General features: G+C 32.0%; 5 protein-coding genes across 7 annotated transcripts in view; 3 read left to right on the top strand and 2 right to left on the bottom strand.

The window, feature by feature from the left end:
• The first annotated feature begins 2,507 nt into the window (after positions 1-2,507).
• On the top strand, positions 2,508-10,087 carry LOC134705179 (uncharacterized). The gene is made up of 5 exons (XM_063563938.1): positions 2,508-2,704; positions 3,544-3,721; positions 6,654-6,802; positions 7,352-7,472; positions 9,824-10,087. Exons 1-5 carry the CDS (start codon positions 2,668-2,670, stop codon positions 9,996-9,998), a joined length of 660 nt encoding a protein of 219 aa, XP_063420008.1. The 5' UTR covers positions 2,508-2,667; the 3' UTR covers positions 9,999-10,087.
• Positions 10,088-13,528: 3,441 nt separating this feature from the next.
• LOC134707363 (sodium-coupled monocarboxylate transporter 1-like) lies at positions 13,529-28,386 on the top strand. 2 transcript variants are annotated; one of them, XM_063567065.1, is made up of 15 exons: positions 13,532-14,095; positions 14,798-14,863; positions 15,992-16,043; positions 16,662-16,729; positions 17,388-17,542; positions 17,916-18,056; positions 18,573-18,702; positions 19,303-19,391; positions 19,989-20,113; positions 20,648-20,718; positions 21,844-21,930; positions 22,746-22,975; positions 24,019-24,119; positions 24,840-24,955; positions 27,599-28,386. In XM_063567065.1, the coding sequence occupies exons 1-15, from the start codon at positions 13,751-13,753 to the stop codon at positions 27,767-27,769; spliced, it is 1,947 nt and encodes a 648-aa protein (XP_063423135.1). In that variant the 5' UTR covers positions 13,532-13,750; the 3' UTR covers positions 27,770-28,386. The 2 variants fall into 2 exon arrangements, with proteins under 2 accessions (XP_063423136.1, XP_063423135.1); XM_063567066.1 differs by lacking the exon at positions 24,019-24,119 and having other exon boundaries at positions 13,529-14,095.
• A 3,215-nt stretch (positions 28,387-31,601) lies between these two features.
• Positions 31,602-37,517, bottom strand: LOC134705178 (short-chain collagen C4-like). The gene is made up of 4 exons (XM_063563937.1): positions 37,059-37,517; positions 33,986-34,048; positions 32,697-32,933; positions 31,602-31,955 (listed from the first exon to the last, which is right to left on the bottom strand). The coding sequence occupies exons 1-4, from the start codon at positions 37,351-37,353 to the stop codon at positions 31,714-31,716; spliced, it is 837 nt and encodes a 278-aa protein (XP_063420007.1). The 5' UTR covers positions 37,354-37,517; the 3' UTR covers positions 31,602-31,713.
• Positions 37,518-40,117: 2,600 nt separating this feature from the next.
• On the bottom strand, positions 40,118-44,627 carry LOC134705799 (uncharacterized). The gene is made up of 6 exons (XM_063564516.1): positions 44,609-44,627; positions 43,503-43,980; positions 42,806-42,961; positions 42,115-42,247; positions 41,418-41,563; positions 40,118-40,288 (listed from the first exon to the last, which is right to left on the bottom strand). Exons 1-6 carry the CDS (start codon positions 44,625-44,627, stop codon positions 40,168-40,170), a joined length of 1,053 nt encoding a protein of 350 aa, XP_063420586.1. The 3' UTR covers positions 40,118-40,167.
• Positions 44,628-54,337: 9,710 nt separating this feature from the next.
• The window catches only part of LOC134707361 (sodium-coupled monocarboxylate transporter 1-like), a 19,752-nt gene continuing 13,141 nt past the window's right edge, over positions 54,338-60,948 (top strand). The window contains exons 1-2 of one of the 2 annotated variants that reach the window (XM_063567063.1): positions 54,338-54,981; positions 60,521-60,586. In XM_063567063.1, the coding sequence (XP_063423133.1) occupies positions 54,574-54,981; positions 60,521-60,586 (474 nt within the window). In that variant the 5' untranslated portion in view covers positions 54,338-54,573. Of the gene's footprint in view, positions 54,982-59,400; positions 59,885-60,520; positions 60,587-60,948 lie in introns of those variants that run through there. The other variant, XM_063567064.1, reaches the window with a different exon arrangement.

The following is a 60,948-nucleotide window of genomic DNA, read 5'->3' as shown; positions in this document are numbered from 1 at the left end:
GAATAACTTGTGAATATGTTAACATTTTTAAAAACTAATCCGTTAAGGGAACACAGCTAGCTGTGTGTGCTCCAACGCTGGAGGGATCTACATAAAGAAGAAGAAGAAGATTCCGAGTATTGTCTGATAGGTAAAGTTAGAGAAACTCGGAAAAAGTAAATAAACAAGATGGATGAAAATAAATCTTATATATATTTCTTTCGCCAAATTCTTTCGCCAATGACAAATTTTAATCGCCACAATTATTATTTTTTCGCAAATTGCGAAAATGGCGACCGCCAGCGGAAACCCTGATGACGTGGCTCTATACTTATACATGCCGTTTTTTTTGTTATTGTGCTATAGTAAATTTTTGTATTCTTGTCTATGTTCTTTGTCTTACTGCCTTTTTGGAGGCTTTTTTTGTTTGGTTTATTTTGATTAAGACTATGACACAATGTTGACTGATGTACCCTTATTTTTGACATTTTTACCTAGAAATATCTCTGATTGTTTTGTTCAGACATCGTTGTCAATATAATGAAATTTAAAGCGACTGTCATCATGGTCAATACTATGTAATTTAATACGACTGTCATACAAGTGAGAGGTTTTGAGAGCTATTAAACCAGGCTCAATCAACCATTTTCAAGAAAAGAAAATGTCTGTATCAAGTCAGGAATATGACAGTTGTTTGATGTATTTGAGCTTTAAATAAGGGAATTTCCGTTTTGAATTTTCCTCGGAGTTCAATATTTTTGTGATTTAACTTTTTTTTTTATACATACTGTGTTCTATAATTGTCATTATTTGTTCGTTTTACCTGTATTACTGCCTCTTTGGAGGCTTTTTTGTTTGGTTTATTTTGATTAAGACTATGACACAATGTTGACTGATGTACCCTTATTTTTGACATTTTTACCTAGAAATATCTCTGTTTGTTTTGTTCACACATCGTTGTCAATATAATGAAATTTGATGCGACTGTCATCATGGTCAATACTATGTAATTTAATACGACTGTCATACAAGTGAGAGGTTTTGAGAGCTATTAAACCAGGCTCAATCAACCTTTTTTCAAGAAAAGAAAATGTCTGTATCAAGTCAGGAATATGACAGTTGTTTGATGTATTTGAGCTTTAGATAAGGGAATTTCCATTTTGAATTTTCCTCGGAGTTCAATATTTTTGTGATTTTACTTTTTTTTTTATACATACTGTGTTCTTTAATTGTCATTATTTGTTCGTTTTACCTGGACACAATAATTTGTCCATACATATTGTGTGTTTCAAATACCATTATTTTTCTACTTTTACATGGACCCAGTACTACCTTCATACCTATTGTGTGTTTTGTGGCCATTGTGTGTCTGCTTTTACTAGGATCCAGGACTACCTTCATACATGTTGTCATTTTTCTAGCAGATCGGTTCGGATTATATTCATTGACGTCTTCGCTTGCACATTAACATTTGTTTATTTTTGTTGAACCTACCTACATTTTTTATAAAAAAAGTACCACTAAATAAATAGAATAAAATACAAAGTGGCACAAAACATCAAGCATTTCAGCAATGTTAACGCTCATTTGTTAATCAACAAAAAAGAATCTGCGTTTAGAAGACTTTGGTATCTTTTGTATAAATAAATAATGATAGAATTACAGTATTGTCTCGCTATTGATAATTTAAATTATAACTTTGGTAATGTAAATACATTAAGTTATGATATGTCCCGTGAATTCACGGAAAAACAAAACAATAATGTGCTAACGTAAGAAAATATACTCTCTAGTTGTCGACTTCATTAAACTTAACGACACAAGAGATGATTTAAGCTTCCCAATTGTGACCTTTTCATTTTAAACCTAGAGATCCAAATAGTGAAGTTGTAATCATCAATTTGTAAATATTACGAACGCCATCACGAGTTGGTCGACCGTTATGGAATATTCGTTATACAGATGATATCGGATATGTACCTTATGTCGTAACTATAATCCCCTTCCCTTTACACGAATATGACCTACCGAAGTAGACTATTTAACGGCTTTGTAACACCATGAGCAACACGACGGGTGCCACTTGTGGAGCAGGATCTGATTCTTCTTGCAGAGCACCTGAAATGGACCCTAATGTTTTGGTGGGTTCTGTGCTGTTTTTGTACCCCTATTTGTGCCATTTTGTTCATGCGTCATTGTCAATATAATGGAAATTGCTGCGACTGTCGTACAAGTGAGAGGTTAAGCGCTTTAAAACAGGTTGGATCCACCGTTTTCTACATTTGAGAATGCCTGAACTAAGTCAGGAATATGACAGTTTCTGTCCATTCGTTTGATGTGTTTTATCTTTTGATTTTGCCATTTGATGAGGGACTCTCCATGTTGAATTTTCCTCGGAGATCAGTATTTTTGTGATTTTACTTTTTAATGCTGTTTCATATGACACGCATATTTATCACAACGTACAAAAACATATTTAAAACAACAACAAAAAATTCTTATATAATATATTTAAATGCGATAGCCATCTTACAATTATGATGTCTGTTTTAAGTGCTATCACATTTTAAACCTATTATATCAGATTATGCCGTTTTAAATTGAGTTAATTCACACGCTTAACAGAATATATAAATACCCTAATAAGAGGATCCTCAACAGAGATAGATGTTACATTGTTAAAAGAAGATGTATATTTTTAACTTGTTGGTTTTAATGTTAGCATGTAAGTAACTATTTTTTAATATTATTTGTATTCCTTTATTTGAAGTAAAAGACATGATATATATGCGTCACACACATTATTGTTAATTTAATTGAGTTCTTGAAATCCTCAGAATAACTAATTCTAATTTATTATGCAGTGGCTGAATTTACATCCCTTTTGTATTAAATGACATACCAACTCTGATTTTTTGTCATAATATACAAAAGTTGTATATTAAGGATGTTCGCTACTCATTATTTTGACACAGTTTGCGCACCGTAGTTGAGAACGAATGCCGTAATATATTTTTTATTTTTCATAAATTTAAAACAATGTATTTGACTCAAAGTTATCAGATGTTATATCTTACCTTATTTTTAGTGAAAGTTTAATTTTAAAACAATTTTAAATGTGATCGCCTTTTAGAATTTTTGACCACTAAATTTTCATTCTCAGTTAACTGAGGTACTTTCATTTTTATATGCAAAGAAATAACTTAAATATGTATAAAGACAGTTTACTGTTTTGCTATTACGAAATTTAAGGTCACTAGTGCTTTGAGGTCTTTTATCATGCAATGCATACAAAATTCTCAAAAACTCATTTTCACCTGTATGTAAAACTATTTCACATTTTTTTCTACACCTGACTCACACCTCAGCTTGGGAAGGTATTTTCAGTAGATGCTGTATTTTTTGTCCAATCACACTATTTAGATACATTGACCAAGAGCAACTGAGATTACAGAATGTTAATAATACCGTGACACCTTTATCAAAACTTAAAAGTAATAATAATTGATGAAGTGATAAAAGCGATAAAATGTCGACAACACCTTGATGTCATTCTCATTGTAGGTTTTGCTCAAGCTGTACCTCCACCCATTCCTTCACAAAGATGTACAGAGAGAATTGGCGAATTATTAGAAGAATTTGCTTCACAAGAGACAATAGTAGATATTGAAAGTTATATACAGACAAATACTCAAACAGACGAATATATTTTTGATGAAACTTTGGTAGATGCTTACTGTAGGTGAGAAATAACTTTAATCTCCTACATGTAGTTTATGTTTACAAACACACTCCGAAACAGTGGTGGTGGTGCTTCGCTAAACTATCATCATCGCATCTCTCGGGTTTCTTTCATAAATTCAATGTATTGTACCAAAGAGGACGTCACCACTGTTTTGGAGTTTGGTTAACTAAGTGTTAAGTGGATATTCACCATTTAATTTATGAGTATCAAAAAGGATATTTTAGCTATTTTCATATTTATTCTTTCTTTTTCTGTATATGAGGTCATATGGCCTTGATATGCCTCAACGTTATGTATACTTTAAAAAACTTCATGTCTTAACTGTAAAGATGTTCTTTATGATAGATTTTATATTCCAGCAAAAAATATTCCATAAGAATTGTTTCTTAGGCTTTTGTTTTCTATGTTGTGTCTTGTGTACTATTATTTGTCTATTTGTCTTTTACTCTTTTTGCAATGGCGTTAACTTGTTATTTCATTTTCGATTTATGGGTTTGACTGACTCTCTGGTATCTTTTGACCCTCATGTTTAGACATAACGGGATTCAATCCGAATTCATGAAATGTATTTCGAACTGAATCAGACACAGAAAAAGGTCATACAAACTTAAAATCTATCGTTATGACAAAAAAAAGCAAAACAAATGCAATTGTTATTGGCAAAGAAGGTTTACAGTCACTATCGCGATTTTTTTGACAAATACAGTCTGTTGGTGTGTCAACTCACTAACGGCATGTACACGTCACGAATCTTAGATCTTCATATCTCATTTAACTCGGCTGCTCGGTTATTTGTTTTTTATTCTCCATTCTGACATTTTGATTGAGGTGTTAATTCGCTTGGTAGTTGATACATGCATAGAGAGATACTATTAATTACTCTGTCTTATCATCCAGGCTCGTTTCTTTTTTGAGCTCATGCAATTTCTTTAGTTTTTTGTTGGCTACTTTGATTTGTCTCTTCGATAAACCAAGCCCACAAAACATAACAAAATATTTCCACCAAAACCTACGGTTGAACTAAACTTTTAGGAATTTTGGGTCTCAATACTCTTGAACTTTGTACTTTATTTGACTTTCTTTTAATTTTTTTTTGATTCGAGCGTCAATGATGAGTCTTTTGTAAACAAAACACGTGTCTGGCGTAAATACAAAATTTAATCCTGGGAGCTATGATGAGTTTATATAAAGGTAGATCTTGCACAAGAATTCGTGAAGTAAGTCGTTATATACATGCTTACAAGTAACAATTCGGATAATAAGTCAAATTTAATGATGTCACAATTGAGAAAAGGGATGTGAATGTGGTGATATAGCGGTAGCAAATAGATTTGAAGATTCTGCGGGTTAAACAACGACGATTCAACACAAAAAAACTTGCATTGAATAGTGGTCCAGGGTATCTTCTGATTGGCTGAATTCACCGGTTTTTCCTTGCACTAACTTTAAGAAATCTGTGGAAAGTAACTTAATCCTGGTATCTATGACGAGTTTATTTGGTGTCGACGACCACTGCTGTTGGAATTAGGGACACAACAATCTTGATCACGATCTTTCCTCATCTTGATAATTCAAGGAACTCTTTCTCGTCTTCACTCATACCTGTTACCTGTTACCTGTCCGGTAGGTTCACCCTTTCTAAGTGTCACTCCCAATGGGATTTATTTAGGTTAGTATTAAATATGTACATTATTTACAGTTGTACATTTAAACTTTTAAAGTAATAATACCTGTACAGTAACACCATAAACCAACTACTTTCATTTGATACACTGATATAGTTCATTTAGGCAAATTTAACTCTTGTTCAACAGGGTTGTTCGTTTTGTATTTAGACCATAGCAGCTAGTTCGTGTGATATTCTCAATGTCTCTGATATTTTGATATTTGATGTTAACTATTTCCTTGATCTTTTCAGATGATGAGTCCAGAAGAAACTGCACCATTAGTCCTTCATTCACAATTTTATCGAATATCTTGTTGCCTATATTGTTTTTCACATATGATTTTAGTGTTGTTAAATATTTATCCCTTTCGGTTTTCAATGCATTGCATTCTAGCATAAAGTGTTCTGTATCTTCTGTAGCTGAATTACATAATTGGCACATTTCCTGCTCCACATTTCTACTAAACGTAGCTCTATCTACTTGGAGTGTATACGTCCTTGTTATAAGCTGTGCTTTTATTTCTTCTATTTTACTTCTAGATCTAAGGTGTTATTTGAAGTGAATTTCCATATTTGGTGAGGATTTCCAATTGGTCTTGCTTTAATGTTAATGTATTTCATTGTAGATTTTTTCCAATTTTTCCATCTCCCATTTCTCTGCCCAATAAATCTTGAATTGCACACTTGGCAGTTGTTTTCCATTTTTCTCTAGTTGGCAATGTTTGTTAAAATGTTAACCAAATACAGCATTGTTATGAATTTAAAAGCGGAATTTATGAATATTCGTTCAGAAAGAAGTATGTCTTATGCAATTGGAACATTCTCAATTAGACTGTTTTTTAGTTTGAATTGTTTAATACAAGTCATGTTGGGGCCCGTTATAGCTTGATGTTCGGTTAGAGCCAAGACTCAGTGTTTGGTCCATAATTGTATACGTTTTATACACTTTGACCTGAAGGAAAAGTTGTCTCATTGGCACTCATACAACATCTCCGTGAACGTTCAGTTGATTAATGTATAGGGAACTTCTCTGTTTTCGAAAATACAGGCTGAATTCTACAGAAAAAAAAATATTGTATGTTAAAGTGGTGCCACTGAAAAAACATTGCACCTATATTTTTATTACTCATTTCAGCTGAATTTACTAATTAGTCATAACTAGTTGATTAACTAAAGTAATATTGCACTTCCAAGGAATTGATTTAACATTTGTATGACTACTGTTCAGTGTATGGTACTGCAATTTTAAGTGTCTCTTTTTAGCTTGTTTCGCAAGGTGGTTCCATTTTTCGAAAACAACATTGCAGCTTTGAGAATATTGTGCATCAATGATCATGAAAGAAAATATTTAGAGTTAATGACGCACGTAAAGAACGTTGGTACGTCAATGTGTGATGTCGAGAAAATGAAAGGTATTTTAACCACGATTAAAAAAAATCTTTACTTTCGTTCCAACTCAATTCCTGATGTATTGAAAAGAGATCAGGTTTAACGATAAATACAGTTCTCTTTTAATGTTAACTGCAAACATATTGTTTACATATCTTCAAGCTACCCTTTTGACAGATGTTAGAGCCCTTATTACATGTGTTAGTAACAACAGATTTTGTATTACCTACCAACATGTGAAAGTAATATCAATTTTTGTATTAGAGATCTACAATCCCTTCTGACATGTGTAAGTAATAACCGATTGTATATTACAGATCTGAAAGCCCTTCTGTCATGTGCTAGTTATAACAGATTTTGTATTACAGATCTAAAACCCCTTCTGACATGTGTAACTAACAACCGATGTTGTATTACATCTCTTAAAGCCCTTCCGACATTTGAAGGTAATAACAAATTTTGTATTACAGATATCAAAGCCCTTCTGACATGTGTAAGTAATAACCGGTTTTGTATTAGAGATCTAAAGTCCCTTCTGACATGTTAAGGTAATATTTGATTTTGTATTACAGATGTTAAAGCCATTCTGACATGTGTTAGTAATAACCGTATGGCACAGCAAGGATTCGTTGGTTGTCTTCAGGGTACTCTACGTGGTTTGAGTTTGAGTACACCCGATTCTCTCACTTGCTCGTAAGTATATTTGACATTTCAAAATTAAGTATAGAATCAGCTTTCATCTTAGTGAAATTGTAAGAAAATAGAAATTATTTAATTGAACAACATGAATTGCTGCTTGAAAAATCAAAATATGCCATTTCCATGAGTCCGGAGAATAATGAAGTTATATGTATGTATAGTATGGAAATCTACTAATTTCAAGCTAGGTGTATACGAATTAATATTTCTTGAAATAAAAATTAAAGTTTCATGCGTTATATATTTATCTATTATTTTTTTAAAGTGTATGTTAGAAAACTGATACTTGTTAATCCTTTCGAAAGTGTTACGTACGCCTTCATGGTTTAATTGACGTTATTAAATGTCTATGTCAAATCGACAACAATCGGACAACAATCTAGTACAGACTTTCTCGATTATAACAATAAAAACATGACTAATTAGTTATCAAAAGTACCAGGATTATAATTTTATACGCCAGACGCGCGTTTCGTCTACATAAGACTCATCAGTGACGCTCAAATCAAAAAAGTTAAAAAGCCAAACAAATACAAAGTTGAAGAGCATTGAGGACCCAAAATTCCAAAAAGTTGTGCCAAATACGGCTAAGGTAACAACGAGATATTGACTTGATGCTAATCTCGACGGGTAACATTCAGACCTGAAACTGTCTCCCGTTGGGAGCACCTCGGTTTTGGTGTTGTTCGCGTTGCAAAGTTGTTAGATTTCTATGTGATGTTTTGATATTTCTATTTATTCTTTCAGTGTTTTTATTTTATGTCAATGTTTTTGTCTGCATGTTCGTCTTGCCCGCTTCAGATTAAAGTTTTTGGTCGATGCAGTGTTTGATGAATTTTTAGTCCAATCAACTTGAAACTTACTAAACGGTGACCTATAGTTGTTAATGTCTGTGTCATTTTGGTCTCTCGTGGACAGTTGTCTCATTTACAATCATACTACATATGTTCCCTATGATATGATCTTTATAATCGTAATGCCAAATTAGAGATTTTACCCATTTTCACGGTCCACTGAACATAGAAAATGATAGTGCGGATGGCCATACGTGTACTTTGGACACATTCTTGTTTTATGAATGAAATTTGAATTCATTTTGCAATCCCCTCTCTGTTTTTGGAAGAAATTTTTCTGGCCAAAGCTTTTAAAATATGACAAAATATCAAACCAAATTCAAACGATGATATGGTTTTGTTTCATACATTTGTCTTATTTCAACGAATCAAAAACATTTGTCTATACTGCAGTATAGTATCGGTATAAAGTATTGTATATTTTCAATGAAACAACTAGTATCTAATTATGTAAGATACTAACTACTAATATAAGAATAAACAGTAAATGGTATTCCAATATCGTAAACTAAAGCATTTGTGTATACTGTCTATTTCTTTTCTTGATGCTGGGCTTTGAAGCTATAATAGGGCTTGTCTATGGAACTTGAAATTTTTGCCCGATGATAATGCACTAAATACATACTAGTAGTTAACAACGAAAGTAATAGTTCATCAGCTTAACACACATATGTATACATGCGTCTCACTCCAAAGTGTGCAAGCTTACATTAGATTGTTGACATCGCAAATAAATACTGTACATGCAATTTATAAGATGTGAAAAACAAAAATATTTATATATGAACGATGCTTTTATTAATTGTAAGAATTAGTACACTTTTATTAAACAAACTGATGAATGCATTAGTTTCATGCCTTGACAAGTATTTAGTTTGAACATTTTTATTGTTTTTAAACGTAAATACACTGACACAAAACATTTTACGCTATAGGAAATCTGTAAAGACACTCGATAAAATACTGACGCACTCGAAAAAAAACCGGACTGCTCTCGAAAAAATCCAGAAATATAGAAAAGAATTTAGTCTCAAAATGTCGTTTTCAATACAACAAAAAGATTTTTTGTACAGTGTCTGTATATCTAAGGAAATATAGATTCCATGTATGCATTTACTTCGACATTTGCATTGTTATGTGTTAAACAATTGCCTTATTCTGTATTTTGGAATAAAAACGTTGTATGGCTGGAATTAAACTTTGTAATGAAAAATAAAGTCGGATTGATTAGATGTTGTTATCTAGTAAAATACTTACATATCTTATATAACTTCTTATATCAAACTCTTGTCAGAAAGGAGGTCTTTTTGTTCACACTCATCAGATTCACTCGAAAAAATGTGATCATACACGAAAAATCCCGATCAAATCTCTCGAAAAACCACGATCCTAGCCATACACTGTACCTACCGTGTTAAATATATTAAGAAAGTTAGAATTGTCTGACACCCATACGAGAATAATGAATAACATTGCTGTTTTATTTTTCAGAGAAGACGATCAAAATTACCTATCTTGGTTCACAACTGTAGCAACCAGTTTTAAGTCATGTTTTTGTCAGTTTGATTCGTGCGCGCCAGAGAGTACGAAATCAATAACAGAAATGCTCACAAGTCTTCAATTGGACACTTGTGAAATTGTTAGATATGCGGTAGGGGGACTATAATACCACAACATCAGATTTTATTCAAATTGTCTTCAGTTAATGATATGAAATAACACAATTCAGAATAAATAAAGTTCAAAGAGAAATGCTTTCAGTATCTGTTTTTACTTTTGTGAACAATATTTTATTATGAATTATACATTTTAAATTCACACCCACAAATAGGATTCAGAAAAAAGCAACAAAGTTGAAAGACAACGGTTACCTTTGGCGTATCCACTCTCTATTACGAATAAAATCAAAAAGATAGTCATTATTCAGGTTACATTCATCTACTCTCGAATACGGTGTTGTCTTCCCATTTGAAAATTAATAACACTTTTTTGAAATGTCAAATATACTCTTGAGGTTAACTTTTATTGAGGTTTCATATAGCAATATAAGCAGTTGTTATCGGTTATGAATTCTCTTTTTTTGTAGGTTTTCTGCAAAAAACTCTTTATATCTCAAATATATAGTTGACCCCATCTGGTTATCGTCTTTTATTTTCGTATGTTTACTTGTCGAAATACAATTTTGTTAATATTTCTCAATTTTGATCAATTCGAGAAAACTGACAGGGCAAATATGGTCAGAAAAATAAGTTCTGCAATAAAATTTGTTTTAAAATCCGCCAGCCTATTTTGAAGTTTAACATTTCAGACAATATCTATCTACACTTCATGTATTTTTTTAAAGTAACAGTGTCTGACATGTTGATTTTTTTCAGTTTTGGCTATAAAACACTTTACGAGCTAGGTTAATATAATAGTAAAGAAAACGAAGATGTGGAATGAGAGCCAATGATAAAAGTCTTCACAAGAGACCAAATGACTCAGAAATTAGCAACTGTAGGTCACTGCCTTCAACAAAAAGTGAAGCACATACCGCATAGTCAGCTATACAAGGCCCCGAAATAACAAATGTAAAACAACTCAAATTAGAAAACTGACGGCATAAATTCTACACAAACTAATGAACAAAAACAATTATTTGACACAATAACAAACGACAACCACTGAATTATAGTCTCCTGACTTGGAACAGGCACATACATAATGTGGTGGTGTTACAATGTTACATATTATTTCAAAACAATCCACTAGTACACAAATAGTAACTTAAGTATGTGTATATAAGATTTCTTTTTGGCAAACTGACGATTTCTTCACATGGTTAGCGATAGAGGCGCAGGTGTGGCTCTCTTTTTACACAAATTCCTCGTGCCTTTGTACAAAGTTTAAACACATCTATACTTGAGTCTTCGTTAAACTTGAAGAAAATTTCGCAACCAAGAAAATTTACATGATCATAAATAAATTGGAAAAACAGCGTATGTTACCCCAATGACTAATGTATTAAATAGAGGTTGAACTAAAGGTGTTTTTTGTATAGATTAATGTGAATTAATGCTTCAAGTTGCGATCGATTTAATACTTAAAAGAAAACTGAACTTAAGAATAAGCGAACCCCACTAAAAACTTTAGGCTGATCCTTAACGTTTAACCAACTTGCACGTGATTGCGTCCGTTAAATTTTCGAAGGGATGATTTCAACTTCACCATTTGGAACTCTTGGTATAAACTAGCTTCTTTGTGAACAGCAACCCTCTATATAAGGAAATCATGATAGGAAATACAATCCCGGGAATACCGTATCAATTGGGCGATATATATTCCGTTTGATGGCGCTGCTGGAATGTGGCTTCATAGAAATAGAAAGTTCACAATTGTGAAGATGAAATCATCTCTGTTGTCGTAAAGTTTTGTTTTAAACCGACCCTCATTGTCAATTTCTTATTGTAAGTTAAGATATGTGGCAGACTTAACTGTATCTGCAGCAACCTTCTAGTAGAAACTGCATACGGAATTAATAATTCCCCGTTGATACGGTAATTCAAAACTTGAATCTCTCCGATTATAATTTTCTTGATAGTTGCTGCTCACAAAGAAGGTTGGAAGTATTAACTATTTTAAGGACGCCGTATCTGTTTTCGCAGGTGGCAAAAAATATGTTCAAAATGTGTCCACGGCATATGAGTTTGAATATCTCCTTCTTATCTGCTGCTATTCTTTTATAGATGAGATTTAACTCAATTATCTATCCTCGATTTGCCAGATGAGCTTCAACTCATTTACCTATCTTTTTGATTTTGATTTTAAAACAGCGGTTTTAAAAATGATATACTTTAGGATACGTTTATTCAAAGGACGAGTAAGTTAGCATGGATCGTATTGCTTTGATATAATTACCGTAATTAATAGGATGTAAAATGAACCTACAGGTACAGGCAACATTTAAAGCCGAGTCCTGGTATCTATGCAATAATGTAGTTCAACTAACTACAAACATGGACTGAGTGAACGTGTTTGGAAATAAAAACACAGCAAGAAGGGACAAAGCAAAATGAACAAAAAGGAAAATTAATATTAGGGATTAAAAATATTCGTTTACCATTGATTTTGTAATAGGAAACTGAAATATCCAAATATTCGAAAGAACAGGAATAATAATTGATTTTCATATTACATTAATTTATAGAGAGTTCTTTTGGGTGGATTCAGTAGTATTTTCTGATAATTCTTGATTATTTACAGTAAAAACAAAATCATAAAGGTAAATGTCAGGTGCCATTATTCCACAAATTACTCTCAACTTTGAAGGGGTTCTATTGGGTGTATTCATGTTTCACTATTAACAAGTGATCATTACGAGTTTGACTGTCCCTCTAATATCTTGTGCCTCTCTTTCATGCTTTTAAAATAAAATGAACACTTGTATGCAATTTTACAAATAAACATTAAATTGAAAACTTGTACGGAATTTTTCATTTTTACATCAACTTGAACATTTGTACGGAATTTTACACCTCTGATTACACCAGGATAACTAATAGTATCCACCAGAGACTACTTCAATCCAAATTTTCGAATTTCGTATATCTGTTGACTTTTGTTTTCATTAAGGTATGAAATATATATTTTAATGGGTTCGAATGGGGATCTCATACTTTTTGCTATCTTACTATATTTTGGAAAATCTGTGCTCAAATTCTCAAATGAGTGGGTTTATACCATATTTCGAAGTAGCTTTGAATTATGTTTTTTTTATTCTTATCATGTATTTTATTTTATGTATAAACCTTTTCCAAATTATAAGCAGGATACAGTCTGGGTTCTTTTCAATAGAGACAAAACGCTGATATCGAATCAAGTCAAGATTCAATTTCTTTTCGATTTTATCCTTATTTGCTGTTTTCATGTGACATTTATTTGGAGGGGCGCTGTTGTGCATGCACCCGATCATGAAATTATAATACATGAATATAAAAGTCTTTCGCCAATATACTGATCACCTCAGACTGTTTCCTTATACAAAAACATAAATAAAAATGTTACGTTATTGTTTAAGTTAACTTATTTCATTATTAACGTGCATTAAGTGTTATTTATTTTATTTAAAATTTGCAGTATAACATACTGGAAAGTATATAATGTAATAATACATGTAACACGGGCTCAAGATAACGTACATAATCTTCTTAAGTGTAGTCTGCGATCAAGGTCTATCTCAGAATATTCTTAATTCCTTATCTATTTCACAGCTAAATATTGTGAAATAGACTTATTCGTAGAAGGTCATGTCCAATGTTAAAGGCCACGTGTAGTTCGTTTATCAATTGAAAAAGGATTATTATAGATATTTATATTCTTTGTTCGTAACTCGAAAAGGCAGTCATTATAAATTATTACTACATTAAAAACAAATACGATATGGCTGCCACCTTTACAGCTTTGGACTATTGTTTATTTGGTGCAGTGCTAATTGTTTCTGGACTCATAGGAGTTTACTATTTACTTAAAGAAAAATGGGGCGCCAAAGAAGCTTCAGCAGACGACATTCTCATGGGTGGCAGAGAAATGCCCGTATTCCCGGTTGCAATGTCTTTAGTAGCAAGTTATATGTCTGCTATCACTGTGTTAGGTACACCGACAGAAATGTATGTTTTTGGAAGTCAATATTATTTAGTTGCATTTTCTGGGCTACTAACATACCCTGCGACATGTTATGTTTTTCTGCCATTTTTCCACAATCTTGGATTAACAAGTGCGTATCAGGTAAGTTATTTTATAATCCTGGTACCTTTGATAATTATTTACACTACTGGGTCGATGCCACTGCTGTGTTGACATGAATATCAACAATGTGGTCATTTTCATATATGTACTGTTTACAAAACTTTGAATTTTCGAAAAACTAAGGATTTTCTTATTCCAGGCATATATTACCGTAGCCATATTTGGCACAACTTTTTGGAATTTTGGATCCTCAATGCTCTTCAACTTTGTACTTGTTTGGCTTTATATATATATATTTTGATTTGAGCGTCACTGATGAGCCTTATGTAGACGAAACGCGCGACTGGAGTACTAAATTATAATCCTGGTACCTTTGATAACTATTTTATAAGTATTTTCAATAAATTTTGAATCTGATGTTAATGAGTGAATCCCTGTGAAAGTAAATTTCCTTCCAGTGATTCTTCTGCCTTCTTGTCATTTAATGTATGATGTTTCATTCACATTATAAATCCATTCCGTTCAATTAACATGGTGATTATATGAGAATCATCCGAGTTGAATTATTCCTTTTTATTACAATTTTGCTTAAAAGAAAACGTCTACATTGCAAAATAAATTCAAATGACCGTTTTCAAGATAAATTAATCAAACTTAACGTAATTGTTTTGTAAATATTACTGTCATAAATATGTTTGTAATATAATTTGTATTATCATGTATCAATTGTATTTAATACAGTATTTGGAGTTGAGGTTTTGTAGAGCAACACGATACCTGGCAGGTGGAATTTTTGCTTTAGAAATGGTAATTACTGTTAATAATGTACACAGTCATTAAACGGCTTACATAAGTTATAATTATTTAAAACAAAGGCACAATTTTTACAATGTTCATCGGGTAAATTGTTTTTCGACAATTGTAATATTTAACTTTCCATTGTTGGTATATTGTAAAATTCCTGCATCACCTGCATTTATACTTCAGTACCACACATGTATATACCGGTCTTTCTGTCACATGTTTTGTATATTGGCCCTACTCTCATTAGTACATTTCCACGTTTTTTGTTGCTCAAACGAGCAGTTTAACTGTACACATGTTAATAGACCATATAGCAATATCTTAATCGTAAAAGAGTATCTAAAGGGACATTCAAACTCATAGATCAAAAATGAATCGACATGCCATGGATAAAAAAAAAGACAAAATAGACAAATAATAGTGCAAAAAATACAACATAGAACACTAAAAATAAAAGACTAAGCAACAATCGCTAGGTAGGTCATCAAATTTAGAGGCAGAAATCTGACTAGAAGGAAAGGAAAATGAAAGGTAGAAAAGTGTCTTGTGTAAATTAAATTAGATATTTATCATTTAGTTGGTTGCCAAACTTTATGAGAATCAATTGTCCAGAAGAAGCATCTACTGGAGAAGTGGTTGTGATTTGTTAATAAATGTAATCCCCTGTCAAGTGCATGTCTCTGTAAATTAATTTAAAGAAAATGTACTCATTGCCTTACACCAAATTGGTTGGAGCTTGTTGGGAGATTGAAATGCGTTTTTCCTTGATGGGGTTTTTTCTTACTAAAAAAATGGGTTTTAACAATGCAAATGCATAGATGTGTCAAACGTTTAATAATCTAGAAAAGTGGCGAATTATTTCACCACTATATTAGTTTTTATGATGAGGTGAATTAAAGTTTTTCATATCAAAGTGTAACTTTTCATGTTAAATGGACATTTCTAAAGAACAAATTGAAATTGGCAAGCTTAAACCGAGAATTGTCAGCTTTTAACTGAAAATTGTGATCTATTTACTGAGAAATGTCAATTTAAAAATATGACATTTCAAGTTTGATATGATATATTTAAACACAATTATTTCCCGTCCGTTTTTTCGTAGATCGATAAGCCTTCTTTTTTCTTATTCAGCTTCTATACATGGCCGTCGTATTGTATGCACCAGCGTTAGCATTGAATCAAGGTAAGTTGTGTAAACGATATGGTATTTTATTTAGTTTGATATGCTGGAAAATAAATTTAACACGGAAATAGTTTTTTTAATCTACTTGCAATTGAGATACTATTAGATATCTTCTTCAAATTATCATTACCAGTTGATAAAAGCCCCTGTATTTAAACTTATTAATTTTTGTTTATTGAAAGAATAGGGTTTTTTTCCTTCGATAATCAATGAGTCCTTAACTATGTCACAAATTGAACGTAGTTAATTTACAGTATACCTTCATGGAGAAACTATGTGGTTATAAAATAACATTTGTATGACAGATATGTAATAAATAAAGGTATTTATACCCTTCTTTTTAATAAATACAAATGCTTAATAACCAATTGTATGAATGTGATCACAAAATAGTTGAATATATTATATTGCTTAGTTAATCAAAATGAAAGGGAAAAGACAAGAATTCAAACCAATAGTTCAACAATACAGACGTGGTAGACACAATAACAATACAATTTTTGAGATCTCAAACTTTCATTGAACAAAAAATGCCTCAATGCTCAAAATTTGCATTAAAAACATGTGCTCTTCAAAGTTAATTAACATAATCTTATAAACCTATATCATATATTGCAGTAACTGGATTGTCTCTGTGGGGATCTATACTTAGTGTTGGTATCGTAGTCACATTTTATACATCTATGGTACGTATTTGGCCATCTGCAAACTTATTACATGTTGACAAAATGAACACGTAAATGTTAAATTTAGAAATGCTATTCATATTTAAAAAAAATATTCTTAGAAAATGTATGAAGTTAGAACGCAAATTTTGCTCTCAGCAATGTAATTTCACATTAGGTTGTAATGATGGAAATTTTCTCAGACCCTATATAATATTATAAATTTTCCATCTAAAAGTGGAAACTATGGTGGCCGGTTAAGGCTATTTTGTGTATTTCGCGTTTTCGCCCTTCATATTCTATAGGGCAAAACACGAAGTCGAAAACAAAAATATATTTCGCGTTTCGACTTTGCGTTTTCATATTTATATGGCAAAATCGCGGAATGGCCTAAACAGGCCACCATAAAAAAAATCATCTTTAAACTGCATGGTAATTGTTACATTTGATATGTAGAATTGTTCCAAAATCTTACGTGGGCTTACATATGGCCGGCAGCGATGCCAAATTGTTTAATTCACTAAAAATATAGTATCATAATTAATTGTTTTGAATAAATATGCACATTGTATTAATATGGTTACTAATTTCAAGTACAACACCTAATCTTTGTTAGAGTTGCATTGTTTCACAAATTGCTACGTTTGATGAAATACTACACGATATTTATTTTCTGAAGGGAGGATTGCGGGCTGTGTTGTGGACAGATACCTTCCAAACATTCATTGTTGTTGGTGGTCTTATTGGCATTATTTCTATAGGGAGCGCAAAATTAGGAGGATTAGCAGAGGTCTGGAGAATTGCTTCGGAAGGAAACAGAATTGAATTTTTCAAGTAAGCGTTTTTGCCTCAACGTTTCAAACATTAAACTAGAATATTGCACTTTCATAAAAGATGATGAAGTGTAGTTGATTGCATACATGGATTTATAATTTATGTTTCATTCCATTCGATAGTTGCTTTAGATTATTATTTTCAAATAAATCTTCTGATATAAAATTATGATTTTGAACGGGGCCCAAAACATGAATTGACATTAAACAGCCAATCATGTTTTGAATAGCGCCAGATTGTTCCACCAATGTGTTGATGTAATATATAAAGTATCTGCGTTAATTAAAAAAGTTTGTAGGGACTGACTTTGGTCACTATGCTTCATAAAATCTAAATAAACAGATGCTGAAAGTTTTATTTTTTTGATTTTTAGTTTTGATCCTAGTCCATTTGTGCGGTGCACATTTTGGGGGTTAATAGTAGGAAGTTTTATTGGTCAGCTGACTATCTATGGAGCCAATCAAACAATGTTACAGAGATACATGAGTATTAGTAATGTTAGAAGCTCACAACTGTAAGTATTTTAAAAGAATTGTAATCATGTTCGTTTTTATGTGTGATGGCAGTTGTCTTGTTTTTCGATGTTCCTGTTGTTCCTTTGTTTTCCTGTCACAGTGTCCTCGGTTTTAGTTTGTTACCCAGATTTGTTATTTCTCATTCTATTGATGATTTTTAACACCGGAATGCAACTGTTGCCTTATTTGATCATAAGCGTAGAAGTCACTTCGAATTATAACTATTACCATAAGCACCAGAGTCGCTTGTAATGACTTTTTTCTCTGTATGGATGATATTTGGTTACAGAGACGTATACAATGAATAACTGTACAACCCTCAATTATATTTGAAAAAAACCCCAATGATGAAGCTGAAAATCGTTCCAAAATCAATAATATCTTTGAGAGGTTTCATTTTTTTCCATTTCTAAAATGAACAAAAAAATTAGCAATTGCCTAATAAAACAGAAGTAACAACATAAATAATGATAATAATAATACAAGTTATCTAACTAAAAAAATATCTATTACAGCGCATTATTTATTAGCCTTCCAGCCACCATGTTGCTTATTACGCTAGTATGCCTGAGTGGATTAGTTATATATGCTGCTTACGCTACTTGTGACCCATTGCTAGATGGAAAGATTTTAGCCAGAGACCAGGTAAGATCATATTGCTTCTCTGATTCCCTGCAAAAGAAACACCGTGATGAGTAGACGGAACATAGTTGTTATGAACATATTTTAATGATATCCATGGAGATTACTATGATGACTAATTATGGTCAAACAATACAATATCGAGTATTTGAGTACTAAATAGATATGAAAATATTTTAAATGTATTGTTTCTTGATCCATGTTATTTCCGACAAAGCGTATCTCTGTTAGAGAACACATAACTGAATTTAACTCGTTTTTGTCACGAAGTTATATGAGTGTCATTGAAAAACGAACATTTTATATTCGAGGGAAGTACAGCTTACCCTAAGTGAAAAACGCACGCATTACGCTATACTCAAAATCAGCTTTACCCTTATGACCCAAAACCAGTGATTGACGGATGAAGTTAATGATGTGATCGTCATGATCGGAATAAACCAACATAATTGTTCAGGTAATAATAGATCATTCCAAATGAAAGCATCAATAATCTAATAATTAGCACATCGTCATGACTTAACTAAACAGTTACCAGATTTAAAAGTTAAAAGATTCAATTTTGTATCTGTTAATTTTTAATTATCTGTTTCTATTTTTTAGCTGTTGCCATATTTTGTTATGGAAACACTGGGAACAGTTAATGGCATTCCTGGCTTATTTGTTGCTTGCATATTCAGTGCCGCGTTAAGGTAATTATATTACTATAATAAAAAGCTAATGGTATTCGTATGGCAGTCACCGTTGAGCAAAATCATATCAGTTAAAAATAGAACAAAAAAAATATGTCAGAAAGAAATCTACCCTAAACATATATTTCAGACTACTGATCTACAGGGACATGAAGAATATGGGTTTGTTCAACGTGTTAAAAAGCACTGAATCGTTCCAATGAAACAGTAAATTATGAAACAATACGACACTAATGTAAAAACAGTTCAAAAGAGGCAAATCTCAGAAAGATACAAAGCAGAATTATTGAGATGAAAATGACCACGTATCATTGTTGTAGATTGTCTTCTTTAACTAAACATTTAAAACAATAGGAAAACATTCTGCACATGCTTTTATAGCCGATGTATAACCTTGTGTTTTTAAAATATCTTCATGATAGTATTTATATACGTTCTGAATTTGTTAATTCATTCACCTTGTTCATCAAAACTAAATCATTCATTTAGTAATCCACATTACACCAATTTATAATCGTAAAGCGATTTTTATTCCTCATTAATAAACCACAACTGAATTGGGACTGATTTGATTGTATATAATTAAATACATTGCAGCTCTATTTCATCATGTTTAAATGCGTTATCTATTACTGTGCTTGAGGATTTGATCAAACCGACACTGGACTACTGTGATGTGACACTGTCGCAGAGAACAGAGGCAAGACTCGCGAAACTGCTAGGTAATTTTAATAACAACAAAAAAAAATTATCGAGGTATTAAAACTTACAAATATTGGATGGAAAATGATTGGCATAGTATGATTACCCAACGAAATAAGATCAGATATGTAAACTGGAAAATTGTATCCTGACACCATACGAAGTAAAAGTCAACTTGATCGTCAAAAGATTTCAAAACTAGGAAATATTTAAATGCACCGTTTATAACGGAAGATAAACCTCGAAGAAAAAAGGGGTATATGTAATAGTTTGAATGTTACATCGAGACACTGTAACGATCAACTTTTGTTATGGTGAAAAAGCTTTTTACCATTATACTTCATTACAGTTTAGGTTGACCAACTATTTTATAATGAGAAATGGTCCTGATCTTTCTAATGCAAATAGGAAAATCCTCTAAATTATATTTGTTCGTATTCTTCAGTATTCGAACGGTAAAAATTGAAATTTACCCAAAAGCAACATTTACTACACACATTTATTATTTCAGGTGAACTCGGTGGAACATTTATTACACACATTTATAATTTCAGGTGTACTCGGTGGACTTCTTGTTATTGGACTAGCGTTTTTGTGTTACTTTCTTGGAACTACTGTTTTGCAGGTACTTTCGCCGGTTTAGATTACATGTTTACTTACAATATTCCTAGTTTGTTGGAAATATTGAGCAATAACTTTATAAAATGATAAGATACAGAATATGTCTATGATAAGCCTGTAGTCGTGATTTTCTATGTTTAGTGTATTCTTTGTGGTAGGTTTTTGATGTTTTAAGTCAAAAGTAGATATAGGAAGATGTGGTGTGATTTCTCTCCATCCAAATAACAATTTAAAAAGTAAACCATTATAAGTTAAAGTACGGCCTTCAACACGAAGCCTTGGCTCACACCGAACAACAAGCTATAAAGGGCCCCAAAAATTACTAGTGTAAAACCATTCAAACGGGAAAACCAACGGTCTAATCTATATAAAAGGCTTATATATGAATATGCAACGAAATATATTCATGTTAGTCTACTATTTTAGTATTTTAATACGTCTATAAAATTGAGAATGGAAATGAGGAATGTGTGAAACAGACAACAACCCGACCATAGAGCAAACAGCAGCAGAAGGTCACCAACAAGTCTTCATTGCAGCGAGAAATTCCCGAGCCCGGAGCCGTCCTTCAGCTGGCCCCTAAACAAATATATACTAGTTCAGTGATAATGAACGCATTACTAAACTCCAAATTGTACACAAGAAACCAAAATTAAAAGCAATACAATACTAACAAAGGCCAGAGGCTCCTGACTTGGGACAGGCGCAAAAATGCAACCTTCCCCCTATACCTCTAGCCAATGTAAAAAGTAAATGTTTACTTCTTTCTTGGCTGATAGTTTTTAGACGTTAAACTTGACGCACAGTGAATTAGAGACACGGTTGCATATGCATGATTTAAAAAACAAGTATCAATCCAATTACAATTTCAAATATATTATGATAAAATGTAATGCACGCTAGGAGAACCGATTACAATAACGTAACACTGTCGCAGATGTCGTCTGCAATTAAACATTTAAAAAAAGATAAGCCTTCTGATTTTCTATATGTATATATGGTCAATGTCGTTTCTAGTATTTTTATATCCCAGTGAGAGCATTTTCATTTGTGGTAAATGAGTAAAGCCATTTCTTGTTGCAAATTCTCTATATACTTGGCTTTCATTTTATATTTTTTTTATTGCTAGATTATGATAACAGTGTTAGGTATGGCTGGTGGACCACTTTTGGCATTGTTTATAATGGGAATGTTTATGCCATGTGTGAATGCAGTGGTAAGTTTATTAGTTTTTAATTTTAATTTAAATATTAATTTTTGTTAATCAATGACACAATACGAGATTAAAGTACATTATTGTATTTGTGATATGAATTCTTTGAATCTTATGTGCATGCTCACATTCGTACATGTGATAGAGAATATGAATTGTTTATATAAACTGTATCAACAAAATATAAATAAATAAAATAATTGACAACTCATCGTGAAATCTTAGGGAGGAGAGATTTTAGATGTGCATTGATTTTAAGATGGAACTGAACACAACTTATAAAAAAGGTCAATGTAAAATTTGTGTTATTGTTTGCAAGAGTTGATTTATACTAGCTTTCATTGTTCAAAATTACAATTTTACAATTTCAAACTGCTACAAAATTTGATGCAAAAGAAACGATTGTCTCCATTTTTTTCAGTCTAAAATAGTGAAAAAAAAAGTAAACAAACAAACAAATAAATTATGCTACACATTGGGGCTCTGAACTCGAAAACAAGATAAAAGATTAAAAGGCAACAATGCAATGTTTCCTTAACTTAAACAATAGGGATAAAATGTATGTTCTTGTTGAATAGTTTTAACATGCACACACTATATTCTTCCCTCAAACCTATTATATACAGCAGTTATTCTTAATACGTACATTGTACTATGTTTTAATTTAATTAGCAATTTCTATCGAAGCAAACATTGAAATAGATAAAGATTATTCTGAGTACGATCCTAACAAGGCTGCATAGTTCGTCTAGATGATGCTTACTTCTTAGATAATTCAAATTCAAAATTTAGATTCTTATATCTTTTTTAACTTTCAGGGAGCGACTGTTGGAACTATAATTGGATCAATTGTAATAGTCTGGATCGTCACTGGGGCATTTGTTTATCAAGCTCCATTACCAGAATTACCTTTTCGAATAGATGGATGTGATGTTAAAGACCAAATAAATGATTTGTTTAACCAATTTACATCACACGTGGTAGACTTTAGTGCGACAAGTAAACCTGATGTTGTAACAGAGATAATGCTAGATCATTCTGTAGACTGGTAAGCATTTTATATTTCTTTGAGTAAAACCTTAAGAGGTCTTATGAAGACCGCCTCCTGATGCGTAGTTTTCTCGCTGTATTAAAGGCCCATTGGTAACTTAATTTCTACTATTTGGTCGGATTGTCGTCTCCTTGACACACTCCCAATTTCCATTCTCAGCTTTAATCAACTCGATTAAATGATAGAAAGTTTATAAAAAAAAAGTTTGTTTAAAGAATGATCTATGTTCATTTGATTTCTGATTTCAAATATCACCTGATTTCACTCCTGGTTTTTAGTGGGGTTCGTGTTGTTTCTTATTATTATTTATAACTGTTGATGTAAATGTCCTTTGGTTTTGTGAGTCTTTGTTTACTCCTTGGTTTTTATTGTCATTGTATAATTCGAGATCACTTAGTCTATGTAAGTCTTTGTTCGTCAACAATTATAAACATACCTGTGAACAAAAGGCATTAGTCCCCTCATCATATGAGCAATTTGTCATTCAAAAGATAAATAGCCATTTTATTAAGTATTGCATATACTTATGTTTGTTTGAGTGCGATATTTTAGTTAAATTTGAACTAGGTTTAATTAAGTAAATAAGATTCACATCATTATTCGCCTAAACATTGCTCATTAGCTAATGGGGCACACTAAAAAACTCAAATGGAGTTAAAGTTGAAAACTATAAGTCACCATACGTCTTCCAACAAAGAGCAAACATTATATCGCAAAGTCATTGGTAAAAGGTCCCCAAATGACAAATGTAAAGCAATTAAAACAAGAAAATAACGTTCTGATTAACGTTCAAACAATACCACAGAATAACATGATACTGCCTCGGGACATGCCCATTAAGAATGTTGCGGGATAAAACATGTTTAAGTATAGTTGCATATGAAAATTGGTTGATACAGCTTCATTAAATGAAAAATTATTTGTTCAATTAGCAATTTCGGATTACTTGTTATAGTTCAAAAGTGTATATTCTTTATGTATCTTATTTAATGAACAAATTTAATATGAATTGACAATAACTTGTATATTTTTTTTTACAGGTCTGGATATAAGATAATATATCAGTTGTCGTTTCTATGGTATCCAACGGTTGCTGTTGGTATCTCTATTGTATTTGGAATACTAATTAGTTGGGCTACAGGTGGGCATGGTTTAACACTGAAAGATGACCATGGGACTGTCTGTTAATATTATAATAATTTTGTGAATTTTAAAAAATGAGATTGAAAATTGAAAGGAAGATGCAAATTGAAAAATGCATGGAAAAATGCATAAAGCAACTGCATACATAACAGAATACTTTTAGATAAATTGCATCCCAAACCACACTGATTGGTAAAATAGGAACCCTCCGAATTGGTAGCAGATTTTGTTCCAGATGTGGCAACTATTAGTTTCGCCGTCATAATATATTGATTCTCATATCTTGATATCAAATGAATGAATCGAGATTTTAAGAAAGATATAACATAAAGTATTGAATCATGGCATTTTATATATGATGAACAATTTATAGTACAAAATACATGAAAACCTCAAAAATTTTCTTCTTAAGATATTGAAATATTATCGTTAAATCAAAATACGTTTTACTTTTGTGGATATGCTTTTTAATTCTAACAAAAAAAAAACTTAAAAAAGAGAAAATAGCAAGAAAATGATAAGAGACGATTAGCCGAATACAGACACCAAACAAATTGTTCCATCTCTCTGTCAAAAAAAGGAGAAAAGTACGGAAAACAAATTGTTAAAATCTACAGTAAAATAAAACAAAAAATGTTAATTTATATGTTTTTGCAAATAATTACTACCTTACCGTGTAAATATAATTTTACCTGTTGACATTTCATTTACTATATAGGATGGAGAAAAGGGAAGATAAATTCACGCTACATCTATCCAGTGTCAGAAAAACTATGTTGCTGTTTACCGGCATTTTTGATAAGATGTTTTAACTGCAACCAGTTATGGAAATATGTAAGTCAGATGGATATATTTATGCATGCATGCTTTTGATAGTTTTATACGATAAGTTGAAATCTTACTATTCAAGAATCTTTCGTTGTTTTCTGTATTACCATATACTACAAAATTCTATATTCTATGTCATCAGCAAACAAATACTGAACAGAAACACATCTATCAACTGTAATACTAAGTATGCGGTTCAGCTAGCTATACCGCAGTTCAAAAACTCATCAATCCATGGACAAAAAACAAAATCGGGGTACAAACTAAAACTGAGGGAAACGCATCAAATATAGGAGGAGAACAACGACACAACATTAAAATGTGAGACACACAGAAACGGACTTAGCATTAGACAAAATTCTATAAGAATAAGAAATATAACATCAAAAACAAATGCATGAATTTGGGATAGATAAGTACCGTGACCAGGGATTAACCATTAATTTTCTTCGAAATGTTCCTGTAGCAAGTAAAGGAATACAACAGTTGTTTCCATTCTTTCCGTTGGTTTGTATAAACGAGCGTTTGATTTTGTCAGTTGTTATTGACTCCTCCTTTTTTAATTGGCTGTGGATTTCGTTTTTTTTGTTTATTTTGTTGTTAACGCATGTAGCACATTGTAAACATCACAATTTGGTCATTGTTCGTAATTTTGTCGCATCAACTCCGTTCTGATTAAGCTTATCACGGAATCGAAAATATTCCATTGACCGAAAAATGGACATTACTGTTCAAAAGTAATCCAAATCATGATTCCATTTAGTTTTACACTCAAATATCTTATTTAAAAATGTATGTGAAGTTAGCAGCCGGTTCATTAATTGATATTCGATATTATATATCCACCCGGCTGCTAGCAGTCGGTTCGATATTCAAAATTAAGTTGAAAATCATAAAAATAAAAAATTCTTGATAACATTAAAATCATGATTTTCATAGTTAAGAGAACTGATAAGATACGTAGGAAATCGTTCATTGACCTCTTCAAGCTGCTGTAAATTCGAATATAACCCTTTTCTAAGTTGCATACTTGTCTTTATGTAATATAGACTTTTATTAATAAAACGACTTCAAAGATGTACTTTATATATGAATTTCTTAAAACAAAAAGGAAAAACCGATAACTTTAGAAACATTTAGAAATATAAATAGAAATATTTATGGAAAGCCCAAAAGAGAAATATAAAGTGAAAACCTGCCCGAGACCGCTTAAATGAGTTAGACCCCCTGGTGTTTCAAATGTCCCTATAAATCAACTAAATCATTGACTGTATATGTAAAGGTTGTATAAGACGGATTCCCCAGAATAATGTAATCTTCAATTTTATGGACATTGAAAGAACAGAGGGCCTCGCCGTCATTTAAGCGGTCTCAGGTAGGTGTTTGCGTTATATTTTTTTTTGTTGGGGCTTTCCATATACATTTCTATTTATATTTCTAAATGTCTAGAGTGATCGGTTGTTCCTTTTGTTTTAGAAATATGAGATATAAAACTACTGTCTTGATGTCGTTTTATTAATAAAAATCTGTATTACATAATGACAAATTTGTAACTTACATAAGCATTGATTATAGTTTATATTCGAGGACAACGAGAGTTTAAGACAACTTGAAGGCTTCATAAAACGATTTCCAATCCTTTCAACTATGAAAATCATGCTTTTAATGTTATTAAATATATTATATTTTTTATTATTTTCTTCTAAATTTGAATGTCAAACCGACTTCTAACAGCTGGTTGGATATGGAATATCGAATAACTTTACATCCATTATTCAAAACCACTCTTTCGAGTGCAGACATATATAATACTAGAACACACCCGTGATATCGCGGGTCCGTGACTGAACTAAAGTACATAACTATGCGCAACCCTTATTTTAGTATTAGTATTGTCATCTGATAAAGTTATGCCGATTATAAGATACACAGTTTTCTCTGCTTTCAAATCTTTCTGTTTGGAACCCGTCGAGCTGGAACTTATCAATTATTGGTAATATTAATTATTTGGAAAACAAAAGGTCCTGTAATGGAGTGTTTTTCAATCAACAGCATTGTCCTATAGTACATGTAGTTATAAATAAAGTTGAATTCTTTGATTCGCTGTTTTACGTCATGCCCGCTAACAAATTGAAAACTGTAATTATACGCCTTATTTTTAGTCCAGATTTTAGTATTCGTATTGTTATCTTAGAAAGTCTTACGGATTAAAATACTACAATAGGTAACAATTTGACAATTTAGTAGTGTCAACCCTGTGATTATGACCCGTGTATATAGCATATTAATCCTTAATACATCGTTTGGTGGTGCGCCTGTCAGATGCGGAACGTACAGATAAGGTAATAGGTAACAGGTGAATATACTATTGGTATCGATATCGGAAACGACCCGGACCTTCTTAATTATTGGCAATATTAATTACGTGGAAAACAAAAGGGCCTAGAGTGATGTAATTTTTAATCTACACCTTTGTACTATATTAGTTATATATAAAGTTGAATTCTTTGATTCGTCGTATTTACGTGATGACGGCTGACAAATTTGACCTCGTAATTTTAGTATTATAGATGGTTGTTCATGGGAACAGATATTATTTATAACTTACAATTACTATAGCGAAACATCAAAATTATATTCTTTAAACAGAATCAACAATCTGGGAGTGACTTACTTTCTGATGAAGAAGATGAAGATGATGATATTCCTATAACGATATACACAAAGACTAAAAGTAAGGAAAATGTTCATCTATTATCTAAAGCTTCTACGATTAATCACGAGGACTTCGAGGCTGATTTAAAGCATAGTGTGATATAAGACTCAAATGGTATAACCCTTTTACAAACTTGAAGAAAGCTCGACTATTTATAAAGAACGGATTCACATTAATAAAAAAGTGGCATTGTACTCTCTGTTTTAAATAACCATACTATCAACGTCAGAACTAATCATGAACATGTATATAGGACAATACTACAAATGGTAATTTATTTTTCTATACAAATGCAGTTACTGTATATGTTCACCCATTCCATCAATCATCACTTGTATTTAACTGCTTACGTCTTTGTGTTGTTTTTTTTTCCTTTTAATTGTCGGTAATCTGGTAAAGATATGGATAGTAATCTATCGAATGTCTTTTGAATATAAACATTTGTTTTTGGTTTTTAGTCTTGACATCCACACCTCACTAACATAAGTTTATTTCATCAATAACATATATAATATATGCCACCCCACCCCTTTCATATATGTCATATGTAAAACAAACTAACATTTTCTCTTTAAATTGCTTTGTTCAATATTCAGTTGTGTGTCATGGTGTGTGTTGATCTAGTCTGTATGTTACAGTTTCTTATTTATTTAATTGTACATTATGTATCTATCTCTTTATGTTATAAAAATTATTATGTCAAATACAAATATCAATCATACCATCAAGTTTCTCATTTTTGAAAAAGGTAATCTATTTTATATTAATTTTGATGGCTGAATAACTAGATTTTGCTATTAAAAAATATCAACAATAAATTAAGTATCTGCACAAAGCATGTTGGTAACTGTACTAGTGACCACATCATCGTTACTACATTTACACAACTTCAACCTTATTATGATATTTAAGGAAGTAGCTATAGACGTTATAAACTACTACAAAGTACATTGCTAATTCATAACTACAAAATCGATAGAAAGATGAAAAAATCAAAAAAACACTACAAAGAACTGTCATGTTCATGACTTTGTACTGGCATGTTCTGACGTAGAAATATAAGCACGAAGATTGTGAGGTCGAAAATTGATTAGTAACAAGCACGGGTACTGGCTCAGTATAAACAACAATACAAAACGGATTATATAACGCACAACACGCGCGTCTGGGGGAGGTAGACGTACGATTATACATATGTAATAATATTTTTTTTAATGCCAGAATCATAAACGTTTGCAATCGTAAAATATCTTTTAATTGCTTTCAAAAGTACCAAGGTTAATCCATCATTTCCAATCAAGAAATTGTCTGTTTGACATTTGTTATCCATTCGTTTGATGTGGGGTTTTTTTATTTTCCCATTTGATAAGTATTTTTACGTTCCCTCGGTATTTTTGTGATTTTGCTTTTTTCATGCATGAAGATTCCGTATGATTATGATTATAATTCGAAACATTAAACAAATTATACATTTTTGTTGATTTTGTCATGTCATCTGGATATTTCTTCCAGATATTTAGCAATTGTCTGTATGTGTATTACAAACAAGTTGTCTGTTTGGATGAATAACAATACCTTCTTTTTGAGTGATTTTTTTTCAAGAAACTGGTTTGTTTGTTTTATTCGATTGGAAGGAAAAGTATTTGGGGGTACTTTAATGCCCAACCTACGATAGTTCAATCAATTTGAAACTTAGGACACATGTTCCCTGTGATATGATCTTTCTAAATTTAATGCCAAATTACAGTTTTGACCCAAATTTCAGGGTTTATTGAACGCAGAAAATGATAGTGCAAGTTTCAGGTTAAAGTTTTGGTAAAAGGTTTTGGTCAAGGTAGTTTTTGATGAAGATGAAGTCCAATCAACTTGAAACTTAGTATACCTGTTCCCTATGATATTATCTTTCTTATTCTAATGCCAAATTAGAGTTCTTATCCCAATTTCAAGGTCCACTTAACATAGAAAATGATAGTGCGAGTGGGGCATCCGTGTACAATGGACACATTCTTGTTTCTTCAATTTTTCAATGGAAAATGGTCATTTATGCTCTTCTGTTTTATTTATTCAAGCAACTGTCCGTTCTTTTTCTGTTTTCTTTGCTTTATAGGTTTCCATATCATTATCGTATCTTATCTTCTGAAACAATACTGTAGAAAACATCACTTTGGTTATTTTTTGCATTCTTATTTGTATGTAACAGTTGATGGCAGTAGCTCACAAGAAGCTGAATTAAAAAAACCTGACATTGCAATACCAAAGATCAACCAGGCAGAAAAAGATCATCGTAGTAGACTCGATGCAGAGCATGCACACTACGAGACCACATCATTTCACGAGAACGATCAATCATCAGGAAGGAGTGCGTCTCCGACTCATTTCTATAAAATTTTCTGGAATAATGATTAGAAATGTAGATTTTACAGCAACGAACGACCTGAACGAAAGTTACAATGAAAAAGATGGACTTGATGAATAACGTATATGCCGAAGATCAAATACAAGCAATTATACATAAAATATTCAATCTTTCAATGTGTTACATTTTGGCTAGTTGTATTCGTATGAGAGGTGATACACAATATACAAAAGGGGACGTCTAGTGTGAACACTGCCATTTTCGCGCCGTTTGAACCTCGTGCGATTATATTAGTTACTTTGTGTTATCTTAATCAGTGATTGGTCAATTAAGGAGATTTAAATATCGGTGCTAACGACTGACTGTATATAAAAGATACCTTTTGTTTATGTGATTGCTGAAAAATTGTTAAAGAAACAACAACATGACTTAAGTGAGCATAGTGAGAAAATTCCCTACCGGAGGTATGCCGGTCCCTAGACAAAAATGTGTACTAGTTCAGTGAAAATGAACGTCATACTAAATGGATATGAATGACTAGACACATGCAAAACCTCAAATATTGTTACTAGTACTTGCAAGCTAGCTATCGATATCAACACACTTAAGCTTTTAAATATTCGAGAGTAATTATCAAAAATACGTGTACTCCCTTCATCACTTTCTAAAACTTCAACTGACAGGACCTAGAAATTTTAGGCGAAAATTGCTGCTAAACATTTATTCAAGAAAAAAACCTAAACAAGTGAAACTGCGAGCTACTGCTCACTGATGATACCCCCGCCGCAAGAGGATTATATAAATAGTGTAAAAATATGCAAGTGTTCGGTAAACAGGAAGTTGTCGAGTGATAAATCTGAAAACGCATCACACGGTATAGCTGACTTATATAAATCTTGAAACCAAATTTCAGAAATCCTTGTATTGTAGTTCCTGAGAAAAATGTGACGAAAATTTTCAACTTGGCTTTCATGTTTAAAATCATACAAATGTTCGGTAAATAGTAAGTTGTCAAGTGATCAATCTGAAAACACATCACACGGTATAGCTGACTTAGATAAACCTTGAAACCAAATTTAAGAAATCATTGTATTGTAGTTCCTGAGAAAAATGCGACGGAAAATATTCATGGGACGGACGGACTGACTGACGGAAGGACAGACAGAGGTAAAATAGTATGCCACCCCCTTTTTTAAAACGGGGGTATAAATGCTGCTTAAGAAGTAAAATTTAAATTAATTATCAAAATTGCGCGTCATAAGAAGGTGCGGAAATACACAATACATATGGCCTAGTTTCAAATAAATACAACCAAAATGTCAAAATGTATCAAACATGCAAGACTGTATTAATCATCTCTCTACGAGGTAATTGCAACCCCCAGGGAACTACCAGTGCCCAAATACACCTTATGACAGTAATACAACAGTTCATTCCGAATTAGCACTGTTGCAACATATTTTCTTTTTTTTAATCAGTTGTATGGAAACAGCAATATTGAACATACATGTATGAATGTATCATATTTAAACAGAACAGAAATCAGATAGACACAAAAAAAAAACCACCAAAAACAGACAATTTGTTTTTCTTAATTTATTGCATAAACATCATTAACTATCCAATCATTTAACTGGTGTCACTGAATTGATATTTTCGCACATATCTAGATGACTTAATTTTCTTAATCCTTTATTTTGTGCATACAGAACAAAGAACCGTTGCACCATTTGTGTACGGTGGGCATTTTAAACTTCCACATTTTGCTCGTACGGTAAGGAACAGAGCTCCATCCTCATTAATATCATTTGAATTGCCCAGCGGTTCAGCATTACTGTCAACACAGGCAAAGTCGACCTTGGCTTGACTGTTCTGGTCACTCATCAAGTAGCCATGGTATTCCGTATTCCAACCGCTGTAGCATGTCTTTCTGCCTGAAACATCAACAAATCGAAGTAATACTTAAGTCGTACAAGGTCGATATGTTGTATATAGTTATTTAGTCATATAAAATTTTAAAAAGGCGGTAGAAAAACCATTGACTTATAGCCACTTTCGACCCCAAATCATTTGATGTTAACAATCATATGTCACTATAAGGTCTCAATTATGAGTAAAACACATTATCATGTAAATATGATCATCTATGACAGACCCATGGGTAGCAAAACCTAAAACAATGAAACAATGGACAAATAAAAGTTTGACATAAAACGAAAACCAATTATGGCAGTAAGCTAAATTTTCTATATCATATTTTTGAAAACTTCAACATGTTTAAGTTTCAATGATGTCTCACTTATCAATTCTATTATAATGGCTGACTTTGTTAATCGTATCTATCCAACTAGTTTTAACCGAAATATTTCACAGATACATTTTGATCTGTTCAAATCTTTACATGCATTGTAAATACAATGAATGTCTTATAAAATCAAAAATTTCTGACGAAAAAAGGACTTAAATTTTACAAATTTGGGAAATTTGCTACAACAACGTTAAAGAAGTACATGTACTTGTTCCTATATTAAACATTAATTTACGAGTAGAGTCGATTTGCCTACCATGATTTATTATGACTTAGTCTTCCTTGTAATTTATCAAACAAAATTTGTATCATATAGGGTGCAGCGCTAAAGATTAATTGAATAATGTATTTTAAATCTTCAAAATACCTGGAATCATTATCATGGTTGATTTATGTTTCCGGAAGCAGACTGAACAAGGTACCTCCGTATTGTGCAGACTTCCGGACCATCCTGTTGGTGTGTGCGCATACGAGATTTCGTATTCACTACCATATATCTGGTCATTTGAAAACGACTGTTGTTCTCCATTTTCTGGATCATTTGGTAGACAAAGGTAATTAACACCGCCTCCTTTGTTCGAGTAATGATTACCACCGGCCTGTCCTAAAATAAATAACGTCACAATTTTATTATTCAAAAAAATACCTTGATTGGGTTCTGGGAGAAAAACCCTAAAAAGCTATATTGTAAAGATAAACTTATATACTATGGGACATATTGATAAAAGATGTAGCTATCTTTCATACTTTTCTGTCATTATCATAAGGCAGCTTCGGTGTTCCATACCTACTTAATTAATTTTCATTATCTCTGCCAAACACATTTAACCAGGAAAAGTTAATGCAGCTTTCTGTTTTGACTGCTTCCTCGCGATCGACCCTGGTAGAAATTGAATATTAAAAACTTGAATGCTGAAATCTAATCCTGAAATTTGAAAAAAATAATTTAGTGATTAAGATTATAACACATGGTTGACTGCTGCCAATCAGACATGTACACGTTCCATCTACCAAGTAAAGTCGACATTTCAAACTTATTATAAAATATGAGAAACACACCAAAACACGAAAATTGAATATTGACCGGTGACCTATGAAATTGCAGCTGCTTTAAATTCACACTTGTTCGTTGTCCTCGGTTAATGTCATATCTTTGGGGATGATAAATTATTGTAACAACCTCATCAAAAGTCAATTATTCTATATTGTCTCAGTTAGATATTTAGATTTTCCGACACCCAGGCACATTAGACCAACATCATTATAACCATTACACGTGACGATAAGATAATATATTTTACATGGTGCGTTGGTGAAACTTTAAGAATTTTTTTTATTTCCAAATAGAAATAGGTGGTTTTAGGTTTTGTTATCGAAAATGCAACATCGCAGGAAAAATATCACGATAAAACATGAAAAATAATTTCAATCATTTAAGGTGAAAAAGGTGGAAATTTATTATGTAATTATATTTGCTTATTTACTAAATTTACACCAGATAATCTTCTTTATTTAAAATGATTTAGGTATTAGTTTGTAAATTTTCATATTGATTCATTCATGTCTTCAAACGTTTAAAAAGCTATGGAATAAACATTTTGTTTTTACTTCAGGTTACATATTTTAGAAGTCGAACTCGAATGTAGAATCATTTACCTGTATAAACTATTTCTGCTCCACTTGGACAATCTTTCCTTCCCCATCGTATGTATGTCACACCTGAAAAATAAAAGGAATACGATGTAAAAATGAAATAAAATGACTCTTTTTAGTATGATCATCAAACTTGCTGTCTTTCAATTTTGATTATCTGAACTCATTTCATTTAAGCAAAAGGAAAATGTTGTAAAAACAGCCTATAATGAAAGTCATCTATATATGTCAAGGTATTCTGGTGTATTAACAATATGCTAATCTCTAATGCCCGTGTCACACTGTCCCGATTTTTACGCCGATGTCATCACGATTAGGGAAATTTCCCAAATCGGGACTGATCGTATCCAGATCGGGCTATTCGTAATGCAATCTTTAACCATCGTAGAACAATCGGCCACTTTTTCTAGACTTCGGGGACAACTTCGGGAAGGGTTCTAAATTTTTTAACATGTTAAAAAATCACCGAAGGTGCGTCCGATGTTGAGGGTTCGTATTGAGTTCGTATCACCATCCTCACCATCGTAATGTCACCGGGAATGCATCTTTGCACATCGTATTGCATTCGTGTTTCCATCGTTTCCATTGGGCAGTTTTGACATTACGATGTCTACACGAATGAAACACGAAGCTACCAGAAGGTCTTACGATGGAAACACGACTTCGTGAAGACCTCGTAATCCCGTCGTGTTGCCATCGAATTAAAGTACGAAGGCGACAAGATGGAACTACGACGGCAATAAATTCAGCTAAATGTAAGTTAATTTTCGCGCTTAAATAATTTAAAGTGCCAGTCGCGATATGCACTGGTCAGTCTAATACGACAGTTAAGAAAGACGTTCACAAAACATGGAGCTCATATCATATGATTCTATCAGAACAAGAAAGGCGACAGCGTTGTTTCTAATAATTCAAATAGAACAAGAAGAGCAGCTATTACAGGCTCAGGATTTACTTAAATATAAGATACAGAAAAAAATGTTTATTTGGTATGAGATTGACTAAAGATTTCTCCTTATTCATTCACACACATTTAACTATACAGTACCTTCTGAAATTCATCAAAAAATATTCTTTTTTGTCAATTTATCATAACAAGTAACATAATGAAGATCATAAACGCGCCTCATACACTAACACTGCATATTCACGTATATAGGGAAACCAACTTTTTCTTCATTATTCTGATTTTTTTTGTATCGTCTGAGTTGTTGTCACACGAACATTTACTCCATAACCATTTTGTTTTCTATATGTCATATTTTGCCGCATTTGTTGCTTTCCCCACTTCTTTCCTTTTGTATATATTGTTATGATATTCTCCTGGAAAGAACTCTTTTTAAATAAAAGGTATCAACGAACCCATTACCTTACATTTAAGATAAATCAGTAAACATGGGCATAATTATGGGTGATTATTCAGACTAGTGCACTCATTTAACAGTTCAAACAAGGCAATGCCGAGCGGTGGCATCCCCTCGTATGTAACATATTGGGGACAAATATGAACACTATATTTGTATATGACACATGCAGAAAATGGTAAATTGAATATGCATCTTTGATACATAAACCATTCTTTTAGAAATCAAACAAAAGATTCAGTAACTGGAAATACCTTTAATATTGTCTTTAGAATAAACAGGTAAAAAATTTAGCAACCAATTTCCTGTGTATTATTTTATTTTAAGGAGAAAAAACAAGTCCATCTGCATGACCTTGACCTTTGACCTTGAACGTAAAAAATGTCAGATTATTACAAGGAGGAACTATATACCAAATGTGGTTAAAATCTTTTGAAGCATATTGGTTTGAGAGAGTCAACAAGGGTGGTATTGCCTTGTATTACGACTGCCACTGTGACCTTGACCTTTCAACTTTAACGAGTAATACCATACCAAGTTTTAAACATTTTGGTTCTAGAGTGTCCATAACAGTTTTATCTACACGCAACTTACATGTAGTAGGCGAGGGTATGTAAAACTAAGTTTTATAAGAATAAGACAAAAAGATCGATTTCCCGCCATGCATGGAAGACTTGTACAGAAACGATATGTTGTCGAAATTCTGTTCGTATCATAAAAAAGTTCAAAACAGGTAGAACGCAGTTTTAGATCGTTTGTATACTTATCGTAAGCTGTACACGACGTCTTTTATACATCGTATGGCCATCGCGCCATCATCGTAATCAATCGTGTAGCCTTCGTAATCCATCGTGTAGCCTTCGTGATCCATCGTGTAGGCTTCGGTTGAGTTATGAAGCTTAAATAACCGTCTTCGGTTAACCTTCGTATGTCCATCTTTTGCTATCGTTTATGATTTCGGCACCATCGTATAGACTTCGTTATTCATCGTACTTGCTTCGGTCACTTTTTGGTATTTCAACGAGATCGGGACCAACTTCGTACGAACTTACAATTTTCGCATTCGGGTGTCCATCGTATATAAAAATCGGGACAGTGTGACACGGGCATTAATATGTTCTAAATAAAATGTAGAGAAACAGCTATATATAAAATCCACCAATGACTGAAAAGTTAGATATATATGTATGTAACAACAGACACCATTCACAACGTTGTTGATTCGATGGACAAGCAGATGAACATGTAGTGAGGTTTAGAATAGTACAGGCAATACAATTCAACTGGAAAGGGTTAAACTGTTTAGATCGGTACGAAGCACAAAAACATATTTTAAAAAGACAAAAAAAGCTGAGTTTAGTAGACTCGCTGTTATTGAAAGCTATTCTGAACGTGTCCTAACCTTGGGATTTTTCAAGAAAAGCTTCAACGACAAATATAGGATGTGATATCACATTGATTATAAAATCTCTTCTTATATATCCGATCTTCTTAATATTCGATGTTCTGATCGATCTTCAAATATTGCTGTCGTAACGGTAAAATGGATAGATAGTCAAAATTGCAGGTAATTGTAAAAGTAATTAAAGATATTCTTTTAGGGTTTTGCCAGTTGAACTATGAATCTTGGTTAGTCTCCAAAAAGTTGCATGCATGAAAAAAAGTCACGGAAAGTCTAAAAAATGAAGAAAAAAATGAATCAGACGAAATACCTGACTGTTTTTCCTGAACTGTTGTATTCAATACCTCAATTTCCTTCTCAACTAGAGTCTTCACATTTTTGGCGGTTTCTTCAAAAACTTTTTTCATTTCTAGTTCTATGTAAGCTTTTAAATGTTTGTTTAGATTCTTGACATCTATATCAGCTTTTAATGTGGCCCCCAGATTATCCACTAATGGCATGGTAACAACATCATCACAGGCTGCATCCTCACTACAGCTGTTTGTCCATACTGATACACAAACTATAGCCAAGAAACACCATATCACATGCAAACATTTACACATTATAAAACTTGTGTTTTGATAACCAGTTATATTATAAGAAATCCTTTTCTATTTGTCAACACCCTACACCATGCAAAAGTTTCTAATCCGTTTAAAATTTGACACCTTGTCTTGATTTTAATGTATTTTATGTTATTTAATTTGCCTATCCACTATTTACCAAAACGTCACACATCACTTAGTAACACATGCAAATATCGCATCATAGGTACATCTTATCAACAAAACAGCTATTATAATATTCGAATATAAAATACGAAGAAAAAATAAGTTAATGAGCGACATGCAGTTCATACATAGATTCGTATGTTACTGTTAACGCATGGTATGTTGTTAATAATAATTCCTAACGGATTGAAATGAGATAGAACTATTATGACATCTTGAAGAAATTATTACGATTTATTCAAAAACAAGACATTTTCGCTCACCTGCACTAGCATGAACAAAATATCTTGCTTATTTATATTGTTTTGCTGATCAATTTTCTGTATAAAGTTTCTCGATATGTACTATGTAGATTTTACCCAAAACTCAAAATAATAATAAAAACTAAAGAGCAATAACTCCTATTGGAGTCATCTGATTATTTGATTATATTTAGATTTTGGTAAAAAAATATATCATGGCTATCATATTTATTTTGCTGTTCGTTTGTCCTTTGTTGCAATATACTTATCTATTATGTTTCAATTGGGAAAATTGTAAAAACAAAATAGTCAAAAATATATTGCTGATTATTGATGTTATGTATGTTTCAACCAATCTATGATCATGATGATGTAGTTTTCAAGATAACCTAAAAAGAAAACATGAAAATAAGCCATGATAAGTCTTCAATTATGTAGAAACTCTTTAATGTACGATTATTCATGCGAGGATTTCGGCTGTTTGATATTCATGTAGATCTTGTCTGGGCTTCTAATTATTTTTCTTTTTACGCTTTCTGCATACATTGCTCTATTATACTTTTTCGAAATAAATGGTAAAGTAACGAAAATTTGTAAAACATAAATTAACAAAATCGTCATATAAGGTCAAAAGAGTAAGTCATCTATTGGTTATAGTTTAACTTAAAAAAGACTCATTTTATGGCAATCACTTCTAAAGGAGTCGTCCAATGCCATTGGCATTTTATTTAGATCTTTTTATAGCTAAACATGTTTGCCTTTATTTAGTTAGTTTAAACATATTTATTTATAGTGGATTGGGAAACAAGTTTTTGCAACTTATATTAATCCCTTTCCACTTTAACTTTATTTAGTTATTGAGATAATAGGCAAAAACCTGGAAGAAAATCGTCTCTCAATGGTTATCACATGCACTAATAGTTATTACCTACGGGTGAGGGAATTCTCGCTACATTGAAGACCCATTGGTTGCCTTCGGCTGTTGTCTGCTCTATGGTCGGGTGGTTGTCGCTTTGACATATTCACCATTTCCTTTCTCAATTTTATCTTATAATTAGAGTGAATAGTGACTTCTTGTTAATTTTTGTTTATGTTTTTGATATCTATAATTATAGTTAACAAGTAAGTCAATAAATGCAACTGCCCTCGTATGCTCTATTTTTATTTATTCTTTGACTGGCCGGAATGAAAAACACAAACGTTTTACTGGATACACTCAGGACTACTCAGGCCAAGTTTTGTCCAAAGTAAGTTTAGTTGTTTCAACGAAAAATAGTATGTTTATAAACAACGTACGAGAGCGACAAAGACGACAACGAGCGCCAATGCCAGCCTTATTGATGACTAGGAATCACGTAGCCTTATTACCAGGTGAGCTGCAAGAAAACAAATTATTGTATACGTGGAGTAATGGCCCTGACCCTCAAAATAATTTTCACCAAAAAACGTAATTACGCATATTAAATGGATGTTGATAAATATGTTCACATGCTTTGTTATTTACTTTCAATTTGATGAATTCACAATGCATTCTCAAATATGCTATAAACTTATCTTCTCCGCATGTAAAGCAAATTGTTAATTAGAGAATTTCTCTCAGCATTATACGTCATAGACAAGCTTTTTGTCCTCTGATTTGAGTGCATTTCCAATGCTATTTAAAACATCCCATCATGGTGTTTTACTTGTTTCGTCAACATCTGTTGTTTGATGTTGGATTAGGGTTTGGTGTATTTTTTCTGGGTTTTTTTTGTCTATATTTTTTTGCGTTTGTTATGTTTTGGGATAACGTGTCTCGATACTAACGCATCAATGAGGAAGTTGATGGGGATAGGAACCCCCTTTCATTTGGACGATCAAATCATTTAAATAGGGTTGTACCCATCCCTTTTTCTACTGGTTTAAAAATTTTCCTTTTAAAAATGGCTCGGTCCGGCCCTGCATTGTGTTGTGATGTCGTCATATTACTGGGCCTATGTTGAACAGCGTGTAGGTATAGTTGAGCAATGGAGAATGAAATGTAAAGGCCATTAATTGGCTCTTGAAATCGCATAAAAAGTATAAACATGTTGAAGCAACTGAAATCACCTCTGTTTCTTTTGTTGATTTCGTGTTACTCAATCTTTTATTAGTATTCTATGTTGTGTTTTGTTTGCTGACGTTAGTCTTTTCGTTTTTGCAACGGCATTGATGACGTTGCGAAAACGAACTTTGTCATTGTCAGTTTGTTTTCGATTTATCACTTGGATTGGTACTGTTCATCATGTCAAGCTGTAAATAACTTTTAGGGTATTTGTTCTAAAAACAACGAAAAAAACTCCGTCTGATTAATTTCTTTTTAATTAAGGTAAGGATATTACACGATGTGTTTTTAACAGTCCATCTCAAAAGGTCACATTTTTTCTCACTTCATATAAGGATCTTTATAATATATATCTGCATCAGCGGAATTAAATGGGAGATATGTTCCTGATTGTCGGTCATAAGAATCAGATCCGAATGCTGATCTATATCCATGATGTGTCCTGTCAATAAAATAGACTGATTGATATAATGTATCAAAATATACATTGGCTGAAGTATTTATTTTACCGTATTGAATTATAATACATAAAATGAATCAGTGGTTTCGTCGCAATGTGTTCGCCTCGAATGCAGGCGGTCGTGGGTTCGATACATAATCATGTCAAACCAAAGGCGAACAAATTGGTATTCGTTTTTGTATTTGTTAAATGTTAACGTTGTGTTTCTTTTGTGTCGTTTGTTTTCTTTTATATTTGAGTGTGAATTCACATTACTATAAGACGTGTCACGGTACTTTTCTATCCGAAATATATGTATTGAGTTTTGATGTTGTATTTGTTATTCTCATCGAAATTTGGTTAATGCTTACTTCTTTTTTGTGTGTTTTACAATTTTAATGGTGTGTCGTTGTTCTCCTCTTATATTTAATGCGTTTCCCTCAGTTTTAGTTTGTAACCCGGATTGAGTTTTTGTCTTTCTATCGACTTATGAGTTTTAAACAGCGGTATATTACTGTTGCTTTTATCTTTAAGCTATTTAAACACGCATCATAAAAGCAAAAGAGCAAACACTGGTCTATTCGGAGCCAAAATAGTGTTTCCGGGTAAGGTGGCATTTCATACTGTCGAACTTGTCACTGTGACGACTAGCACCTTTAAATTTCAGCTCAGAGTGTTGGTCTAGTGCCAAGCAGGATTCAGTTTGAAATATGTATTCAAAAGTGTAATTTTGTTATAAATTTAGGTTGAAATAACATTTGTGTCTTAAATAATCATTCCAAAATGTAGAGAAAACAAACTCGACGCCCTCGTCGTAGACAAAGCAGTACGAGGAAATAGCACACAGGTGATCCTCGATCTACAGTGTATGCATGCAGCAACTGCATACAGTTCGGTGAAAATTAACGGCACGATCATATTTTAGCAAAACAGTTATATTCAGATTATGGCGATTGAGAGTAAGTTTTGAAGTAAATAATGTTTCTGTATGAAACAATTTGTAATAAGACTGTAAAAACCTTTTCTGTAGGTAGAGCTAATCCCCATCGTTATCCCAAAACTCTGTCACGATGTGGTTTTGGTATTCACACTTTTTGAATATAGAAGATTGCAGTTGGTAATATTTACTTACGTTCCACACTTAAACTTTGATAAGTCTGTGGCTTTTTCCACTTCTTCTCCGTTGAAGCCAATGTAATTGCCGTTGTGGTCAACTCTGTCATTGCAGATACAGGTATAACCACCTACTTTGAATCCTAATCCCGGACGGAAATCACACTAGAATGAAAAATACATAATTACGTAACAACAACAAAACATATTAAGCAATCATATCGTTCTTATCCAACACTAAATTTGTATTCAATTATGAAAGCATGGTTATAGTTTCTGTGATTCCTCAATTGATTTTAACAGAGATACCAGAGGGACATTTAAACTTCTAAATCAAAAAATAAACTGACAACGTCATGGCTAAATACGAAAATGACAAACAGACTAATAAAGTACAAAAAAATCACAACATAGAAAAATGCATTAGACAACACGAACCCCATCAAAAACTGGGGATCATCTACGGTGCTCTGGAAGGGTAAGCAAATCATACTTCGCATATGGCACCCGTCGAGTTGCTCATGTTAGTTGAAATGACTTTTAAGAAGATTTATGGTATTTAAATAATTTTACACATGTGACAAAAACATATAGGTAACAGCTCATAAACTTGTATAACTTTAAACAAGGTTCACATAATCCTATGAGACACTCCGGTATTGCAATTAAAGAAAATGTGTATCAAAATATGTACCAGTTATAAAATTGTGTTTTACCGTGGTTTCGATTGGACATTTATGAGTTCCTCTAAATACATTGAAAAATAAATCAACAGAGTCATCGTCATATCGAAGGTCACATTGGTTGATGTCTTTATCTGTGAGCTCTATATCTATCGTAGCTACTCCTCTGTTTAAAAAAATGATAGTAGATTAAAATCTTAGAACGCAATTATTGTGGGTAGAGTATAATCATAGAACGCAAACAATGAGGTTGATTCGAAACATAGAACGCAATCGATGTAGGTAGATTAGAATCATACAACGCATCAATTTGGGTAGATTAAAATCATAGAACGCATTCAACTAAGGTAGATTAGAATATATAGAACGCAATCAATTTGGGTAGACTAGAATTATAAAACGCAATCAATGGGGGTAGATTAGAAGCAGTTCATAGATTTTTAGAAAGCTTGAACTTGTGTTGATGGAACTTTAAACGTATTTTTCGTTTCTCGTCTTTTTTTTATTAAAGATTACACTATTTGTTTTCTGGATTGATTGGTTTTTTTCAAAAATCATTTTGTAGACTTTAGTGGCTAAATGTGTTTGGTGGGAGCCAAGGATCCGTGTATTAACCTATACATTGACCTACATTTGCTTACTTTTCACACTGCGACTGTGTCTCATTGGCACTCATTTTACATCTTCTTATTTCTATGACATGTTACAATTTTTTTTTTCTTACTTAAAAATAGGTGACCCGTCTCTATTTCTGCCAAAGATAGGAGATGAGTACGTAAACATCCAGACGTAACCTCCTCCGCAATCATAGTATGGCTTAGTCACATGACCATCATCTCTCTGAGCAACCAAAATGTCTGCCTCTATAATGGTTCCATTTCTAAATAAAGAGGAAAAACAACAGTAAGGCAAGTTTGAACATTACATTTATTCAATGTATTACTTCGAAGAAGAAAGATTTATTCAAGGATTGTTTTTGTCATATGTTTATGCTGCAAATTGCTTTCTTTATTTATCAGCTTAAGATCAACAATATAAACAAACTTGATATTCAAACTTTATTTCGGATAATCCCTATCGATACAATGGAACACAGTGAGGCAACTCAGTTACGGTATTATACGTACTACAGAGCTATACGACACATGGAACAAAGGAACAAGAAGTAAAACAAGTGAATAAAATTAACATCCAGAAGAGAGGGACAAAATAATTTCTTACATTCAGATTACATTTAATCGATCATTCATATGCATTTTTGTATTTTTCCCTTTTGGATACAAGGACGTTCATGAAAGAAGTAAGTAACTTGGGGTACCATTAAGGACTTTTTTTTAATGAAACACCTTTAAGTCATTCATAAATGTGCTCAACTTGGAATGATATCACTTACAGATATTTGTAAAACAATATTTTTTAACCTGAAAGTTGTTTTAGTGCGGTCTTTTGCCAAATTCTCGTAAGTTCGGTCTCTTAGAACACTGTACCATTCGTTGACCAGGCTATCGTTCGTGTAATTATAGAAATTTCCTAGCTCGACCGACTCCACAGTTCCATTCCTATTTACGGCAAAAGCTGCAAACAATTCATAATTTTTAAAAACTCCTGGCGCAAGTTCCACAACTCCGCTAAGTATTTCAGGTTTAGCTGTTACTACTAAATTTGTAACTAGATCGTGACAGATAGATTCATGGAACGCTTCTAGTGAACCTCCGTGTTTCTGTATCTGTGAAGACAAGTAGTTTGAATTATAGATAGCTAAATCGGCATATTCCTCCCATTTAGAAAAATCTACGGCAATATTTAACTCTTCATCTGGTGATAAACTTGTGCAGGTTTCTCTGCTGACAGTCGTTCCAATTTTCTCCAAAACTTTAAAAATGTTATCGTTATTCTCATCTGTAATTAAAAGTGAATTTATATAAAGATTCATATAGGTATACAACCGTAGCAACGTTTTAAAGAACATTTTACTCCAACATCAACCATAATAACCTTATTTCTCGTATCAAACATTATCTAAGAGATTGATCCACTACTTATCTGTCTTTTCTACTTACTAGTACACTTGGTACAATCAAAAACCTGATAATGGATAAGGCCTTTGAGAAATAGTGGAATAAATTACTTTTGAAGTGTCCAAAATTCGTTTGAATTACTTGATAAATTGCATGCTTATAATGGTGATTTTGAATAAGTTTTGATTTTTTTACCCTATATATCGATTTCCCTCATTATCTTACTAATGAAAAATTTACACACCTAATTAAATTGGCATTTAAAAAGTCAGAATGCGAATATATGTTCAAACTCTTATAGATAATTTTTAGGAACAAAAAAACAAAAGAATAATGTCAATTGGACATGCCTTGATACTATGACTGACCTTGATTTTTTACTAGATAACATATTTGTTCGCTTAAGATATTCCGTATATTGTCAAGTTATCGGAATTTCAATGGTAATAAAATAAACGGTATCAAATTTCTTGCACCAGATAACTTATTATGCACCACTTATTGCAGACCTGTTTCTGATGAAGACATAATCGTCCAATTAGAAAATATTTGAGGTCTGGAGCAAGCATGTCAGTACATACATGTAACTGCTAGTAGTCCTTTGTTAATTGTTATTTTGTTTGTTTTGTTTCGTTTCTTTTTTCTTTTTTTTTTTTACATATTTTTATTTTACATCGGACTCGGACATTTTTTAAATTGAGTTTTACTGTGCGTATTGCTGGGTTTTTGCTTTAAGGGGAATAAAATGAATCGAACAAAAACAATATGTCAAACGAACTCCATCAGGATGACCACTGTTTCTGAGCATGATGCAGTTAAATGCTTCACACATTCCTGTTCCTCATTACAGTTTCACAAATATACACAAAGACTCACCCTCCTTCCCCCAACCCGATTTTTATACAAAGTTCACTCATAAGAATGATTTATTCTCGGCGATTTAAAGATTTATTAAAGTAGCAATTCATTCAAAATAAAAAAAGTTGTATACAGTATTTGAAATGTAAATTAGAAACAAAACACTAAAAACATTTTGTGTATGACGGTGGTTACGTATACAAATTGAGAAGACCGAATCTGAAAAAAGTTACATGTAGACATTTTGGGGGTTAATCGTCGGTTATGAATAATTTTCGAAAATGTCCAATGTGCGATACTTGATATACTGACATCCGCTGTAACAAATTATGATAGTTCATATACGAACAGCTGTACTGGTTCATGTTCATGTATATAAATTTAAGTTCTATAACAAGCTGTGTGTGGTTAAAGAAACAAGAGAATGACATTTAAAATATTTATATGCATATCAACAAGAAAGCTGCTCTTGAATGTGTAAATCTGCGTTTGTCACGCAATTAAGTGTAAATCAAAGTAGAAAGGATAACTTACGATAGTCTGCGGTTACAATGCCACAGCTAACAAGATATAAAAATATATGTATAGCAGGCATTGTTTTCTGCTGAACTACAACGCAAGAAATGTCCTGGTATATAATGTTATTGTGTAAATGATCAACAATAAAAATAAACCAAAAACAAAAATGTTAGGTTTATATTATTTGGTTTTTCTGATGTTATATACATATATATTATTCGATAGATCTTAATACCGATTAATAATCTTGATAGATGTAACAGAAGGTGTACAATAAAGAAACGGCTCATTTAATTTATTTCTTTTGTTTTTTATTCATATTGTTTTTTGTTTGTTTTGCGTTTTTTTTTGGGCCGATATTTATTATTAGCGAACAGCTTGCGCATTTTTTAAATAATTTTAAAAGTTTAATACATAATTTTAAAGATTGTTCGCTAAAGATTTAAAGTTATGCGTAAAATTCCTAAAGTTACATTTTGGTTTTTGCTCTTTTTTTGTTGTTGTTACTGTTTATTGTTTGGTGTCATTTTTATTATTATGAATTATAAATGTTCATTTCATACATGGTTCTACAAGTGTTTACATCGATGCCCTTGAATCTTCTGATTAACTGTTATCTCATTGGAGATCATATCAAATGTTGATATCATCAATTATATTAATGCCTTTGGTAGTGACATGTATGGGCTATGCACCAACGTTAACACAACCAAATAATTTGTATATTCGTGATGGCCTCCGTAAAATTTCTGAAGCAAGAGAGCCAGACTAGGGTGATTGTAACAGTTACTGTATATTACCCTGACAGTGCTTGTGTAGCGAATATAAAACAAACTTGGAACAGAAAACTATGTGTTATATGTATAGGTGAAGGTATTAATAACATACATGTAAGCCGTATCAATTTTACTGCATCGGATGTGCGTTTCGACAATATGTGTCTCTTCGGTGATGCTCGAAGTTAGAATATATCAAATTGAAATCCAAAGTTTATTAAAAAAATATAAGACCTAATGAAATCAAATAGGACAAAAAAGTACTAGCACTTGGCTGTTAATACCCTCCGATGACTGAACTTCACCAGCAGAGCCATAGACTCAGTGGTTCGTGGATCTTCAAATCAAAGTGGAGGCTTTTTGCATGTGTATTACAGGTCCGCTTTGAAGTACAAAATTTCTAAATATTTCAATCAAAATCGAAAAAATTAAATGCCATGTTTATGCTAATTTCAACATGCATACAGGCGTCATTATTCTGCTAACGTTAGGTAAAATATATGTAGTTCACTGATTATCTCTATAATTTGTCAATAATATGTAACCTGATTCTCTATATAAAAAAAACGTACAAAATGAATATTTGATTAAAAAAAACATATTTCAGCAGATTGTGACACACATTCGAGCCTAGCTAATCCGTATAAAATGCATTCATTTTCGTAAATGAATACATGGTACGTTAAGTGTCTAATTTGGCACAAATTATTATATTTTTTTAAGAATTTTATAATATGTAACATGCAGCTGTGCGTTATAGAAAAAATACTTGATTTTCAAATCTATTTATTATAATATGTTCCAAAAAATATTGCAAAATATAAACTAGAAAAATGTCGCGAGAAAATTTTTTTGTAAATAGACCTACATGTATTTTATAATATAAACAATAATCTATACGTTCCGTGGTATGTACTCCGAAAGGCTTTACCATGTTACAGCGGTAGGACTGCTGAATGACTAAAAAAAAGTAAAAATATATATACCATGGAGGCTATTAAAAATCATATGTCGGTAGAAATAAAAACAACATACCAAAAAAATAAATAATGATAGATGTCAAATTCAGTACTAGTTGAAACTTGTGAATGCACATATAATGCGCTACACAAACATTAACAGCTATATCACTATTATATTCCGTATAAAAGAGGGACGAAAGACACCAAAGGGACAGTCAAACTCGTAAATCTAAAACAAACTGACAACGCCATGGCTAAAAATGAAAAAGACAAACAGAAAAACAATAGTACACATGACACAACATAGAAAACTAAAGAATAAACAACACGAACCCCACCAAAAACTAGGGGTGATCTCAGGTGCTCCGGAAGGGTAAGCAGATCCTGCTCCACATGCGGCACCCGTCGTATAACCTGACTCTTTCGATTCAGAAATTTCACTGAAGCCATCGCGAATATATTTGATTGAATGTGTTAACGTTTGTGGTAGATACTTGTTTCCATAAGCTGTAGATGTGCTTTCAGAAGTTTCAACTCGTACTGACTTTGACATCTTTCATTTTTTCATTGAATATGTTGTTTGTATTTCTAGCGACATATTATAAAGGTCTTAAGGTAGATCGTCGGTATATGATTCCCGAGATAAAATTTTCTTATACTTTGCCAAATTGAAGATTTTACTATGCTCTTTTCAAAGCTATGAGTCGTTGAACATTGCCTAAATTTGCTTAGAATTATTATGAAAAACACCTTGTTGTGCATAAAAAGAAATCTATGAGAAAGAATTTTGAAATAAATTGTGGGAAGATTGGTTTTATAATCTAGTTTTAATAAAATAATAAAGACAATATGGTGTCACCGAATTGGTTTCTTGCTACAACTAAAACTAACTTAAATCCCAATCAGTACTGTATAAACTTTTACTTCAAGAGTAATCTCCCCTTAAATGGCTTAGTTGAAATTGTTTTTATTCTAAAACACAAATGATTAGTATTTGTTCAAAAATATTTCAAAAAATTCAATAAAGCATCAAGTTTTCTTTATGTTAATAAACAGCCTAACCAACAAAATTGCACATATGTCTACACATTTGTAGATTTGGGCAAATAACTAGACTGATTGTGTACTACGATAGTACAATCCAAGATGGCGGTTTACCATGAATCTACCTTAAACAATAATTCTGATAAATTGTGCCAATTAGACACTTAACGTACCTTATTCTCAATTACAAACAAGAATGCATTTTATAAGGATTAGCTGGGCTCGAATTTATGTCACAATCTGCTGAAATATGTTTTTTTTAATCACGTTATATATTATTGACTAAATCATATAGATAATCAGTACAGGTGTAAAATTTAAGGACTAATTTCAGGACATCAACTTCATTTTGACCTAACTCCAAAATTTAAGGTGACAACTTTTGCACTGAGCGAAATTTCAAACTTTTCCAGGTACTGTTGTAATACCCTGTAGATAACACATACCGGAACCAATTATTATAAGGAAAACGGTACTATTCATTCTGCCATATGCGACAATACTAACATTTTCTGTGTTATGTACTCTGGAAAGGTATACGATGTTGCACTGTTAACACTGCTTATTCACTAAAACGACAAATAGTTATCAAAGGTACTAGCTATATATATATAGGATTATAATTTAGTACGCCAGACGCGCGTTTCGTCTAAATAAGACTCATCAGTGACGCTCATATCAAAATATTTATTAAGAATATACCAAGCAGGCTATCAAAAACCATTTGTTGAAGAAAGATAAACAACCTATTCAAAGAAAAATTTACAAACCACAAAAAAAGATGTAGAACAAAATTTAAAGCCGGAAAGAAGTCATATTCAGTACAAGTAGAAACTTGTGAAAGTACGTGTAGAGGTTATTGTAACACGTACCTACCGCCAACGTTCACACACTCAGGTATATTTGTGATGGCCTCCAATACAGGTAAGAATGTACAACTAAGAACACTTCTTATTAATTTGAATATAAAAAAAACATGGAAATTTCAAAAACACAATATTCGCAATTGCATGCCAAAAACAGAAGAACTGAGCTGATGATAACCTCAAGAACAAAAACTCCACCATCAGAGCTATCTACATAGTGGTTCGCTGATAGTGAAATCAAGTCCGCTTCAAACTACAAAAGTTCTAAATATTCCAATTAGAATTCAATTGCTTCATCAAGCTATGCAAGTTTATGCTAATTTAACATTCATGTAGGTAGATTTTTTTGTCAATATTCTTCACCTGGCTAAAGCTAGGTAAAATGTTTGTAGTCCACTAATTCTTTAAAGCATGTTGTCGATAATATGTGGTCCAGTTTAGTTCAATTTTCCCAATAGTTTTAGAGAAGATTCTTGTAATAGTAAACGGACGACGGCGACAATGACGAAGGACGCCTAGTAATAAGAAAATAAATGACCATGTGAGCTGAAAGGTTTAAGAAATGATTAAATAAAGGATAATAGGACAAAGAGTATAGCCAAAGCCGAGCAAGGAATCAGAGCATCATAATGAAGATATTTCTTTTAAACTAAGTAAAATAAAAAAAATGTCTATTAATCAGCAAACTGGCGTCAAACGTAACACGAAAAAGGAACCATTCAGTTTTTCAGATGTTAAATTCTCTCAAACATGAGGAATGCGCAATAACATTTGCAATTCGTTTATGAAATACGTGTAATTATCCCTATTTTATGCTTTGAGTTGAAAAAGTATTAACTAACGGTTTTGATGATTAAGCAGTGACGTGAGCTATTAATATGGTAAATAGTAAGTGCAGACTACTAATTTGCATATTCAGAGCTTGTGCAACAAATTCGAGTTTAAAGACGGCGATATCTAGTTGAAATGTGCTTTATCGGAATTATACATTTCTGTCATTGCTGAAAAAACCGCTTTGAAGATATAAAGCAAAATGTCGTTTACGTCAGTTTTAACAAATAATACCAACAGCTTATATCTATATATACATTGATATTCATAAAATACTTTAGAATTTTGATGTTCTTTTTAAATGCGGGTTAGGAGGAGGGACCTCAACAGGTTTTAAAGGACACGGTAAAAGAGAAGCTTGTAATAGCCTTATGACCCTTATTGGGACGAAGATGATAAGTAAGTACGGATAAAACAACATTATGTATATCAAACACCATATTTTTTCCATCAGACCCTGCTAGTTTGTATATTGACTGTCGCTCTTCTTTGATATTTTCAAAATAAATCATAGATTTCATACACTTTGTAAACCGGGATACAATTTACTTCTTTTCTTCCATCTAGTTGGAATTAAGCATAAGGATTGCACTCGATGGGTAAAAATATTGTTTTGCGTAACATTATTTCAGTATAAAGTTGAAATTGTATTACTGTAAGAAAATAAAAGAATTACACAATTATACAAGAATTAAAAGAAGAGAAACATATTACATTTAACTACTGGTATTTATTTCGATGTAATATGTTTAATCCTCGTATTTGTTCTTCTTTAACGCAGGTCCTAGACATAATCCACCAAAAAAAAGCTATGTTTTGTAAATATGAATAATTGTGAACTAAGTCTTGTTTAAAATACTTCTTAAACAAAAAGTTTGAAATTTGTTGTAACATATTTTGTGTTAAATCATTTTAGAATTAAACAAAAATCAGGATCATAAATTTTAAAGAAACTAGTTTTGAACACAGGTAAAACATAAATTAGAAATTTCCTTTTGCAAAATTTCAAAAGAAAATCAAATTTAAATGTAACATACCTTATTAGAATTGGTATTTTTTCTCCCTCTTTTTGAAGTAGTTTTCTAGAGCATAATGATTAGATTTTTCACGCTAAAGAAGAACATTAAAGACGATTATGACAGCTTTGTTTTACTTAGTATCATTGATCTACCGCCCGTTATAATTTAACGTCAATAAAATAATATTTATGAAATCACTGCTGACCCCTCAAAGAATGTTGCAAGCGTTGCACTCTCTGTACACGAAATATTGCATTCAGCGTCCCAATTTTGATAGTACATGGTCATGAACACACAGATCATGCACGGTCGAACGGGGATGATGGCAAATTATTATATGTAGGACGTCTTACTTTAGCAAGGGATATACCGCTAGTCAGAAGATTACCAAGATAAATCTATTTTATACCTAGTCACACTTGGGGATTCAAAAAATAAAAGCAACAGTAGTATATATACTCGTCATAGATACCAGGATTGAAATTTTATATTTGAGCCAGACGCGCTTTTCGTCTCATTTTTAGCTCACCTGGCCTAAAAGGCCAAGTGAGCTTTTCTCATCACTTGGCGTTCGTCGTCCGTCGTCTGTCGTCCGTCGTCCGGCGTTAACTTTTACAAAAATCTTCTCCTCTAAAACTACTGAACCAATTCAAACCAAACTTCATCTGATTGATTCCTAGGGTATCTAGAATAAAGTTTGTGTTTTAATTCCCATTTCATCAAAACACATGGCCGCCATGGCTAAAAATAGAACATAGGGGTAAAATGCACTTTTTGGCGTATAACCCAAAAACCAAAGCATTTAGAGCAAATCTGACATGGGGTAAAATTGTTTTTATCAGGTCAAGATCTATCTGCCCTGAAATTTTCAGATGAATCAGACAACCCATTGTTGGGTTGCTGCCCTTAAATTTGTAATTTTAAGGAAAATTTAGTGTTTTTGGTTATAATCTTGAATATTATTATGGATCGAGATGAACTGTAAACAGCAAAAATGTTAAGCAAATTAAGATTTACAAATAAGTCAACAGGTCAAAAATGGTCAGTTGACCCCTTTAGGAGTTATTGCCCTTTATAGTCAATTTTTAACCATTTTTCGTAAATCTCCATGATCTTTTACAAAAATTTTCTCCTCTGAAACTACCGGGCCAAATTCAACCCAACTTGGCCACAATTATCATTGGTGTATCTTGTTTGAAAATTGTGTTTTGTGACCGGCCAAACCAACCAAGTTGGCCGCTTCGGCTAAAAATAGAACATAAGGGTAAAATGCAGTTTTTGGCTTATTACTCAAAAACCAAAGCATTTAGAGCAAATCTAACCAGGGGTAAAGTTGTTTATCTGGTCAAGATCTTTCTGCCCTGAAATTTTTAGATGAATCGGACAATTCGTTGTTAGGTTGCTGCCCCTAAATTGGTAATTTTAAGGAAATTTTGCTGTTTTGGGTTATTATCTTGAATATTATTATAGATAGAGAAAAACTGTAGACAGCAATAATGTACAGCAATTTAAGACACAAAAATAAGTCAAAATGACCAAAATGGTCAATTGACCCCCTAAGAAGTTATTGTCCTTTATAATCAATTTTTAACAACTTTCATAAAATTTGTAAATTTTTACTAACATTTTCCACTGAAATTACACGGACAAGTTCATTATAGATAGAGATAATTGTAAGCAGCAAGAATGTTCAGTAAAGTAAGATGTACAAACACATCACAATCACCTAAACACAATTTTGTCATGAACTGTCTGCTTTCTTTGTTTAATTCACATATACCAAGGTGAGCGACACAGGCTCTTCAGAGCCTTTAGTTAATTAATTGTACACAATGTATAAGTCAATCTTGAAGAAAGCAACAATAAACTATAAAATATCGAAGTGTGCTTTACATATTTGTTCAACAAATCTCCGTCAAAGAAATAAATAATCATAAACGAAATAAAACTTTGAAAGTTGCGCAAAAAAGGTGATAATAATCCGATAGTAAATTTTTGCCCAACCAACAGCATCCAAGGAAAACAACTAATTAAATGCAATGTATAATCATTTTGCTTTTATCTGTAAGTTGACGATAGGGCAAACATCATTCTTGATAAGGTCAATATCAGATAAACCAACATATTTGATTTTGATAACTTATTTCTGCTTTTACACTACATTATGAATAATAACAATCATATTAACGATAATTAACTAATACCATGAAAGGTAAAATCTGACGATTTGACCATGTAAAAAAATGTAATAACACTCAATTTATATAATGAGTTTATTTAATAGCCTGGCACCCATTATACTAGACTGTCTAGTAAAATAAGTGCCAGTCTTTTAAATTACGTATATAATGGAATTTGTTTTTGCAGTTCAACAATGCCATTGTATTCTTATTGTAAAGAATATATTTTGATAAAAACACTGCATTAGCATGGCCATGTTTAAATGTGCAATGCTTACAAATACATGTATATTTGTCTGAAAATCAACATTTCATTATTATGTCGATCTGTGTGATGCAGAATTTGTTTTTCGGAGCTAACAGTCTGTTTCATTCACAATATTTGTAGACCGGCATTGAAATACTTTCACCTTTTTTTTTTATTGCATTTGAATAAACATTAAAATGCCTAAATTGTGAAAAGTGTGTTTGCCAAATGTCATCCTTTGTTTTCTAGGGTATCTGCTTTAATTTGTTTAAGAAATACTTCACTATCTATACAGAAATCGATGTCATATGTTTTCTACCTTAATTTCAGTATATTCGCTAGTGCTTTATCACCCCGCTGTGTATCTTTTAGCCCAATCAAAGTACATACGTTTGATGAATGAAAAAAGACTCTGGAACAGAAATAAGTTGATATTTAGAGTCCATTATGGTTGCTATGTTTGTGCTTGAGACGGAGTCCTGGTGATAAAGCGATTGGCTGCTACGTTTCATGTTTACTCCAAGGCTTTCTTGAAACTGGTTTGTTATCTTTGTCCTTCTCAAAAACGCCTTGCTTAGTCTCCGCAATGTGGACTTTAAGGTTTACAAAGCGGCATGGTTTTTTCTTCTTATTTATGTTTATTTATACGTACATGTATGCTTACACACATTTTATATATCTTGCTTGTTCAATTGTAATTTGGACTATAATATGTTAATTCAAGAAGGCCAACAAAAATTACTATTGGAAAAGTATTTTAAACTGATTACTGGCTAACTAAAATGTTGATATTATTTAACTGCGAAGATATTGATCGGTTAAACAATTGACATGAAAATAACATGTAGACGATTATACAATGTCATTCCCCAAATATTAAAACAAATACTGTAACATTAGATCATCTTAAAATGGATAAATATAAATTTGAAATTTGGACAGACGAAAATTTTATTTTATCTGTGGAGATAAAATTGTCAATACATAACATATTATCTAAACTGATAACAGTATAACATTGAAAACAACCGAGATATTTCGAATTGACAGCTGTCCGAGCTGATACGAAGGAAATACAGAATTATGTTACAAGGGAAATACAAAATAATATATAAACTGTGAAAATTTAATTTATACTTTTCGGAATTTTAGATTGTTATCTTTAAGATAAAATGACTGTGTTAAATTCAAGTTACGCGTCTTGCAGAAAAGTGTGTGAATTGTGTCCTGGAGAACAAATTGGATCATTTGTAGCAGTGGATTATGTCTTATTTGCTGCTGTTTTGGTTATTTCTGCCCTTATTGGAGTTTATTATATGGTGAAGGAGTACTTAGCAGCAAAAGCCGCAACATCAGAAGATGTCCTCATGGGAGGTCGGGACATTGGGATCTTTCCAATCGCTATGTCATTGATGGCTAGCTTTATGTCCGCTATAACAGTTCTAGGAACACCAACAGAAATGTATAATAACAATACAAGTTATTGGATTGCAGGGCTTTCTATGATAATTACAGTGATAGTCACGAATCATGTATTTCTTCCATTTTTCCATGATCTGAGTCTGACTAGCGCTTATGAAGTAAGTCGTACAAACATTTAGTATCAGCATAACGTTTAACCTTTTGACACAAAGTCATTAGGTTGTATGAATATGAAAGATAACAAAAGTACAAAAATGTACTTAATAATTATACTAGACTAAGTGAGTAAATGCATGTTTAATGATTCGTCTGGACCTTATTTTGTATTCTGAATTGAATATTTTGCAGTAAAAAACGTTATCTTTATGCTCAATTATTATTTCCGAATAATAGTAATATCCTTTCATTTACAAATGAAAAATGTATATGCAAATTAGACGATTTCCACCAAAAAAATCGCGATTTATTTTATTTGTTCAATTTAAAGGAGGAATATCGTTAGGCTTTCAAATTTTACCTAATTGTTTTTCATAAATGACACTCGAATACTCGAAAAAAAATCCTACAGTAACTGAAGAAATAAAATAGGCTAAGTGATTCTAAAAAAGAGTTGAAACAGTTTTAGTCTTTTATTTTAATTTCAGTTTCTTGTGTACAATTTGGAAATTAGTATGGCGTTCATTATCACTGAACTAGTATCATATGTGTTTAGGGGCCAGCTGTAGGACGCCTCCGGGTGCGGGAATTTCTCGCTACATTGAAGACCTGTTGGTGACTTTCTGCTGTTGTTTTTTCTATGGTCGGGTTGTTCCTCTGTCTCTTTGAGACATTCCCCATTTCCATTCTCAAATTTATTAGAAAAAAAAGGCAAAATTGTTTCGTTCTAAAAGAAATTAACGAATTAAGGTGTGTTTTTATTGCTTTTGTATTTAATTACTTATCCATTTATTCACCCCTTTACTCGTTAAATATGTTATAAAAATTAAATCTTCATGAAAATGCATCATCTTCATAATTTATCATCAATAAGATAATGACATTATAACATTTTCTTTATGATAAAAAAAAATGGCATAGAAAATATGATGGTTTATTCACTTTTCTAACTTTATAGACTTTTTTGTTTTAAATCAACAGTGTCTTAAATAAGGAATCTTTGATTGGTATGGGAAGTTTCTCAGCTGATTCAGATTAATTTGGAAAATCTACAAGAACTTTCCTGATACTGATGTTCACCTGTCCTCCAGTGTGCTTTGTTCACACAATTACTATTGGCCACTTGTCATCGAGATTGTTTTGTTCACACAGGTTCTTAAATCTAACTGATAACTGACTAGCTTTATTTAAGCATTCATTATTTCAAAGATGTAGACCACTTAAAGTTATCAATTTATAAAGACTGGGTCATTTCCTCTGAAACAAGTTAACCAGTCATTGACTTTTTTTTTTGTCTTATTCATGTTAGTTTAATAAGCAAGTTGTTTTGAAATTGCTATGATATGGAATGATATTCTTAAACCACTCATATGTAGCGTTTCAACAACCTATACTATACAGTAACCTTAAATAAATGAAAATAAGATCGGATGTTGAGCTCTTGTGATTTTTGGTGTGCCCTTTCATGGTGGAATGTATCTAATTGACGTACACCCCATTCTATGTTTATCCATATAGAATATCATTGAAAAAAATGTCTATATTTGAACATACTTCGCCCTTTATTTCATCAATTTGGTCAGAATATGCCAAAAGCTGCTACTTTGTCGAATACTTGACGCAATGAAGGTGGTAGTTGTTTAAAACATAAACTTTTTTTTTTTAATTTATATGAAAAAAATACAGTATATATATTATAACATTGATAAAAATAAATATGTTCATTTGATTGTCTAGACGGGTTTAACAGGGAAACAAAGTCAATTGAAATATGGTCGTTTTGATATTGTTTGATGTACACACACCCTTCTATTAAAAGAAATAGATATGAAATGATTAACTATCCTATAAAACATTTTAATCAAACATCTTTCATGGCAACCAGTTTACCTCAGGTATTCAAAGATAACTAAAATTTGGCACGTTTCAAAACACTTACCGTACATGTTGTTCATTTAATTTAAAAAGGGAATGCATGTACAGTTTCTTCCATATGGAGCTAATTTTAATATTGTCCTAAATTTGATGGTTAATTAAATTTTGTATATGATATCAGGTTTTTTTTTGTACTTAACAAAAACTTGGGATGTTTCAAAATGTCACTCAAGACAGATTCAATAGAGTTGCAGGGGCTGAAAACATTTCATTTTCAAACACAATAACTCGAATGTTAACATCCGAAAACAGCACAAAATTAATTTAACTAATAATAATAAGCGTCATTGAAATTATTTCGGAAAGCAATAAAATGAGATGTCAGACAGCGATCAAGGACATACACATACACAATACAACAAAATGTTAATAAAAGGTCTTTACGTCAAGCTCTCAATTGTACCGAGTTTAAGAAAGTTGTGGCAGAGACTAACAAATATACTGTCGCCAAACAAAATTCCCCAATTGTCACAAAAACATATATATAAAATAAAAGGCGGCCATTATTGAATGTCCGACCTTGGGTCATATGAGGATGTCACGTTGATTAATCTGGTTTTATAGCACAGTGCTAGCTAAATGGTTATTCGAAATTAGGCTTTTTTATATAACTGCACTGAATTAATATTTTTAGACACAAAAACCAAAGAACGATACAACCTTATTATGAAAATTATAATCTGAATCAGGTAACATAATTAACGAAGTTTAAAGAGCAATATGAGTCCCAATTTTTATGAAGAAACATTTATTAATATTACTATGACAACAACAAAATTAGTTATAAAATAAGGTTAAAATTAAATGAGATATGATTCACATTTAAAGATATATAAGCACATCTATTTCAAGGATGTCTGCTGGTCATGTTTTGGAATTTTTGTCAGATTTTCGGAATCCTCTGGTTTTATCCATTTGAATGTCTTAAAACATTTTCCCCACGAAGCCCCATTTTTCTTTTTATTAATCTTTTACATGTATAATTATTAGTAATTTGTAAAAGTCTTATAAAATTTTATTTATTTTTTAATAGTATTTGAGAACTTTAACTGGTCAATGATAAGGCTATGAAAAATCAAGAGAGAACATTTTCCCGCAAAAATTCCAATAGCTAATATCTCAAAAAACAAGCACATTGACCCCTATATCTTTTTTGCTTTTTTGATTCCTCAATTTATTCCCTATCAATAAATGCTAGTTTTATGAAAAGTTATTTATTTTGAAACTGAGCAGCGAACATCCTTAAATAATCATAAATGATCCATTAAAGTAAACATCGTTCTGAAATATTTGTGGCTGGACAATAAACAAACAATAGTGAAATCAAAATTGGTATGCCATGTTATAATCTATAATTGATTGATTGTGTTTTTTAACGAATTTTTCGGTGTTATAATTACATTAGATGTATGTTTCATTATAATACTTTATTTGTATTGGCTAACTGCACATCACGTGTTATTCCGTAAGCAATTGCATCACTCAATAAAACTTTTCATTCATGATAACACGTGGTCCCACAATAAAGTGAATAATACAAAAATTACAAAATTCGTATTTTCATGATCATAGCTAAAATATGTAACTTCCGCGCTTCATACAAAATGTACTTCGGTTAACGCGTTTATACCCCAATAAATTTACAAAAAGAAGCATTCAATTCTTAAATAATTGGCTATGTCGCGAATTGTGTCAAGATGAAACCACCGACCTTCGACAGAAACGCGTGCGATTCTAGTTATTTCTAGGAAGGTATCAACAAAAATTAAACTATCAGATGTTAAAAAAGTTAATTATTGCACACACATAGGAAGTCGTTTGTGTGGTTGAAAAACGAGAAGCAACTGTAAAGTCACTGATACGTGATAATAATCAAATACCAAATGTTTCATAGAAGACTTTTTGTCGTGCACAACCGGTAACCCCGCCTCAAAACAAAATGAAAATTATATTCACGAATGTTTATTTAACAATGTCCTGAAATACCCCTATCTTTTGTTTGTTTCACAACCTACTTAGTATTAAAATGTAATACTGCATACATGTTGTATGTTATCATATTTTTTTTGATTTTGTAATACTATAGATAAAATCTCCAATGAAAGGAGTCTTCAACATAATTTTAAATGTGTTGATTAAGTAGAACCATCACATACATGTATAACCAAAGTTTATTTCAATTTCATGTCAGAGATGTAAGATAAATTATGTGAGATGTAGAAATAGGATGAATGCGTCACCATACTGATCATAAAAAAAAAACCCAATAAGAACAATAGAGTATGGGCCCTTTATAACAAACATAATATTCTAGAAATGAAATTCACAACAAATACACTATGACATTTCCCCTTTGAAAAAACAAAGTCAACGTTATCTGCATAAAATATTGTTTACATGCAATTATCAATGATACATGTATTTGCTCAGGCAGTTATCTAAAAAAATATTACATCGTAGTTCGGATCATTCCAAAAAGGGCTGACCTGTTCAGTTACAAAGTTTATACTTTGAATACCGTAAATATAATACAATTCGAAAGTGTGGATTTTGTTTAATCATTCAAAAGTCATGGTAACATACAACAATATAAGCCTAGCATCCTGCAAGGCAGTGTGTGAACTATGCCCAGGAGAACTAATCGGAACACTTCAGACAGTTGATTATTGTTTAGTTGTGGCTGTATTGCTCATTTCGGTACTCATCGGGATTTACTTTATTTATAAAGAGAAAAATGCTACAGCAGACGAAATGTTGATGGGTGGAAGAGATATAGGGATATTTCCTATAGCGATGTCTTTAATGGCTAGTTGTATGTCCACAATTTTCGTGCTAGGAACCCCAGCAGAAATGTATACTCATGACACAAGCTTTGGATTATCTTGTCTCGCAATATTCCCAACTACCGTTGTGACATGTCATGTTTTCATCCCATTCTTTCATAAACTTGATTTTACAAGTGCGTACGAGGTAATTGACTTTAACATAATTTCAAAAAAATAAAAATAAAGTAGTACCTAACAGTGGAACGGTTTTAAAATTATGCATCATTGCATGGCTATGCTATTTGGAAATGAATACAATGAATGCTTCCGAACTACGGATATAGATTGCTGTATGCTTACTCTATTCGTTATTGCTTAAGGCCAAATAAAGTCTTATCGTCCAGCGCCAAATATTACATGCGTTTTCAAAACGAAGAGTGTATATTAAAAAATGTTTAGTTATATTTATCTTCTTTAAATATTAAAAATACAGTAGAGTAACATAGAGGTACTGAGTTCTAACTGAGTTCATGGTGTATAAAATCATCCACATGTATTTTGTCGATTGGTCATCACAAAACCCTGTCTGTGTCAACCCAATATGTTTCTTACTTTGCTATAAATACAGTAATGAAGGACAAACAAAAAGATATAAAATACAATGAAAAAATTCATTTGGAAAAACTATAGAACCAATACTTTTTATAGAAATTTGAAACCCAGAGAAGATAACATTGTATCTGTAATCCAAAGTTTTTTGGTAAAGATCAAACTAATTTCTTGACTGTTAAATTTCAATGAGTTTTCTAACATCTTGAGAACATTTCTTTTCACATTTCAGTATTTAGAGAGGCGTTTCAACAGAGCTGTACGAATATGTGCGTCCATTATATTTATGCTAAATATGGTAAGTTTTGCAGTTATGATAAACTAAGTTTGAATTCCATAAAGACCAAAAATATTGAAACTTTCGTTTATGGTATAGTCAATGGAAAACCTTTAAAATCTTACAATCACCATAGAAGTTAAAATATTTTGACAATAAATAATTTGTAAATACGCAGTGACGTCTAGTTTGAGTTAGTGCCAAGTACGTCTATGATCTTTGAAAACTGGTGCTATAGATAGATGCCATACAAATGGATGGCTTGATGCGCTGAAATACAAACACCTGCTTTAAAATAACCTTCTTTTTTTTTTTTTAATTTTGTCAACTATGTCAAGAATACGGTCGTTAGTCAATATATATTTGAAGAAATTGTTCCCGAT

The sequence above is a fragment of the Mytilus trossulus genome, chromosome 2, assembly GCF_036588685.1.
Source record: "Mytilus trossulus isolate FHL-02 chromosome 2, PNRI_Mtr1.1.1.hap1, whole genome shotgun sequence".
NCBI classification, from domain to species: domain Eukaryota; kingdom Metazoa; phylum Mollusca; class Bivalvia; order Mytilida; family Mytilidae; genus Mytilus; species Mytilus trossulus.
The sequence above is the reverse complement of the archived record's forward strand: the minus strand, read 5'-3'. Positions and strand labels throughout refer to the sequence as shown.

What these genes read in the sequence shown, in the direction of transcription:
- LOC134705179 (XM_063563938.1), top strand. Translation starts at nt 2,668, where the DNA reads ATGTATATTTTTAACTTGTTGGTTTTAATGTTAGCAT. An exon ending in TGATGTCGAGAAAATGAAAG is followed by an intron (nt 6,803 to 7,351) that starts GTATTTTAACCA and finishes TTTGTATTACAG; the next exon opens with ATGTTAAAGCCATTCTGACA. An exon ending in CCCGATTCTCTCACTTGCTC is followed by an intron (nt 7,473 to 9,823) that starts GTAAGTATATTT and finishes TTTATTTTTCAG; the next exon opens with AGAAGACGATCAAAATTACC.
- LOC134707363 (XM_063567065.1), top strand. Translation starts at nt 13,751, where the DNA reads ATGGCTGCCACCTTTACAGCTTTGGACTATTGTTTATTTGGTGCAGTG. An exon ending in AATGTTAGAAGCTCACAACT is followed by an intron (nt 18,057 to 18,572) that starts GTAAGTATTTTA and finishes TATCTATTACAG; the next exon opens with CGCATTATTTATTAGCCTTC. An exon ending in AGATTTTAGCCAGAGACCAG is followed by an intron (nt 18,703 to 19,302) that starts GTAAGATCATAT and finishes TCTATTTTTTAG; the next exon opens with CTGTTGCCATATTTTGTTAT.
- LOC134705178 (XM_063563937.1), bottom strand. Translation starts at nt 37,353, where the DNA reads ATGTGTAAATGTTTGCATGTGATATGGTGTTTCTTGGCTATAGTTTGT. An exon ending in AGCAGAAATAGTTTATACAG is followed by an intron (nt 32,934 to 33,985) that starts GTAAATGATTCT and finishes TATTTATTTTAG; the next exon opens with GACAGGCCGGTGGTAATCAT. An exon ending in AACCATGATAATGATTCCAG is followed by an intron (nt 31,956 to 32,696) that starts GTATTTTGAAGA and finishes TTGATGTTTCAG; the next exon opens with GCAGAAAGACATGCTACAGC.
- LOC134705799 (XM_063564516.1), bottom strand. An exon ending in CGCACTAAAACAACTTTCAG is followed by an intron (nt 42,962 to 43,502) that starts GTTAAAAAATAT and finishes CTCTTTATTTAG; the next exon opens with AAATGGAACCATTATAGAGG. An exon ending in GACGGGTCACCTATTTTTAA is followed by an intron (nt 42,248 to 42,805) that starts GTAAGAAAAAAA and finishes TTTTTTAAACAG; the next exon opens with AGGAGTAGCTACGATAGATA.